Source organism: Pleurodeles waltl, chromosome 4_1 (assembly GCF_031143425.1).
Source record: "Pleurodeles waltl isolate 20211129_DDA chromosome 4_1, aPleWal1.hap1.20221129, whole genome shotgun sequence".
In the NCBI taxonomy this organism is placed as follows: domain Eukaryota; kingdom Metazoa; phylum Chordata; class Amphibia; order Caudata; family Salamandridae; genus Pleurodeles; species Pleurodeles waltl.
This window is the reverse complement of record NC_090442.1, coordinates 758789715-758861803: the sequence shown is the minus strand read 5'-3', so window position 1 is coordinate 758861803 and position 72089 is coordinate 758789715.

Sequence of the window (72089 nt, the reverse complement as noted above, 5' to 3'; positions counted from 1 at the left end):
AGAATTACCGCGGCGGTCTTTTGATCGCGCAGCGGTATTCTGCCGGCGAGACTTTGGCGGGCGGCCTCCGCTGCCCGCCAAAGTCAGAATGACCCCCTAAGTGAGCTATAAACGTTTTATAACACACATCCTCCCAAAGCATCAAACTTTACCCCACCAAAATAAATGTTTGCAGAAACAAAAATTTGAAATACAAAAAAAATAACAATTTTAATTCAATCCAATGCCATCCCTGGTCAAAATGATGTTTAAAATAGCAGATACCACAGAAACAGTTGTTTCATGTACCTAGTTGTTTCATGTACCTATGACTAGTACTGGCTGGATGCTCTCTACCTAACAAACAACACCCTTATACAAACATTGTTCCACTTATTTGTGATATCACAAAAACAAAGACCTTAAAATCCAATGGTATCTATGCAGCAAGATTTGCAGACAGAGAGAGAAATCCTTCCACCTTGAAATCCAAGTGAAAAGTGACCAGGAGATGGGCCAAGCACCAGGAGAAGCCTGCTGGACAGCGAAAGGAAGATAGAGTCTCTGAGGCATTTCCTTCCTATTGAAAAAAAGTAAAATAAAAAAAAGGATTTTCACCCCAAAAAATAAGCTGAACAGTTCATTGGAGTAGAATATTCACTCAAAAACACCTTTTGAGAAGATTTAGATGCTTCTCCAGTAGAAAATCTGTTTCGAGAAGCAGCCTTGGTCGCTCGTTCTTGCCAGCGTCACGAAAATGGCCCCGAAAGCTCATGAGTCACACAGCAAATCTCCCGCATATGTCAGCGCATGCTACAACAACTGTCATGCACACAAATGGAAAAAAATTCCACTGCAGGCAAGATGGCGGAATTTAACTGGAACTCTGCATTACACACGTAGTGCAGAGTTCCTGAATTCAACAAACTCTTCCTGCAGAGCAGAATTTTTCACCCCTTGGAGCAGACTTTTTCACCCACCCGTAATCCTCATCTGTCCTCTGAAATGAAAGTGTGTTCTTTGACAGCTAGCTCTTGATGTACCAGGGGTTTCGCCACAGGGATGTGCTCTGCTGATTTACTAACAAAAGCAACGTCATTTGCAATTAGAGCAGCTGAGGCAGAACTTGCACATAAATGACAAATATATAATATAATACTTAAGATATAATGGCAATCACTGCTTGCAAAAAAAGCGCGAGAATGAGAAAACATGAAAGAAATAAGCAGAATAAAAGCAAAGAAACAAGAGAATAAATGTTGATTGAAAAAGAGACCACAACAGAAAGGGTGTCGGAGGAAGAAGGCAGACAGAATGATGTGGTCCTTGTAGAATGTGTGTGTCATTAGGTTAGAATGTTGATCCAGGAGGCAGAGTGGGTGAGGATCGACTGAGGGGAGTGCCTGCTGATGTTGTGCTGATGCCCTCTGCTGTGCTAATTGTTCATGTTGGTGGCATCTCATTAATGTTGACTATGAACTACAAAGAGAATCTCTTACTACTGACTTAAACTTAACCCAGCAAAGTAACAAGAAAGACAAACAAGGAAATTAAAAGAAAAATGAGAGCAAGAACTGAGCCCAAATAAAAAAACACGTATTAAGAGCGGCAGAAGTAATGCAGAGAAGGAATCAATCAGTAAACTGACAATACCTTGGCAGCGTGACATCTTATCACTGCACAAACAGAGAGAATGTGTGCCCACACGGAGTCGAATTACACGAGTCATTTCAAAAACGACTTCTCAATAAAGCCAAATTGGTCTCTTTCTGTTAAGACTGCCTGGGTTTGGGCCCAGTTTTTAGCTGAATCTCTGCAGAAAAAGCTTCCTATACCCAGTGCTTTAAATGGGCCGGTACTGTCCGGTACTGAGTACCGGCACTTTTTTATTTTGAGAGGGGGAGTACCGGCACATCTCAAGAAAACCGTAATACTTTTAATTGGAGAGTACCGGCACTCCTCAGAAACATGCAGGTACTCTGGCACAGAGTACCTGCGCTTTATTTTTTTCCATTTCAAGCACTGCATACCAAACCTGAAAGACATTATTCAGAGAGAGTTCTAGAACTGTCCCATTGACCACCGCTTCTTTCACGGGCTCACGGGCTTGGCAAAGCTCCTCTCAAGTTTGAGGGAGAGCGGCTGGCGAAGCTCTTTCTCTACCCTTGGTGTGGTCAACCAGAAATTTTGGGGCTCCAGAACACTCCAATATAGTGCACAAAATCCAGACGAACTTGCTATATGTCTATTTCTAAGTCAATATGACTTGGGTCACCCTTGGGGGAATGGGTCCATTTTTCGCAACGCTTTCAAGTGTTGAGGTTTGGAGTGCAATTCAAAAGTCCGGCCATTCGCTTTTATAACACATATAATTGTTTTGTGGATGGCTATGTTTGTTTCTGCCATTAACTGACTTTTATTTTCTGTTTGTGTTCAAGAATACATTCACTGTTTATTACATATCAGTCCGTTTGTGTAACAGATCGATGTCTGTCATTTTCTCAGCATTCTATTTGAGTGAATAAAGTGAACCAAACAGATCCTGCCTATAAAGTACTGGCAAATATTTATCTTGTAAGAGCATTGCGTAAATAACCTGCAGTTAGGTGAATGACCTCAACAAAAATTCTTGATGAATTTCCTAAACCAATGTAGTTTAAATAATTACAGAGGAGAGATTATTTCTCTGAAAGATGGGAACATCTGAGGGAAACACAACACAAAAGGGAGAAATGTATAAAAATAAGCAGTTTCCTGGATTTTTCATCAATGGTGTAGCTCATAACAACCGGGAAAAGAAAGAAGTCCTTGAACTGACCTACAACTATGGCCCATTAGCTTCCTCGAGCTAGTTCCAACACTCACCCTTCCTCGACAAAGGCAATCAATGTTGTGTGGCTCTTGAAATCTCACTGTGACCCTCCACCAGGTGAAGTGCAATTGAGAGTCCTACACTCGAAATTCAAAACAACCAAGCACTTAACATCATTATACATCTTGATACTTTATGGAGTAAACATGTTTACATGCAAGGCACAGGCTTTCTTAACCCCTTCGGTGCGTTGGATGGCTGCGAACCTTCTGACGACACAGTGTTCATGTGTGTGCGACAGCTCCTGGCTGACCTGGCTGCCACTTACAGGGGAAGTCCTAGCGCTCCCCCTACCAGGGATGGCAGTGAAAGGGTTTACTCTGCCACCTCAGACCACTCCCACAGCATCTGGTGACATCAGCTGGGGACCCACTGGAAGCCATTCGCTTCCAGTACATTAGAGGAAAAAGGTACGTTTCTCCTCCGGGGGAGTTCTGAGAACAAAGAGGCATCAGGGGAATGGAAAGGGTTTTCCTTTCCTCTGATGTCTCTTTTGAGCATTCCTGCTGCACGATTGCACATGGGGCCACAAATGTGCAGCAGAAATACCCACTAGACACTAGGGATTTTGTTTTATGTCTTTTTTAGTGTGTTTTGGTATAATTGGGGAGCAGCTCCTTGAGGAAGGACGTAGTTTGGCAATTTGGGGCCGATTGACCTCCAAGGGGGGCAGAAACCATTAGACACCAGGGATTTCTACATGAGCATGATTTTTGTGTTTGGGACGCTTCCCCTTGGGCAAGGGTCGCTCCTCTTCTGGGGAGAATATTTTGGCCATTTCGGCCCCTTGTGGGGGCAGATTGGACATTAAGATTTAGGCCTATGTGCCCCCAAGTGGGGGCAGAAGCCCACTAGACACCAGAAATTTCATTATGCTGTTGATGTTTGTGTTTGGGGAGCGCCCCCCTGGGAAAGCATCACTCCCCTTTTGTGGGAGAATAGTTTGGCTGTTTCTACCCCCTTTAGGACAGATTGGCTGTTTTCTTAGGCCCATCTGCCTCCATGGGGACAGAAACCACTAGGTTACAATGTGTTCAGATTTTGGCCAAGATTAAGCAAGGGTCTCTCCCCTTTAAGGGGAAATTATTTTGGCTGTTTCTGCCCACCTTGGGGGCTGATAGGCCAATTTGTAGGCCCATCTGCTCCCACAGAGGGCAGAAAACCAGTAGACACCAGGGAAGGTTTCTGAATGTTTGGTGGCGGGGTGTGTGTGGACTGGTGCGTAATTTGCATTTGTGATCATAATGTTTTTTTCTCCTTTTTATTCTAGTGCAAAGCTTTTGATTCTTTTGCTGTGACTTTGCTTGCAGTTCCAGCTCTGGTAGATCTGCAGCTCGTGTAGTTGTATGTGTTTGTCAATAAAAACGTTTTTGTACAGTTTATTCCAAATGAGTATTTGGATGTGTGCACGATGTTTATTGTTTTGACTTATGTGTAATTTTATTTTGTTTTTCATTTTTAGTGGGATATCGTTGATGCTTGATATGTCTGTGCAGAGTAGGTGAAGGTGAGTCTAGCTGTCTATGGCAAGTGGGTGGTGTCATTTTTGAGTATATAGGTCTTTGTGATACAGACACACTTTTTTATTACTTATTTTACACAGTGTTGGTTGTTGTTGGCTTATTTCTCAAGTAACGTTTATTAGTAAGGATTATGGCTAGCCACAGGACTACCTCTCAGCAGGTTGTTGGTATGCTTTTTTAATCTTCCTCTCACCATGATCATGAGACTGCCGCTGCATCTGAGGCAGAGCATGAACTGTAAGATTCTGGCAGTGAATTGTCTATCTGAAAGGAATCATCTGATGAGGAAGCCACTCTCAGTGCAAAGGAAGTGCCTTTTTAAGAGGATGACACTGATGTGCCAATAGTGCAGCAAGAGGCATCTGGATTGCAGCCTGGGGCTGAAACGCTTCCCATTGGAAGAGCTGAATTCTGGGTTGCCTCAAACATGGTGCCTGCCTTTACTGGTGTTGCAGGGTGTAGAGTGAATACTGAAAACTCTTTGCTTATACATTTCTTTTGATAGTTTATGAACTATATACTTTTGGGTGAGATTGTTGAACAGACTCATTTGTATGCTGAACAGTAGTTAAGGGAAAACAGTGCCAGTCTTAAGCCACGCTCTAGAGCTCCCCAGTGGACTCCCACAAATCTGGATGAGTTGAAGAAGTTCTTGGGTTTAACTTTTTTGATGGGCTTGATAAGGAAGCGGTTATTGTCTTCATATTGGTCTACCAGTCCCTTGATGGCAACATCCATATTTCTTGCAGTCATGAGATGTGATCAGTATTTGCTTCTGCTTCCAATGCTGCATTTTGTTGATAATACTTCAGCATTGCTGCACGATCACCCTGATTGTGACTGTCTTTTTAAGATTTGGCCTGAGCTTGACGATTTTGTAGAACGATTTTCAGAGATCTATGTTTCAGGAAAAGAAACAACTGTGGGTGAGTCTTTGGTTCTGCTCAAGGGCCATTTGGTGTTTAGGCAGTACATTCCTAGTGAGAGGGCATTTTATGGAATTAAGATGTAATGCTGTCTGAGAGTAGTACACGCTATGTCTATAATTTCCAGGTGTACACTGGTAAGGATTCCACTGTTGACCCCCCTGGTTGTCCGCCCACTTTTGGAATTAGTGAGAACATCATGTTCCGAACCTTGGTAGAGGACATTTTAACAAAGGTCACCATTTCTACATGGATAACTTCTACAGTGGTGTGCAATTGTTCAGGAAATTGTTCAAAGTGGATAATGTTGCTTATGGCACAGTACGCTTTAACCATAAAGGTTATCCAAAGGACCTTGTTTGTAAAAAAACTTGAGAGGGGACAGTGCCTTGTCTTGCGTAGTGATGATCTGCTAGCTGAGACATTTGCAGACAGGAGGGGTATCTACATGCTGACTACCATCCATGATGAAAATACTTCACCTGTGACTGTTTGGGGTCATGTTGGTGAAGTGAGCAAACCTCTGTAAATTTTAGTCTGCAATAAGCACATGGGTGGTGTTGCTAGAGTAGATCATAAGTTGGAACCTTACACTGCTGTTCATAAGGCTTATATTTGGTATAAAAAGTTGGCTTCACATGCAGTCCATTTACCAATCTTTAATCCTTGTGTTGTGTTCAAGGATTGTTCTCCAAAGTCAAAGATGTCATTTGTTCAGTTTCAGGAGTCTGTGATAGGCAGCCTTATTGTAGTGGAATAGGCAAGTGTTCCTAGAGTTGAAGTGACGGAGGATATGGCTAGATTGAAAGATCGCCACTTTGCTAATTACATTCCTCCCATACCCAAAACAAAATCCCTGTAAGAGATGTAGAGTCTGTATGTGAAGAGGCATGCTGAAGGAGAGTTGTATGCACAGCCATGGGTGTCCTTCTAAACCTGGGCTATGTGTCTCCACATGTTTTAGATTGTACCACATGCAAAAGAGTTTCCAGGAACAACCGTGACGTAAAAATATACTGCTTGGTCTGTATTGTTTTATATTTTTGTTCACTTTCAAGGTTGGCATTAGTGTGGGGTATTTAGTTAGAGCTGTTGTGTTTGTAGTTTTGAGTTTGCTCCAAAGATTAATTGTGTTTTCTTTTTTGTCAAAGAAATATGATGGCGGTGTGCGTGAACTGGTGCTTGGCTGGCTGTATGCGTGGACTGGTGCTTGGCTGGCAGTGTGTGTCGACTGGCACCTGGCTGGCTGGAGGTGTGCGTGGACTGGCGATAGGCTGGCAGTGTGGGTGGACTGGTGCTAGGCTGGTGGTGAGCATTGACTTGTGCTTGACTGGTGGTGTGTGTGGACTGGTGTTTGGCTGGTTTTGTGTGTGAGCTGGCATTTGGCTGGCGGTGTGTGTGAGCTGGCATTTGGCTGACACTGTGTGAGTAGTGACTTGCTGCTGGTCACTACATACACTGCTAGCCAAACACCAGTTCTCACACTCCATCAGCCGGTGTGACTGATGTGTCAGGCATGTGGGCCTATGAAATTGATGGGCCTTTGAGTGGCGTTGTCTATTGATATGAGTGTTGTAATGTGCTGGGCTTGTGGCTGTCAGTGTGAATGGTCTTTTTTGTGTCACATATAAAAGGTGTATGAATGGACTGTAAAGATGTTGGTGCCTTGATGTGGCTTTACAGCTCATGATCTGTGAGTCATTGGTTCAGTCTTTTAAACTTTCAATTATTTTCAGTGTATTTCATTTTTGTGAAATCTTTTCTTAATAAAATAATATATTGAACTATCACTCTCCCTCATGCTAAGTCCAACCAATATTGTGTGTACTTGATTTATAAGTGGTTGTGCGGTAATAATTGTCTTCTCTGTCTTTCTCTGCCAGGGTGTAGAGTGTCTTTACATTGTTTCTTGTTGTGAATGTTGTTATGTTCTGGGTGCACGGCGAGCAGTATGAATGGTCTTGTGTGCGTCACGTATGAAAGGAGTGTGAATGGCTTGTAAAGCAGTTGGTGCATTGTCGCTGCTTTACAGTTCATGAGCTGTGAGTCATTGGTTAAAAATTTTGACTTACCAATTAGTAACAGTGCATTTCATTTTTTTTTTTTAATCTCTTGTTAATAAAATGTTATATATTGAACTTGGTGCCAAATCTAACCAGTATTTGTGTGTACCAATAAAGAGAATGAGGAGGCAGAGCTTGCTCATCTTCCTAAATCACTATCAACAACCACAAGAATCAAGCACAATACAAAGGGGGTCATTCTGACCCTGGCGGTCGGTGATAAAGCGGCGGCCAACCTGCCAACAGGCTGGCGGTCCAAAAAATGGAATTCTGACCCTGGTGGGAACCGCCAACAGAGCCCGCCACTTTAACACTCCGACCTCCACGGCGGGACACACAAACAGCGCGGCGGTCACCGCCAACAGGCAGGCGGCAGACAATGTACCGCCCACCCTATCACAACTCAACAACCCGCCACCTTTTCCGGGGCGGGAGCCCCGCCGATAAAAACTCGGCGGAAACAGACTACGAACGGGAAAACGCTCACCTCTATGCACTCCATGAGGACGGAGGACAGCATGCAGCCCGAATTGAACATCCTACCTGCTCTCGTCTACCTGCTCATCTACCACGAGTACGAACTCCGGCGCAGACGACAACGGTGAGTACCGCACCTACGACACAGGAGAGGGGGGGAGGAGGAAGGGTTACGGGCACACACATACGCATTACACCCACCACCCAACTATCTACACACCAATGCAGAGCACCAAGTCAAAGTGACCCCACCCAAACCCCCCGGAATAACGAAAAGATATGATTAAAGTGAGAAACAACATTTATGTAAAAAATAGGTTCATTGAAGTCATGGTAAAATAGGAAAATGAAACAAAAAAATCCAAGTGTAAACATTGCGTAACCGATAAATAAGGCAAAAAGTCCCGCACAGTCACTGAAATTGCAAATGTCCGTGGGCCAAAGTGTATCAACACATGGGCAAAGCCCACACAGGAGACCTGAGTCCGTTGGAGAGAACACTGCAGGGGCATCAGATGATAAAACTACAGGCACCTCAGGGGGAAGGGAAGGGGCGGCACCACAGCCACATGAGTCCACGACGCCAGATCCAAGAAGGGGCCACCATGCCCACTGTTCAATCCTGGGGAGTGCAAAGCCACAGTCTCTCAAGTCTCTACAGTGGGTGGCTTGCCCACTGTGATATCCTGGGGAGTGCAAAGCCACAGTCTCTCAAGTCTCACAAGTGGGTGGCTTGCCCACTGTCATATCCTGGGGAGTGCAAAGCCACAGTCTCTCAAGTCTCACAAGTGGGTGGCTTGCCCACTGTCATATCCTGGGGAGTGCAAAGCCACAGTCCATCAAGTGGATAACAGTCTCCACAGGCAATGGAGGAGGCAGGGTGGCCCGAGTGCAGCGTGAACATTAGCACAACACAGAACCGGCACTGTCATTGGGCCAGCGGTGCCTGAGACGGCAGGGCCCAGCGGAGCGGTGCTTGAGACGGCGGGGCCCAGCGGAGCGGTGCTTGAGACGGCGGGGCCCAGCGGAGCGGTGCTTGACAGGAAGGGCCCAGCGGAGCGGGGCTTGAGACGGCGGGGCCCAGCGGAGCGGTGCTTGAGACGGCGGGGCCCAGCGGAGCGGTGCTTGAGACGGTGGGGCCCAGCGGAGCGGTGCTTGACAGGAAGGGCCCAGCGGAGCGGTGCTTGAGATGAAGGGCCCAGCGGAGCGGTGCTTGAGATGAAGGGCCCAGCGGAGCGGTGCTTGAGACGGCGGGGCCCAGTGGAGCGGTGCTTGACAGGAAGGGCCCAGCGGAGCGGTGCTTGACAGGAAGGGCCCAGCGGAGCGGTGCTTGAGACGGCGGGGCCCAGCAGAGCGGTGCTTGAGACGGCGGGGCCCAGCGGAGCGGTGCTTGAGACGGCGGGGCCCAGCGGAGCTTGACAGGAAGGGCCCAGCGGAGCGGGGCTTGAGGCGGCGGGGCCCAGCGGAGCGGTGCTTGACAGGAAGGGCCCAGCGGAGCGGTGCTTGAGACGGCGGGGCCCAGCGGAGCGGTGCTTGAGACGGCGGGGCCCAGCGGAGCGGTGCTTGAGATGAAGGGCCCAGCGGAGCGGGGCTTGAGACGGCGGGGCCCAGCGGAGCGGTGCTTGAGATGAAGGGCCCGTGTTCAGCGGTGCTCCTCCCGGCGGTGCCCTGTTCAGCGGTGCCTTTCTGCACGGCGGGGCCCTGTTCAGCGGTGCCTTTCTGGACGGCGGGGCCCTGTTCAGCGGTGCCTTTCTGGACGGCGGGGCCCTGTTCAGCGGTGCTTGTTCTGTAAGTCAAGGGAGTCAGACCTGGCCACGACTCCCTGCTCAGTCGCCCTCGGACCGTGCAGTTGCTGGACCCTTCGGTGACGGTGTGCTGGGCCCTTGGGTGTCCTCCCTCACACCCGGGATGGGGCTTGTGGGGCCCTCCTGGTCCGCTCTCCTGCTGGCTGACTTCTCTGCCCTGCTGCCCTTGCCCTCCTTCGATCTGGCTCTCTGGCCCTTGCCTCCCCTGGATGTTGTGGCAGGAGAAGTGGCAGAACTTTGGTCCTTGGGGGCAGCCGTGTCAGTCGTCCCGCGGCGTCCCCTTACTTTACGGGTCCTCTTTCCAGGGGGGGGGGGCTGGCTGTCCCCTTGCTGCTGACCGATGTATCACTGCTGGCAAAGGGGGGACTCCAGAAGCCATGCACTACGGTGACCCTTGAAGCCGGACTGGTGGTGGCTGAGGCGCTCCTGGGACTCTTAGCAGATGGAGGGGGGGGGGTCAGGGGAGGGAAAGAGGTCAAGAGTGGAGAGGTAAACTTTTTTAGGACCAGGGTAAAGGGTAGGTGTAGTGGTTATGGGAGTGGAGGAAGAGGAGGTGGTTGTAGGAGAGTCAGGTGTGCTGTCCTTGGGTGAAGGTGCATGGGCTGGAGGCTGTCGTGAGGTGCTTGGCTGTTGGGTGGGTGGCTGCCTGCGTTTGTGTGTCTTGGAAGAGGGGGTGACAGACACAGTGGGAGAGGACACAGGGGACGTGTAAATGGCAGTGGGGGTGGTGACTGCACGTGTGCGGACTGTACTGGAGGGTGTGCTGGTGATGGAAGTACTGGCTGTTGGTGGTGTGCATGCAGGTGTGAGTAGAGATGTCACAGGGAGGGAGGAGGGAGACGAGGAGGTGGGGGACACAGAGGTGGTAGTGGCTGTTGGCATCTCTGCATCTGGGTGTTGCTTGGGTGAATGTTTGTGTGATCTGTGGTGCTTATGTCTGGATGAGCTGCCCTTGGGTGCTGAGGTGTGTGCAGGCTGGTCTGATGGTGTGGGTGGGATAGGCAGAGGAACAGGAGACAGAGACAGGCTGGAGGCAGTTAGAAGAGGGAGGCTGGAAACAGGGACAATGGCTGCCGTCAGTGGTGAGGCCAGAGCATTGAACGATCGTTGATGGGCAGCCTGACCCGAATGAATGCCCTCCAGGTATGCATTGCTACGATGCACCTCCCTCTCTACCCCCTGGATGGCATTCAAAAGGGTAGACTGCCCAACAATGATGGTCTGTAGGAGGTCAATGACCTCCTCACTGAGGGCAGCAGGGGTAACAGGGGCAGGGCCTGAGGTGCCTGGGGCGAAGGAGACGCCCGCCTTCTTGGGCGAGCAGGCAGGGAGCGAAGGCGGAGGGGCTGCTGGGAGGGCGGAGCTGGTGCGCTGGGTGGCGGCTGTACCTGTAGAGGCGGGGGGCACGGATGTTGCCGCCACCGCTAGGGAGCTCCCATCCGAGGACGTGTCGGTGTCGCTGGTGTCACCACGGCTCCCCGTTGTGAAGCTCCCCTCGCCCTCCGTATCACTGGTGGCCTCGGTGTCTGTGCCATGGCCCACCGGGGCCTGGTGAGTTGCAGCTCCCTCGTGCTCCGGTGCCAATTCTCCTCCGCCTGATGATGCTAATGCACACATGCACAAGAAGATAAAGAAAAAGGGTGGGGGGAGACATAAAAACAGGTTGAGTGCATGCATTGTCAACACCGTTGGCGGAGAGGACAGACACAGGAGCCTCATGCACTAAGCCGCACAATCGGGGTACACTACTCAGTACTTATGACTAGGCCAACAGGTCTAGGGACAACAAACGCGCACATGGGTGATGCAGGACCATGGATAGCTGTACTTGTCACCCTACAGAGGTGGGGGGCGGGGGCACAGGGACATGGCTAGAGCAGAGGACTACACTACAGAAAGCGCCCTGGCCTAATGTCACCCACAGCCCTCTTCCCCCACCCAGGCACCTCCACTGCGCGTAAAGATAGCTGAATGTGCTGGTACTCACCCCCTTGTGTCTGCTGTGATGTCCTCACGCGCCCATCCAAATCGGGGTAGGCCACCGCCAGGATCTGGAACATCAGGGGGGTCAGGGTACGACTGGCACCCCTCCTAGGTTGGGAGGCCATCCCCAGCAGTGACTCGGCGGTCTTCCTGGTCCCGCGGCGGATGTCCTCCCACCTCTTGCGGCAGTGGGTGCCCCGTCTGTTGTGGACCCCCAGGGCCCGGACTTCCTTGGCGATGGCACGCCAAATGTCGACTTTCTGATGGGCGCTGACCTATTTGACATGTACAGGGTGGAAATTGAAATATCATCAATTTTCCGCATGATAGATGCGATTGGCCCCCCCTCCCCAACCTTGCCATGTGGCACATGCTCTCATCTGTCGTGCCTTGCACTCGTCATTGTCTCCCCACCCCACCATCTTACATCCACCATACACAATCCAGGCATAGCCCAATCAACGTGCACACAGTGTACTTACCTGTTGGTCTGGAGGACCGTAGAGTCGCGCATACTGGGGCAGGACCCCATCCACAAGTTTCTCCAACTCTTCTGTAGTGAAGGCAGGGGCCCTTTCCCCAGTCGCAGCAGCCATTGTATCTCCCAGACCGAGGTCACAGCAGCACTTGCAGTATAGGTCCTCTCCTGTGGATGATCAGGTCTCGAGTGATTAACCAGATAGAAAATGGCGGTCACGGCCGCCGCGGCGCATACCGCCGCGGTGCGTTCCGCGACCGCCGGCGCAGCTAGTCATTGGCTCGTGAAACCCATAGGGTTCGATGTTAACCAATGCGGCTTTGCGCCGCGGTCTTCGATCGCCTACCGGCACGGTGTGTCACGCCAGCGCATTGACCTCACATCCCACTGTCACACTTCTCAGGTCAGGCAGCCGCCATTACAAGGGCCCACAGGGCTTAATTACTACTGCGTCACACAGGCCTAGGCCTTGCATTGCCACTCATACAAGCCATTCAATGCATTGAGAATCGTGCACTGTGCAAGCTGTAGTTACGTACCTGTGGGTTGCTTGACTCTGTGCTCCATGTTGTCCTTCCTAGGCACCGTCCGCTGGGACTTGCGAGGAGAAGGATGAATCCTCCCGTGTACCGACCGCTGGTGGACCTGTCGACAATGGAGGAACGTCATATAATACTTCTCTACCGACTTGACCGAGCCACTATACATGAACTGTGTGCCCAGCTGGAGCCAGCACTGATGTCCCCCATCCGCCAACGCACAGGAATTCCCCCTCTGGTGCAGGTTCTGTCAGTCCTCCATTTTTTGGCAAGTGGGTCTTTTCAGACAACAGTGGCCATGTCATCAGGGATGTCTCAGCCTATGTTTTCTAAGATTTTGTCCAGAGTGTTGTCTGCCCTGACGAAATACATGCAGAGCTACATTATTTTCCCTGAGGAGGGTGATTTGGCCACTGTGAAGGCTGACTTCTATGCCCTCGGACATATCCCCAACATCATTGGTGCCATTGATGGGACCCATGTGGCCTTAGTACCCCCAAAAGACGATGAGCAGGTGTACAGAAACAGGAAAAGTTACCATTCGATGAATGTCCAGGTGGTCTGTTTGGCTGACCAGTACATCTCCCATGTAAATGCCAAGTTCCCTGGGTCAGTGCATGACGCGTATGTTATGCGAAATAGCAGCATCCCTTATGTTATGGAACAGCTACAGAGACACCGTGTGTGGCTAATAGGTGACTCTGGTTACCCCAACCTGCCTTGGCTACTGACCCCAGTGAGGAATCCCCGGACCAGGGCAGAGGAACGGCACAATGAGGCCCATGGGCGATATAGGAGGATCATAGAAAGGACCTTCGGCCTCCTGAAGGCCAGGTTTAGGTGCCTGCATATGACAGGGGGATCCCTAATGTACTCACCCAGGAAGGTGTGCCAGATCATCGTGGCCTGCTGTATGCTTCACAATCTTGCATTGCGACGCCAGGTGCCTTTTCTGCAGGAGGATGGTCCAGATGGTGGTGTTGTAGCAGCTGTGGAGCCTGTGGAGAGTGAAGAGGAGGAAGACGAAGAGGACGACACAGACAACAGGGACAGAGTGATACTGCAGTATTTTCAGTAGCACCCAGGTAAGAATCCCCCACGCCTTTTTACATTGACTTCTGGCCTCCTGCATCTCTACTTTCTGTGTTTCCCCCCAGTTCCTTTCAACTGAATTGTGACTTTCCCTTGGCTTTTCAGAGCTGTCTGACCCACTGCGTGACTTCTGGTTTGTTCGGCCATGGAGTAAAGCACATTGACATTGGTATGTTGTCATCACAATGTAACTGAACAATTTTGAACCGTTATGTGTAATACATTTGTTAAGAATACAAGCAGACTCCTGAGTGTTTTAAGTGCAATTAGTGATTTATTTAAAGTGCTACACATAGGTCCATGATAGTAAAACGGTGATGGGTGGGGGTGGAGTGATGTCCATGGCAGAGTCCAGTTTTCGGTCGCACAGGTGCATTGTCCATATGCCTGTGGAAGGATGGAGCAGGGGCAGTTCAAGGTTGGACAGGGTGACGATGTGGGACAGTGGAATGACATCCGGGGGGATCTTAGGCTGGCGGGGGTCTTGGCATCCTACTCTGTCTTCCTTTGTGATCTCAGGCTCCTCTTGCAGGGTGGTTGATCTTCAGCAGGAGGTGGGGTTCTGGTGGCCCGTCGTTGTGTGGGGGCATCCTGTCCACTAGCGCCGGCGGAGGTGGTAGGCTGTTCCTGGTCCGGGCTGGTGACAGGGGCCCTTTGGGGTGCCACATGGTCCCGCAATGTGGTGACTATTAGGTTCAGGGCCTGGACGATGTTCCTGAGCTCCTCTCTGTACCCCATGTACTGTTCCTCCTGCTGTGCCTGGATCTCCTGGAACCTGGCCAGTACCGTCGCCATCGTCTCCTGGGAACGGTGGTATGCTCCCATGATGGTGGTGAGGGCCTCTTGGAGAGTCGGTTCCCTGGGCCTGTCCTCCCCCCCCTGTCGCACTGCAGCCCTCCCAGTTGCCCTGTTTCCCCGGGCCTCTGTCCCCTGGACGGTGTGCCCACTACCACTGCCCCCAGGTCCCTGTTGTTGTTGGGGTGTTGGGTCAGCCTGGGTGCCCTGTAGTGGCGGACACACCGCTGATTGACCTGTCCTGGAGACAGAGGCATGGGCCCGCTGGGTGGGAGCTGTGCTGATATTCCCAGAGGGGGTTAGGTCTGCTGTGGCCTGTGTCTGTGTGTGGGGAACCGACTGTCCAGAGGTCCCCGATGGTCCGGGCTGGTCATCAGGTAACAGGTCGACAGGCCTGTTCTGGGGGTGGGATGGACATATCTGGACCCTCCTGGCCGGTGTGTTGGCGTTCGGGCCCTGCAGGGGTGAAAGAGTATGGTTATTCCTTCTGTGTGTTCCATGGTGTGCGATTTGTGGGTGCCCTTGTCCCCCAGTGCTGGCATTCCCTTGTGGCAGGAGTTGTGAGAGTGGTTTGTGGGGGGGATGGGTATGTGCAGTGGTCATGCATAGGTGATGGGTGTCCATGGTTTGTGTTGGCATTCAGGGTTTGGTTTTGGGTTGGGTGGGTTGTGCTGGTGAGACATTGGCAGGGAGGATGTGTGCTGGGGGGTTGGGGGTGAGGGTGGGGGTGTGGGTTGGCATGCTGGTGGTTGGCGGGGGGTTGGAGTAGTTGAGACTAGACTTACCAGAGTCCATTCCTCCTCCTACTCCAGCGAGGCCCGCAGGATGCAGGATGTTAAGGACCTCTTGCTCCCATGCTGTGAATTCGGGAGGGGTGGGTGGTGGTCTGCCGCCAGTCCTCTGCACAGCGATGTTGTGTCTGGAGACCATCGACCGTACCTTCCCCCGTAGGTTGTTCCAGCGCTTTCTGATGTCTTCCCGGTTTCTGGGATGCTGTCCCACAGCGTTGACCCTGTCGACGATCCTCTGCCATAGCTCCGCCTTCCTGGCTATTGTGGTGTGTTGCACCTGTGTGCCGAAGAGCTGAGGCTCTACCCTTATGATTTCCTCCACCATGACCCGGAGTTCTTGGTCCGAAAACCTGGGGTGTCTTTGGGGTGCCATGGGGTGGTGTGGATGAGGTGTGGGGTGGTGTTTGTGGTGATGTGAGTGGTGGTGTGTGGTGATGTGTGCGTAGATGTGGTGTGGTTGATGATGTTGGGTTCCTGTGTGTGTTGGGGTTTTCGATTGCTGTGCTCGATCTCTCTCTCTCTATCGCCTTCTCTCCGATTTCCAAATAGTGGGGGTTTGTGGGTGATGTGGGTGTGTGTTTTATAGTTGCTTGGATGTGTGGGGGTGGTGTTTGTATGTGTATCAGGTGTGTGTATTTCAAATTGTCCAATGTGGCTGTGTTTTGGAGCTGGGTGTGTATTTTGACCGCGGCGGTGTGTACCGCTAATGGAATACCGCGGTTGAATGACCGCCGCGTGGATTCGTGGGTCGTAATGGCATGGGCGTGTTTGTGTTGGCGTGGCGGTGGAGGTTTGGTCATCTCCAGTTTATCGCTGCCCGCTGATGAGGCGGCCTTCCGTGGATGTCGGGTTTTTGGCGGCTTGGCAGTTGTGGGTCAGAATGACCGTGGCGGGTTACCGCGGCCGTGGCGGTAGAATGGCGGTCTTCTGACCGGCGGTAAGAGCCTTTTACCGCCGAGGTCAGAATGACCCCCAAAGTCTCTTACTTCTGTGATGTCCCAAACACTCAAATCATGAAAATCACTGTTTTTAACCTTTTCCAAGGTCAGCACAATTAAAAACATGCCATATTGGTTGGTAACGACAAGACAATTTAATTGCACTTCTTCTCTCAGTTTTTAATTCAACTCATAAAAAAAACCCTCTCCACTGTAATCAGGCGTCAAAACACATCCTTGATATGGTAGGTGTCATGGCTACAACCCCAATGATGAAGCATGCAGCCAACTAGGTTGGTGTGTGAGAGGTCTTTTAAAATAACTCAAGGGGCTTTTTTATTACAATTTGAATGTTTGGAACATCATAGGAGTAAGAGTCTTGGTAGTGTGCTCGCTTCTTTTCTAGGGAAAATTTACCAACTCTAGATATGTTCAAAACCTAGACACCCAGTGGAATACAGGGTGGCGTGCCTTTTGTGGATCCCAACACTTTTTCTTACCCAAATGACTTGCAAACCTCAAAATGTGACTAAAATCACACATTTCCCTTGCATTTCTGTGCCATATTGTTCCAGAAACAGAAAGAAAGCACACATTTGCTGCCACCCAGCGTTCCCCTCGGTCTCCCGATAAAAATGAAACCTCACTTGTTTGGGATGCCCGAAGCAGAGTCAGCCTAAAAACATATTTAAAAAACTGCCCTTATGAACCAGATTTGTTTAATCTCAAAGTCTACATGTTTTTTTGCCCTTCCCTCTCACAGACACTTGGCCCAACCACACAAGTGAGGTATCATGTTTATTGGGAGACCGAGGGGAAGGCTGAGTGGTAGGACATTTGTAGCTCCCCTCAGATTTCAGAACTTTCCACCACAGAAATATCAGGAAAATGTGTTTTTTAGACACATTTTGAGGTATGCAAGGGATGCTGGGTGATTGACCCTGTTGAGAGCCACACAAATCACCGCATCCTGGATTCCCCTCGATGTCTAGTTTTTAAAACTGTACAGGTTTGCTAGCTTTCCCTAAGTGCCAGCTGAGCTAGGGCCCAAAATCCACAGATAGGCACATTGCAAAAAAGGGTCAGTTTTCAATGAAAAAATGTGGTGTGTGAACATTGTATTTTGGACAATTTTCCTGTCATGAACACTAGGTTTACCCACACAAGTGAGGAACCATATTTATCAGGAGACCTGAGGGAACACAGAATAGTAGGACAAGTGTTACTATCAATTGTCTTTCTCTGCATTTGTGCCTTCCAAATGTAAGCCTGTGTGTAAGAAAGAAGTTATTTTGAGAAGTGCCCTCTAATTCACATGCTAGTAGGTGTACCAACAAATTCAGATGTGTGCAAATAACCACTGCTTCTAAAGTCCATATCTTGTGCCCATTTTGGAAATACACAAGTTTCCTTCATATCTATTTTTCACCAAATGAATTGCTTTATACCCAGTACACAATGAAAAACATTACAAAGTGCAGCTCGGTTATTAGCGCTGGGTACCTCAGGTTCTTGTTGAACCTACAAGCCCTATATTTCCCCGCAACCAGAACGGTCCAGCAGATGGAATGGTTTATTGCTTTCCAAAGTCTACAATTTTTTTAAAAAAGTTACACTTTCAACTCAATTTTTGTAATTTTTATTTCAACTGTTACTTTCGAAGAAAAACTTTGAAGGATCTACACAAGTGACCCCTTGTTAAATTCAGCATTTTGTATACTTTTCAGAAATGTATAGCATTGTGGGATCCACCATTATTTCCATACAGATTTTTACCACTAACTGGAAAGAGGTTGAAAGCCCCAAAAATTGGAAAAATGGGCTATGTCCCAGTAAAATGAGAAACCTGTGTTGAAAAATGTGGTTTTCCGATTCAGGTCTACCTGTTCCTCAAAGCTGGGAAGATGGTGATTTTAGCACATAAATCCTTTATTAGTGCAATTTTCAGGGAAAAAACAGACACTTTTTTCTGCACCACTTTTTTTCCTATTTTTCCCCAAAATCCCTAAATTTAGCTCCATTTTGACTAATTTCTTGGTCCCCTTCAGAAAAATCCCCAACCCCTGGGTATCTTTAGAATTCTCCAGATGTTGGAAAAAAGGATGCAAATTTGGCTTGGATACCTTATGTTGACAAAAAGTTATGGAGCCAAAAGCTTGATCTACCCCAAATAGGCAAAAAGTGCTTAGCACGGGGTGGGAGGAGGCCTAGCAGCAAAGGGGTTAATAATCATAACTGCAATATTTATTTATGGAGTTGATGTGTTCACAATTAGATGCCTCCACAAAAGCAGAACATTGACTACTGAAATTTAAATTAAGGGGAACTGTTCTCACTCTAAATCATATAAGACAGAAAACAAGAAAACAAAACAAACTCCTTCATCAGGTTTGATGAGTTTCAAAACGTAAAGACAATGACTAAGATGCTCTTTAAATTTGAAGTCAGAATGTTGTAAAAGAAAACACCTGGGTACATGTGATCCTCATTGACTATTCAGTTGATCTGTGTCAACTTCAATGAAGAAAGGGATCAAGTCAGTGGAGGTGTAGCTGTCTCAGAGCACGTGTTGTGTGGGACCTCCATTTGTGGTCCCTCAGGTCTAGGGCAAACATATGTGGTTACTCAGAGTGGAACCTACAATAGGCACTGGTTGAGCATTTGGAGTTGAGTCCCCTAGATAACTCAGCCTTGTTGGTTGAGGATTCCTTGGTAAGATGAGGAGTAGCTGCTGCTAACCGAGAGAACATGCAGATTTATAGGCATTTTACACTTGAGCAGGAAATGGGTGCTATGGGCTTACCACAACATAGTTTAGTACAGCCATGTGTTTGCAAGGCACTTGAATTAGCCGACTTTATAGGAACCCTGGACTGACGACTTACCTCTGTGGGTGATGATATATTCCCTATTTATCTTAGATCCTTCAGCCAAAGCATTAAGACTGCACTCCTTCTGCCATCAGCAGATATAGAATTGCCACAATAATGTCATTCTGTATTCTGTATTTGCAATGGAACCGTGGATTAGAATCCTAGCTGTGTGCTAATTTTCCACACATGAAGCACACTTATGGAATTGCTTGTTCAATGTGCAGAGAAGTGCTCAAATGTAATCATGCTGGTTTGTAGTACTGTGTTTTAAAGTGGAGGACTAGAATATAAAGTGTTGTGAGCATGGGTATGTGAAATCTGCATAATTTGCTTTTGTGAGATTGCCAAAACAGCAATCAAAACTATGTAAAATGCAAAACCGGCATTTAATGCTATATTTTACCATGAAATGTGTCCTCACAGCTATTTTGGATGCAGTTTACACAAAATAAAAATTGTACAAAAAAAAAAAAAACAAGTGCCACAAACAACAGCTGCTCGAGTGCTGGTTGTTTGCATTGATCACATGCCCCTGCAATAAAAGTAGGAGTGGCTGATAAATTCCGCTCCGCCAGGAATTACTCTTGTAACATGGAGATCCAGCCACATTTCGGCAACCAGCACGTGGCTGAGTTTTTTCCCTACCCAGCGTGCTAACAGTAATCTCTAGTGAGATTTCTGGGCATTAAAAGGCCATCTGGTGAGATTTTCTCACCACGACTGGTTGTAGATGGTTGTGACTGTTCTCGGTGAGAAAGCTGTAGCTCGAATAGAAAATCTACTTGACCAGCATCAAAATCAACTCAAGCAGCAGCACCCTCGGTTGCACCATGTGGTGCTGCGTAAGCTTTTCAGCTAAACATCACTGCAAGCAGTGCAACGTGCTGATTTCCACCCATGAACTCGATGCAATCTTGCAGAGTTTTCATTTAACTCTGTATATTGCCCCAGAGTGAAATTACATGAGTTAAGCCCACCCCTAAACAAAAGTAGCATTTTTCAGGGATTTCTTATTATGAGCATAACACGAAATTCCAGAAATTATGCAAGATCACTCTGGTGTAATAGAAATTTCACCCTGGCCTCATTGTGGGAATAGAGTAGCATGATTTTTAAATGTGTACATTAATGAATGATTATTGTGTGTATGTTCATGTGACTCGTTCATATTGAGTCCTTCAGAGGAGCGTTATTTGCATCTTGAGTCTTTCAAGATCAAATTGGAAACACCTGTGTTTTTTTACACAGTCATAATTGGTGAATTTCAGTGTTTTTTTAAATTTCTATTTGGAAACCATACTTTAATTTTACCTGTTGTTTATTCACTTAATTCCTGAATACTTGTTTAAAAAAATGTAAGCCAAGTTAATGTATACGGGTTCTAATCACAACTTCATTTTAACTGTGTTTTTAAATAATTTTTTGAAGTTTTTTTCTGTGTCGGTTCTAAGCCATAATTTCACATTAACTTTATTTTTTCAGTGAATATACATTACATTGAAAATACATTTTTGTGTTGTAAATTTTTATTGAAGAAATGTAAATGTACTTAAATACAGTAAACATTGTACCATAATTCAGTATGTCAATGATATTTTAAGTTCATCCCCTGGGTTGAAGGAAAGTGGGGGAGATTAAGAGAGGAGATGAGAAAGAATAGAAAGAAAAAAAGGTAGGGAGTATATAGACAGAAGGAGGGGGCATTAAGGCATCTGAGAAGGACAGAAAGACACGCGGTAAATACAACTATGTATTGTGTCTAAATGATAATAATGCCGACCCAAGGTCCAGCATACCAAAGTTCCAGAGACCGCCACCCCTTCATGTCAGCCATGAAGCACATCCAGGACCCGGTAATCTAGGGGTACCCTGAGCAGGTCATATATCTTGCCAGACCATGGGAGCCATTGGGGGAGGGGCTGGAGGAGGGCTTATGATAGCTAAGCCATGGCTGGGAGGCGGGAGATCGTGTTAAAGGGCAGTTAGCAGTGTCACTGAGCCGTCCGTTCCGATGCGCACATAGGTCTCCGAGGTCTAGGAGAAGGGGGATGCGGGTAAAGCCAGAAAAGGGCTGGAGGCATGCATAGGGTATCTACTGGGCTGACATAAAAGACAGTGACAAGTAGTTGTGTATAACAGTAGAAGGTGGAGTGGATGGGTGCAGTATGCAGCAGATTCGAGGAGTATTGAGTAAGATGTAACCTAGGGGAGTACAATATTTAGATGTAGGAAGGAGTGAGGTAGAGTAGTGTATCTTAGGAGTGGTTGAAGTAGATTGTAGTGAGATGGTAGGAGAAGTAGCAGGCCATAGAGATGGAGATGCTGAGGCAGAAAGGGAAGGCCAAGAGAGAAAAGGAGGGGAGGAAGAATAAAGAATGAAGAGTATAGAATAAAGAATTAAGAAAATGGGCTGGGGTGGTAGGGGAGAAGAAATAAGGGAGAGGATCTGGGGAGAGCTGAGGGAACCCAGCACCCGGCATCCAACGCAATCTAGGGAGACGGGTGGATGGGAGGGGTGAGGTGGATGGAGGTGGGTATCCGGGTCAAGGGGAGGGGGGAAGAGAGTGGAGGGTAAGGGATGGTGAGCGGGTTTTTTGTATAAGTGATAGTGGTAAGCGTGGGGGTGGACAGGTAGTGAACTGTCTATGAGTCATCGGCGAGAAAGGGTGCCCATGTCTGTCTAAACAGGGCGACTTGATCTTGCATATTATATATGGTACGTTCATAGGCTGCAATCCGGACCACTACCACCATCCATTTCTCCGGGCAGGGGAGGCAGGAGATCACCAGTGACAGAGACACAAATCTTGGCCGTCGCTAGGGCAATGTGTAGCAGTCAGAGTTTTTGGCAGGACAAGTCACGGAGGCGCTCCATGTCATGGAGAAGTATGAGAGAAGAGGAGAGCGGTGTCCGCAGTGTCATAGAGGTTTCAAGGGAAGAACCCACCGCGTCCCAGAGGGGTCGGATTAAAGGACAGTCACAGAGGCTATGGATCAAATCACACCGGGTCTCCAGGCATCGGCAGCATTCTGCATGTGGGAGAAGAGCCACCCTGTGCAGTTTCACAGGGGTCCAGTACCAATCATGGATTATTCAAAAAAGGCAGAACTTCATTCCGGCTTCCTGGGTACCCCTATCCAGGGCCATCATTTTCTCTGTCCAGTTCTCTACATTGAATTCCATTTGGAGGAGTGCCTGCCGTTTAGAGCGCAGTGCTTTGAGGAGGGGCTGTGAATAAATATGTTGTATAATAATATAATATATGCCTGCCATCACGCCCTTAAAGTGACCCCAAGACTTAAGATAGGATACAATAGGGGAGACATGAAGGCTCCAGGGAGAAGCCCCCATACCACATTGGAGACAATGCTTAAGTTGTAGATACCACCACTCTTGGCGGGATGGAGGCAGTATTCTTTGGTTAGGTGCTCAAATGGTTTAAGTGCACCATTCTCAATGATCTGGTCCAGAATTTCAATGCCAAATGCTCTTCAGTGTGTCCAGTGGAGGGTATCTCCTCCAACCCATAGGCCTTCATTTCCCCAGAAGGGGGCCGGAGGATGTAAAAGGGGATGTATGCCCAAGAAGCAATGTGCCTCAATATCAGGTTGACGGGGTGTGAGTGGGAGTGTGGGGTACAGGTATTATACAGACTGCTAAGTCCACCCCGGTGTGAGAGTATCAATCATTCCGTTGTGACCCATTCAGTGGGTCTTGTGTCCTGGGGAGCATATATACGTTAACTGGGATATGTGGAGAGTGAGTGCATTGTGTTCTACTGACAGAAGCCCCATGCCACTGCAGGAGCGATGTACCATGAGTTTCGCCAATGATAGATGGGGTTGGAGGTACCCCACACAAAGACCCTGATTGTGGCATCTATTGGTCTCAGAGTTGATAGTGGCACTTGAAAGGAAAGCATGCCTAACAAATAAGTACAGATGGTCACAGCAATGTGACCATCTGTATCGCCTGTACCCTGCCCCACATGGAGAGTCCCAGGTGGGACCATTTCTCAAAGTTCATCTTCATGCAGACAATGAGTGGGTCCAGGTTATCTGCCACCATATGCTCCAATCCTCAGTTGATGAGGATCCCTAGATACGTCCATCGAAATGGAAAGCTGTGTATCGCTGTCCTTGTGGTGATGAGCGAGCGAGGTAGAGATTCACATTTGTCCCAGTTCACTGATACCCAGATAACCTTGTGAAGCCATCAATGATCTCCATTAAGACCAGAAGGGAACTGTCCAGGTCTGACAGGATAAGCAGGATGTCATCTGCATATAAATAGAGTTTGGAAATCCCACCCTGAGAGGTATTCCATTAAGTAGTGGGGAATGGCGGATGGTGGCCGCTAATGGTTCCATGGCCAGTAGGAATAGGAGTGGCGAGAGAGGGCAGCCTTGACTCGTCCCTCTTCATATTGGGGAAGGGTCTGGTAAAAAGCCTCCACAATTGACCTGTACCGTGCGGCAATCATACATTAGGAGTACTTTAGCAATTAATTGATCGCCCAGACGAAATTTGTGCAGAGTTGCAAACAGGTAACCCCACTCAATGGAGTTAAGTGGTTTTTCAGCACCTAGGGGTAAGGCTAAAGCTTCCTCTGGCATGTTTCTAGCTTCCCACAGGGCATGCAAGAGAGTGTGAGGTGGTTTCTGGAGGTGCGTCCCGGGACAAACCCTACCTGTGTATGATGTGTTAAGGACGGGAGGACTTTGCATAGTGGGGCCCCTAAGACGCTGGCTAGGATTTTGATATCTCCATTTAAAAGAGAGATGGGGTGATAGTTGCTGCAGTGGAGGGGGTCTTGTCCGGGTTTAGGTATAACCGCGATCACTGCCTGATTCAAGATTGCGCCCAGCGAGCCTCAGTGGCAGGTCTCCCGGAAGGCCGCGTGCAGGGAGATGACCGCCTCCTCATTGGCCCATTTATAAAATTCTACAAGTAAACCATCCAGGCCCGGTGATTTCTGATATGGGAGGTTACTAATGGCCAGTGCTATTTCGATCTTACTGATCTCACTGTCCAGCATGGCTTGGCCCTTGACTGAGAGGTTGGGGAGAAGGGTTTTTTCCAAGAAGGCTCCCACCTTAGCGGGGCTAGCAACCTCTTCTGGGGTATACAGACTTTGATAAAAGGCCACAAACTAATTGATAATAACCTATGGTCAGGTAAGGAGCTCCACTTTGGAAGACGTAATAGCAGGAATGGCCAGAGCCGCTAGGAGCCGACCAGCCTTTTCTCCCTGTTTGTAGTGTCGTCCTTGCAGACGTTGTAGTGCATATTCATCCTGGGATGTGTAGAGTGCATTTAGGGCCATGTGGGCTTGTTATAGATGTTGACGGGTTGTTATAGAGGGTTGTGCTGTCTACTGTTGGGTGAGGTGTGTAATGCTGCACTCTAGTTCTGTCTGGTGCACTAACCGTTGCTTATTGGCCTGTGCAGCAATCTGCGTCATTTGCCCACGAAGGGTCACCTTTGCCGCTGCCCTCAGGACCCTTTGGGAGGAGACTGTACCTCTATTGTCCTGCATGTAGTTGGAGACATGGGCTCTTAGTTATGTTTTGCCCTAGGGAGTGCAGTAACGATGCATGGCGAAGCGCCAGGGTTTGCAGCCTGTGGAGAAAAGTCCTGTATTCACTGATAATAGGATCAGGGAGTGGTCTGAGAGACTACACTCCAATATACGAGAGTTCCGAACCTGGGCCACTGTGTTATGTGTCACAAGAAAGTAGTCCAAGTGGGACTGAGTTCCATGTGCAGATGACAAAAATGTATATTTCCTATTTGACGGGTGCATTAGCCTCCAGTGGTCCACTAGTCCATGGTCTGAGGACACGTCAGTGAGAATAGTTCTGTCTTGGTTGTTGCACATGTCTAGAGGTCTGGTCCTGTCTAGCACTGCATCTCGGGCCATGTTCTTATCACCCCTCACCCGATAATGTAGCTCGTGGCCCCAATCTTGGTTAGAAGTCTGTTGATATGGAGGAAGAACAAGTGCTTGGGGCCTGTGGGGGCATATATTGAGCCGACACATAGCGATGAATCCCCTATTTTTAGTTTTTCCCCTCTGGGTCAGACCACATTTTTGTCAGTGTAACGGATAGCATCTTACGGATCAGAATGGCCATTCCACATTTCCTTGGTGTCCCACTTCCCTGCGGCCATGGCGTAGAACAACATCTAAATATCACCTTCTCCACCTAGTCCCAGTGCAACTTCCTGGATTCCATCTCATGAAGATGTGTTTCCTGGAGGAAAGCCACATCTGTTCTTTTTGACTGTAGATAGGAGGGTACCTTCTTTTGTTTCACATAGCAAGTTAAGCCATTAACATTCCAGAATAGGATCTGGAGTGGGCGGGCTGGAGGTGGGGCCCGGCTATTCATGACATGAACGAATGTGTGTGGGGTGGGATGGTATGAGTGTCAGATGGGGTGGTGGGGGAGGGTGTGCAGCGGTAGGGGAAGAGATACAGGGGGAGAGGCAATATGTCTAGCGTCCAGATCTAGAGGACGATATCACACTCGGGTCCTGGGTGGTCGGAGAGGTAGGATAGAGTAGAGGGGATGAAAAGTGAGAGGAAATAAGGACGGAGGATAGGAAAAGAGAGAGGGGGCTAGACAGGGAAGAAGAAAAGAAGGAGAGAGGGAAGATGAATGAGGGAAGGGGGAGGTGAAGTAGGCGACCGGGGAAGGTTCCGGGGCTACCTACTTTGGGCAGGAGCATGGTCCTGTGTGTTCTGTGGTCTGCGGGTCCAATGAAGAAAGAAAGAAAGAAAGAAAGAAAGAAAGAAAGAAAGAAAGAAAAAGAGGGAGAGAAGTAGGGAGGACAAAGAGAGCTGCAACCAGAGGAGAGGAGCTGCATAATGGACATCTGTGTTCAAGTCAAGTCAAAACAACGCAATACAACTAAATGCGGCCCGCTAGTGTGCCACATCCATAATCTGAGTACATCATTACTCTGCCATATCACACAATAGTATGCTGCATGATACTCATCTGCACGTCGCCACCGGGTCGTAGTCCTCACCATTCTATATTGCCTCTTTGGTCAGTGATTTCCTTTGTGACTATTGTGTTTTCTAGTGGTGACATGTAGAGGTTTCAAAGGGAAGCGAGACTTGTCCCTTTCTGATGTCTGGGAATGGTGCGCCAGTGCCTGCTGCACATGGTCTCTATCTCTGTGGGTTCTCACTGGCCTCCCCAAGTCCCTGCCCCTAGGATGAGGGTCATTGTCATTGCGGTTTCGTCCTTCCAATGTAGTGAATAAGGGCGACACTCCCTGCAAGTCAGTGGTCTGTTCCAGTTGTTGGTTCAACGGGGTCGTGCCATTACCTGGGCCGATAGTTCGTCTAGGAAATTACATAGGTCCTCCGGTTCATACAAATCTTGTGACTTTCCATCTTTAGTGATCCACATCCGCGCTGGGTCGAACAAACCATATTTTGCCTCCAGTTGGTGAAGATGGGGTCGGAGTGACAAGAATGCCTTGCGATGGTCATTGGTCTCCTTCGAGAAGTCTGCGGTAATTTGGATCTCGTAACCCTCGGTCCTGAATGGGCCATGAGAACTGGATGGACCTGTCCATGTCACAGGAGATAGGCAATGATTGAGCAGGGTCGGGATGCACCATCCGGCATCTTTGGACCTAGATAGTATGCTCTCTGGAATTTCAAACGGGGTGTGAAGGTTAAGCCTGTGAGTGTGGGAAGGGTATTTCATAAAAAGGCTTGAATGTCTGCCCCTTCCGTTTGTTCCAGAATTCCCAAAAAATTGACATTGCGGCTTCTGTCCTCGAGGTCAATCAGTTTACTGCGTAGGCATAGGATTTCATGGTCTCGGTCGGCACTGTATTTCCTCTACAGCCGTGACGCGCTGTTCCAGCCCCAAATCTCAAGTTTCGAAACCTTCTATGTCTACTCGTATGGATTTCGTTCCTGCCGTTAGTGAAGATATATTGGAGTCCATCCCTTCCAGTCTGCGACCTACAGCCGTAATTTCTTCGAATATACCCTTCATAGTGGTGTCTTGCATTGGACTATCGGTGGTACTGGGTAAGTCCGCCGGCCGTGTTCCCTTGGTAGTGGCCATTGAGCTGTAGGGCATAAGAGACGAGAAGTTGTCTCACTAGTTTACCAGAGGGTTTACTAGCAGATTTGCCCTTGGCCATCTCTAGGCCAGGTTCCCGATGTATAGGCCATGTGTCTAAGGCCTGGGGGAAATGCTCCTGGGTTATGTTCAGTTTAGCAGAAGGGAAAGGAATGGAGGAGAGATTCGTTCCCCAAGCCTCGCAGTTGTAGGGTCCTTCCCAATGTGTTCCCTGATGGAGTTCTCAATCCAGGAGTGTACCATGCGGCGCTTCTGCCCAGATGGAGGCCAAGATCTAAAATGTTGGTGGGGAGGGGAATGGTCTAACTGCTACTTGACCTGTGGGGCCGCCATGGTCACCTCCCTCTTAGCTTTGAGTTTTCAGGATTGCTGGGAAGGGGAAGGATAACACTGCCGGTCTAGGGTCTCTGGTCTTCGGATCCAGTAGAGTCCCCTCCTATGTGCTCTGTCGCTTCAGGCGCTGTCTCTTTCCAACAGGATGTCCCTTTGCCCACTAGCAGCACCATGTACAATGCTGTCTAGGTTGATAGATGTGAGAGCAGGGTGGCCCAGACACTCCTCTATTGGGGGAGATGGCAGTTTCTCCTCAGGTCTGCTTTCTGGTCAGGATCCGCTTTAGGCTATCGGGTAGCGTTGGACCCCTAGAGGGGCTGGCAGAAGGAGGGTGCGGAGGGGTGCCTGCGCAATGACAAAAGGTGGGAGCAATCTAGTCACCTCCTCATTGCAGGGTTGCTAATACAACCTATAGCTCTCCCTGGGGGTTAGCACTCCCGCCTGTCATGTTCTTCAGTGCTGTACCGGAGAAAGAGAGGCGTCCAAGCAAGAATTTAAAAATACATTTTTGGATGGTTAACTTTGTTGCCATTTAACTAATCTACTGGAAGAGTTGCAAAACACTGGCAAAATAGGCTAAGGTTTGATGTGCCAAATATCATGCAGATCTATTTACAGGAAAGAAAATTAAACAGGGATAAAAAATACATTTTGATTTTAGCTAATAATTGAATAGGAACACACCACTCTATGGATAGCTCCACGGAAAGACATGCTACAATTATCAAAAATGCCAATCCTGAATTATTTCTTCTATTCCAGAGCATGTTTTTTCTTTTTTAATTTTATTCTTTATAAGAGGATATAAATAAAACCTTACACTAGTCATGAGGGGAAAACATAAAAATGTGTATTTACTATCTCAAACAATATAATTTATTCCAAACAGTTAGTTCATAATACAGTGTGCAAAAGAGTCAATTCAATTCTATCTAATTACAACTACTTTTGGTAAAAACTATGCAAATCTAACCACCGTGTTCTTTAAACATAGTGTTCTTTCCATACACACACAAACACCATCCAAACAAAATTATCCCCAGTAACTGTTCATCTACATGTCATAGAGCCAAATGTCCTCTATCTATGAGGTGATCTCAAGAAACATAGATAAAGCATATTGATGTAAATTAATACATTTGCAGCCACCGACTTCAAGACATTCAGTTTTGAAAAATAGCAACTTTAGGAAGGATCTATACTAGGACATTTCAGCTTGTTGATTCGTTACATTGGAATTTTCATTCTACATATTGAAATATACAACTTTTGAATTGCCACATTTTGTACCATCATTCTGCCATCATTCATTCATGAGCCTATGCAAGGTGCAACCATCAATGTAATTAATTGACATCATACGCTCTGTACCTATGCTCTCAACTGGATGAGGCATAGAGAGTTTCCTGCTCAATCTGGTGTCCCAACTCACTTTTTGTCTAATTATTATTTTGAAAGTCTTATGTCACTGTTATGTTATGTTATGTTATAACTACTCCTGCAACCCATCTGGAATCTGACAGAACAATGGGGTGTATGTTTGTACACTAAATATTACACTCTCTATTTTTTGGACCTACAATTTCTGCTTAGCCAAAATTAAGTAAGAATAAAAAAATGTGTCATTATTTTACTTAATTAGAATCATTATAATGGGGCGTGGTTTGGCGCCAATGCTGTGAGGTGGCGATTTTGAAGCTCTGTTGACCCGGGCCCCATCCTGTGACATCCTGAGCCCTCAGTTCAGCCCAGGGGTCCATCTTTTGGGTTAGAGGTGGCACTATATGGCCGGCACCCCCTATTGAGCCCAGGGGGAGCCTTATAACTTGTGAAGTCAGTTACCTCAGAAGATGAAGCTGGAGCCAGACAGGCAGCCTAAAATGGCGGCGCCCTGAGCAAAACCTCATTTGCAGGCGACATGGCCTGAACAACAGTGGCCTGCAGCAAAAAGACATGTTCTGCTCCTGCATCTGACGGCAGAGCTAATGCAGCAGTCCCCATATTGAAAAGGGGGCTGCCGGTGGTGCCTGTGGGCATGTTTATGCATATTGCACCCAGAGCTGCGGAGCTGGAGTGATACGGGTTCTGGCACCATTGACAGCAGGATGAAGCGGCAGCATGCCTGTGAAGAACTCCGGCTGAGAACCTACTGAAGTGTGAGTGCCAGTTGGACCCAGACAGCCACAAAACATTGATTCATTGGAGGTGAACAGGGGAATTGCAGCTACGGGCAATAGGAGCAGTGCCTGGGGGTGAGTCCTGGCCTCCTAAGATACCACCAATCCTCCGCAAGTGTAACACCTGAGCGTGCCGTGAACCTGGAGACCAAGACACCTCTGACGGCACTGAGACTGCAGGGTGGGGCCTTAGAATGCGAGAGGAAGTCATTGCAGCCTGCTCCCTTCTTGGACATAATTCATTACCCCCTACCCATCAATGAGGTCCCAGATAGGCTCTTGCTTACAGCACTCCTGCAATACACGAACAGAGAGCTTTTCACCCGGGAAGGTCTAGGCATGCCAGAGTGCTACTCAAAAATACCGGCAGTGCTATGGCCCCAGTAGTTACGGTGATGTTTCGGGGGCTTCTGATGAGGCCTGCTGGTGACCTCCTGCTGAAAACATACCCAAGTGCCCCAGGGAACCCAACTCTGGCGATGGAAAGGGTCTGGGGCAGGTAATCCATAGCCCGGCGTGAAGACGGTGACCAAAGCTGGTAAATATGAGGATTTGAACCACTACTGGTGCTCGCCTGGCTCTTTAGAAGTGTTTCAGCCCTCTATTGACCAGTCCTCATCCTTTACAATCACGAGGGGGGAAAGTTAGGAGTGCAGCTTTTCCTCCACCCTCTTTCTTGACAGAGGAGCTACCCATAGGCCAAGGAACTGGGACTAAAGTGACCTCATATCCTGGCATTCACGCTTACAATGGGGAAAATAGCAAAAAAAGAGACACCATACTGCCCAATAAGAGAATCCTGAGCCCTGAAATGGGACAACCCCAACCCCCAGGTCGCAATGCTCCAAGACATCCTGCAGGCAATAACATCCTATAGGAAAGCTCTGGATACAAAAATTGACACCCTCAGGACAGACTTGAGCCTACTAAGAGATAATCACCGACAGCTCATGGGGAGGGTCACTGCCACAGAAAGGGAACCTGCTGGGGTACCTCCTGCTGTCTCTGAGATGACAGACCACCTGACCACAATGAAGGCCAAAATCCATGCTTTAGAACTTTGGGCTGGAGATGCTGAAAACAGGTTGTGCCGCAAAAATGTCAGAGAAGTGGTAATACCGTAACGGACGGAAGGAGACAACATGATAGATTATCTCAAGACCTTCATTTGAACAGAACTGCCTTAGGAGGGTATGTCACCATTCTTCACCCTGGAAAGGGATCACTGAGAGCCACCAGCCCCGGGGGAGCAACCACAGCCGGTTGTGGCGAAACTCAAGGACTGGGAATATATTCTGGCAAAGGCCCGCCACGAGGGTGACCTAATGGTGGACAGCAAAGTCAACATTTTCCTGGACTTCTCGCGGGAGGTCCAGAAGCGTTGCTCCACCTTTTTTAAGCCAAAAAACTACTCCACCAGATAGGTATACACTATGGAATGATATTTCCAGTCTTACTCAGAGTGGCGACCCCTGATGGAGCCCGGTTCAATTCAATCCCCAGAAAAGATCTGGGACTGGATTGACCACCATCCACAGCCAAGCCCTCGTAATGCAGCTAAGGGTCGGTGTCCTTGTGAACCTCAGGGGAGGAAAAGAAGCAGCCCACATAACCCGGTGATGCCAAAGGGAGGAGAGATCCAACGGGAACGAAGACGGGCAATGGAGGCGACGGCCTGGCTCAATGGCTCTGGTCCTGGCTCGCTGATACAAGCATCTGAGGAAGCTGCTAAGGATTCAGTGTCTGACAGTGCATCTAGCATCTCAAACAATTCCAGTGATATGATGCCACACGTCACACCGGGAACAGTGGATGACATTATTTAATACTCTGATCTTTTTGGCACTCGGTTGGGAACTAGCCTGATTTCCAGATAACTCTGATTATGCCCTGAAGGAGGTCGAGCTTTGACATACACTTTTGCCTCCTGGGGTTACAATATCCCACATGACTGAAGATACTGGATGGGGTTCCGAAGGCGGGAGCACACAATTGAGTCCCACCCCTCCTTACTAATGCATGTTTTATGGAAATGCCTGCAAATTCTGTTTGTAATGATTCTTGTTTGGATGGGGGCTTTGCCCGACTTGTCCTGGGGGGGAGTTGGTTGAGAGTTTGCAATTTGTTATGTTGTGGATTTACGAGTTGCAGTGTCCTGTGTATAATCTATCTAAGCTTCCAAGACCTCCAGAAAGGTGCTGGGGAGGGGAGGGCTGTGAGAAGCCATGCCTGAAGACTAATTACACCTAATGACTGCTGCAACGGTTTACAAGATCCTCTCCTGGAATATTAGGGGCATGCATACAATGTCTAACAGGTATAAGGTACTATCCTTTGTACAGAGAAGAGGCATACATATAGCATTCCTACAAGAGACTCATCTCACCACCAAGGATGGGTTGGTGCTCCAGCGTAGATGGCGTGCCAGGCTTGTTATACTAACTATTCAGCCTTCACAAGGGGCATCCTAATATGGATAAGAGTGGAGTCCCATTTCAACATATTAGTCATCTAGTTGACCCTGAAGGTCGATATGTAGTGATGAGAGAAGGTCCAAGGGAAGAGACATGAAATTGATTAATGTATATGCACCCAAATTTGACCAGGACCCTTTTTCTATCACAATTATTTGGGCCCCTATTCAGTACCTTACGCCCACCACACTGATGTGTAGAGACTTTAACTGCATAGCTGACCCGGCAGGAAGCAGATCACACACCCCACTACCAGCTTCTCAGACGTGCAGAGTAGACTGGGCCTTCTCAGAATGGCACCAAGATTGGGGATTAGTGATCACGTGGAGGCTAACCCATCCGCCTGCTCAGGATTATTCCTTTTTTTCTAGCCTACATGACTCGCACATGTGCCTTGACACATTCTTATGCTCCCTTAACGTACACAATATGTTCTCCATTACAGAATATCTGGCTTGCACAATATCTGATCACAATCCTGTCCTTCTCCAATTAGGCTGGTCATGCCCCAGGGCCTTAATACCCATATGGTGACTAAAACTAGAAGCACTTGAGAATCAGGGATTCAAGGAGGAAATTAGACTTAAGATAGAGCAGTACTATGCAGATAACGATGGGACAGCTTCTTCCCCCTAATTGGAATGGGATGCCTTTAAGTAGTACTGAGAGGTCAGTGCATGGCTGCATTGGTGAATATAAGGGGAACACTGTTAAGAGAGGTACTGAAGGCAGAAGATGAACTCTGCCAAATTGAACTGCAAAAGCCGGGAAACCAGACCTGCCAGAAAACCCTCTTTCATAAAAAAGAAGAGGTGGCAGTCAAAGTTGGGAGACTGCGATGCACATGGAGAGGGACCATGCTGGTACGTCGTTGGCCTGGTTGGCTAACCAAGTGAAATGGGGCTCGCCTATCCTGGAAATAGAATTGGAGGGGGGAGTACAGTCAAAAAGGGATTAATGACTACTTTCTCCACTGCTATTCGCAGCTGTATGAGAGCATGGTTTGCCATAATGCAGAGACAGTAAGAGCTTATCTAGATCCCCTGGCCCTCCCTCATCTTTCCGCAGAAGAGGCAGAAGCTCTTGAAGGGGATAACACACAACAGAAGATAAAGGTGGCCATCAACGCCCTGGCTCGGGAAAAAACCCCGGGAACCGATGAGTTCCCTGTAGAACTTCACTTACTCACACCTACTGGCTTCCAAATTGAAAGGCTATATAATGAAGCCAGATCGTAGGGCCACCTGCCTGTTTCCACTTGTGAGGCGGTGATTATCCCCTTTCTGAAATCGGGGAAACCTACCAGTGACACCAAGGCATACCAACCACTCTCAATCTTAATGAGAACATAAATTTCTTAGTAAGATACTAGCGACCCGACTTCTCCCATACATTACAAAACTTATCCACCCTGACCAGGCTGGCTTCTTTCCTGGTCAGAACACAGCCCTCAATATTAGACGCCTTTTATCAATTCTAGAACATAGGCGTCTCGATCAAGAAAGTGCATTTTGAGGACTTTAAGGCAGAATTTGATCTACCACACTGACACTTCCTCCTACACAGGGCGCTCATTGCAGCGATCTGGAAATAATGGCAAACCGGGGCTGCTGAACCTCAGGCCCATGGAAGTTGCCGCTACATAGCCCTTTTCTCTGGCACTATTAAGGTTGTCTCCTACTTATACCGAGCCACTGGGGAAGACCTCAGTTGTTGAGGAGCAGTTGAGCAGGGGCCTAAGAAGACAGATATCGGAGGCAGCCTGGGCCTCCATTTTGGACAGGACCCCCTAGTGTCTTGAAATGCCCGTTTTAAATTGATTTATTTCTATATTTTGCAGAGGGCATATTTGACCCTAGACTGCATCCAGCGCTACTTTCAGGTACTAGATGCGGCATGCTCCAGATGTGGTGAGGTGGGGGCGGGCCTACTCCAAATGCTGTGGTCCTGCCCCCACTTGAGCCCCTAATGGGAGGAGATTACAGAGATATTGGGGACTGTTTTAAGCAAAGAAGTCCCATGTACACCATGGCCCTGCCTCCTGAACTGGTTTCCACGCACCCCAAAAACTAAAGCCACTAGCAGATTTCTAGGATCTCCTAGAAAAAAGGGAAAATACGATAAAGTGTAAATCCTCTGGGGAACCTGTACACTGAAATAGCATAAAGAATTGGAGAAGTGGGTGACATGTTAAGGCAGGGTAGTACTATAAGGGTGGCTAGAAGAGGTATAGGCACCATGGCGGTGGACCAGGCATTGGAGGTCCTAGTGGCTGAACTCCAGGCCTTCAACTTGGGCGGGGAAGAAGACACATAGGATTAGGAAAAGGTCTGACCCTCTTTCATTGCCAAGGGCCATACTACTGGATACCCCAACTCTCCTAAGTGAGACTCAGCAACTTTGATATCAGGCATCATTAATGTAGAGCTGGTATAGAAGCAACTATCGAGGGGATGGCAAAGGAATTGTTCTTGTTCATGTTTTTTGTTAAGAGCTGTTATATCAGACTGAAATTGTTGATTGCAGCAGACTGGTTTCCATGCTATATACTGCGAGATGCCTGAGATATACGGGAATGCCATGAGTATACATCTAAAAGAAACCGTTTGAAATTGACAAAAGGGGTATAAGTGAAAGGAAATTAATTTCCTATCAGATTCGGATAATTTTTAAGTAGTAAAATATGGTGAAATGCATTTTTTTTATTTTTTTATTAATACACATACTCAAAAAGACAACAAAATACGCTTTAAAAGTAGTTATAGCAAAACTTTCGGTACGATGCCTAATAGCCATAAATGCAAGTAGTCATGATTATTGATAACAGTCGTGCAAATTATAACCAGTTAGTTTTGAAAAGATGTCATTAAGTATTATTAGGACCCAACTCTTTTTATCGGGTAATATATACAGTTGTTTTTTTTAATACATTACCGAGATTGTATTCATAATTTCATCATTTTTCTACTGAGCAGTATGGCCCTTTTTAGGAAAACTATAAACATTATCAAAACGATAAAATGATAATCTCGGCCAAATATATTATTCGACATAGTTTGATGCAATGAGAAAAATCGTTATAGTATTTATCTAGTCTTGCTTCACTTCTTGTGTCCACACTATTTCTTATTTAAATGTGTCCTATCCTCAGTTTTTCTAATGACAAAGTATTGCTCTCCCGTTCTTGTTCTCTTTTATAAGAGCCGATTTCTGCGAACACAGTATCTCATGGACCAAAAATATGCCATGTTTTCATTCTTGAAGTAGAAACAGGCTGTTAACATGGGTGCCAAATTGGAATGAATGAATTTGGATTATCCCTGATTTTATTTATTTTAAGGATTATCGACTTCTATTTAATAAGTTTCCACGCTCCTTTATTTAAGTTTTTCCGAAATGGGACTGACTCCATTTTCTACTTTCCAGCTGGTGAAAAACCGCTGCTCTCTGGATGTTCCCTTTCATAAGAGTTGATTTCTTTCAGCTGCATGCCCATCCTATCATGGATCGAAAGTGTTTCATGTTCTTACTCTGAATAGAGATGAAGTGTAAGTGTGTGTGCCTTACTCAAATAGAGAATTTACATTTTATTAATTTACTTTTTTTTCTTTTTTCTGCTAAGAACTATCTATCCCCATTTAAAAAGTTGCAATGCTTAATTACTTTAATTGTATCTTAAACACGACATTTTCTAGTGCTTTCTTTATTTTAACTTTAGGGAAAATATTTTGACCTCAAAGACTTTAGGGTAAAAGCTTCATATTTCCCCTTAGTCTTAGCCCAAACTATTCTTGGAGAGCAATTCAGTATTTATAATAATTATTGTGACACCATTCATATTGCATAATTATTCTTATGCCATGCTTTTATGCTAATATTGTATATCGGTTGGTGCTTATTGCATTTTTATATAAACCAAAATCTTCATTTCAAAAGTAATCTCACAAAACAAACAGGTATTGTTGGACAGCAATGTTTATCCATCCGCAAAGTGAGAAATGACATGCTGATTCTTACAATTAATTCTTTCTGTACATTCAAAAAATCAAATACTAAAATCGACATTTGCTGACTTTCCAGATGTCTCACATGCCTGAATATTTCCGATACCAAATGTCCAAATACTGGGAGAAGTCCATGTTTTTTGCCTTTTTATTCGGGGCTCTGCGCGGAGGACGATCTGCTATCTGAGGTTCCTAATTCTCTTTATGGCAAAGAGAGGTTTCTCTGGTGGTATCTCAGTATTTATGTTAAAAATATTCCAATTCCTATTAATCAAAGTTTTAGTTTAATCATCCAGCATGCATAAGTAGGTACGCAGACTATTTTTTTACTCTTACGTTTCAGCCTTTTTCTTTCAAACAAATGAACATCACTGTTGTAATAGCAGGTTCTTTTGAATTAGTTTTTCTGGGTATCAATGAGCCTCTAATTTCCTTCTTATTTTCTCAGCTTGTTTTAAGCAATCATCAACATTGATACAGTATCGTTTAAGGTGTAAAAACTGATCAGAGGGCGGGTTTTCTTTTTGACGTCCAATGTGATAGCTATCAAAATGCAAAACCGCATTTCGATTTCTCAGTTTTGTGAAATCTCTACTTTTAAGTGTCGTTGAATTCTATGTCTATGTAAGGAACCTCTTGTTCACTAACATGTGAACCAAAAAATCTAATTGGATCCCCCAAATTGAATCACACCAGAAAGCCTTCCAGTGTCTCCTTTAGTCCATTCCAAATGAACAAAAAAATGTCATCAATATAACAGGACCACTCAGGGAAGTTCTTAAAATAAGGAAGATGCGTGATTTTCAATATGTTTCTGTTCAAATGCTGCTGTATATATATATATATATATATTTGATTTGCAGGGGGCGCAAGTGGCCATCATGCTGGCACCTTTCATCTGGATGCATAACTGATTTTTAAAGATAAATATAATATCCATGGAGGCCCACTGTAATTCTTCGATACTGAATTGCAAATTTACTTGTTCCAGAAGCCCTTTCCTGTAAGAAATGTGTCCACTTCTTCTGTGGCTACTATTTGTGCAATATTTGTATAGAAGGCATTGAGGTCTAGGCTGACCAGGAACATCCTAACCCCTCTGAACCTGAGGCCCTTTATCTTTTAGCAGGCTTAAATGTATGCTAGTATGTCACGTTTTGTCCAAGGGGACTGAACTAATGAGAGCAAAAACATCTTCATGTGGTTATAACTTTGACGCAGTTTAATGAGTTTGCACAACATTTAGCCAGCTATTATAAAAGTAAATCCAGTGTGGAAATCTCGGGTTTAATGCATACCTCATTAAAAGAGGGCAAAGTTTAGTCGGAAGTTAAAAAATAATTGAGTACTACCAAGACTGGTACCTTTTTGTTGATTTGTATGAAACATAACAGATACTCAGCAAGTTTAGCTTACTCTTGATGTTTTGAGTTTCATGCAAATCTGTCCAGTGGGGCACAGTTGACTGGGGGGTCAAAAAGTGCTCCTTTACTGATAGCTTTGGCTATATTTAATGCATGGGTAGGTAATTCCACGGGTTGGTAGCAAGTTATGCCTAGTGCAAGGATCTTAGGTTTCAACAAGATCCCACAAAGGGGCCAAAGTTGAAGGAGTCAGACAATAATTATCAGTGCACAGCGGAGCTTCACCACAGGGCCTAAACTTCAGCCAGGCCTCGCTCTCTACCTACCACAGGTGCCCGAGAAAAAGTTGGCCCCTTTTATTTTTTATTATACTTTGTATTTTGTTGCTTTATGTATTATTTATGTATTATTATTTTGGATTTAATGTTTCATTTTTTTCATGGAAGTGATTTCTTCTCAGTCTTTTGCTGAACCCCTCAGATTTTGTGCACTTTCCAGATTCTGTCCAAGTATTATTTGTATATATTCTACATCTATTGTGTATATTCTATCCGGCCTTAACTCACTTTATTCTTAAGCCAAACAGGTACCTTTTCTTAGAGCAGTTCATTGATCTCTTGATATGTGATTATCTATTTAATCATTACAGCCATTGTGCCCAGGATGAAGCCCATTACCTTTTTCTCTTTATTGTTTCTCTTTATTTCTACCTCACCATTAAGGTAGCCCTTCTTTGTCAATTCACTCTTGGAAGGTATCTACTGTGATTTTACGATCATTAATTTACGCAGCTGTCAGTTTGTATCATGTCAATGAGCAGTTTACCCAGTCTTAGTTTTATTTGTAGCTTCTCCCATATATTATGCAGGACTTCTTTCCCTAAAATGCTTGCAGGGCCTGCACGCCCTCAATTACCTAAAACAGCAGTTCATAACCTTCTGATGTCTGTGGACCCCCACAGAATCATTACAGGAATCCAGAGACATCCACTGAGTCATTACTGGAAGCCGGGGACCCCCAGCCTTAGCACTTTCCATGATTTGAACCTCAAAAAAATACAAAAAAATGCAAAGCCAAGTATACCACATACAAATGTTCAAATATTGAAATATATTGTTTAATCCACATTCAAATATAGAAAACGTTTACACATTTTCAATTGTGCTTATTTGTTGTATATACGTTATTATTTTAAATGTTTTAGTTGTGATATTACTTAATTTTGTAAACACTCACAGACCCCCTGAGTAGGCTTTCTGGTCCCCCATGGGTCCTGATCTATTGGTCTAAAAGACATGAGCTGTGATTTATGCCAAAATTGTGCTGCGCCAAAAATAGCAGTGCTGCGCTGTACCACTTTTGAAATGCAGGGATGCACTGTATTTACAGGAATTCAGCGCACCCCTGCGTTTCCCCCTGCTCTGAATTAGGCTGTCTACGCTAATGCTGGCATCCTTGCACCAAGGCAGATTGGGGGTAGATTGTTTATGTGCAGGAAGGTGTTCCTTCCTGCACATAAACAATCTATAATGACAATTTGGCACTTGTATGTGTGCTGCAGGATGCAGCACACATAGAAGTACCAAAGCGTCATTTTGGAGTGATTGTTCATGTGCAGGAAGGTGTTTCTTCCTGCACATGAACAATCATCCATGGCATTTTGCTTCTTTTATGTGTGCTGCAGAATGCAGCACACGTAGAAAAACAAAACAACGAGGAGGAAAAAAAGCATTCCTCCTCGTTTTGCCGTGCTAACGCTACCCCTGGTGTGGCATTAGTTTTTGGCGCTGCCACAGATTTACGATTTCTTGTAAATCTGGGGTAGAACCAAAAGCAATGGGTGTTGCGGTGGAACGCCCACTTCAAAACCCATTGCACACCACTCTGATGCAGAAAACTGTGCCGGGGAAGCCCATATTTACAAGGAGGCATAACGCCACTAAAAGTGGCGCTACACCTCCTTGTAAATATGGAGCAGTGGTTAGCGCCACTGGAGCGTCACAAAAAGTGACACTCGGGTGGGGCTAGGGGCACCTAAATCTGCCCCATATGGTGTTGATGATGACATTAAATTACCAGATAACTGAATGTCATCTGGGATACCATATTGCATACTATGTTTTGTGTTATCAAAGAAACTGAATTCCAGGGTGTGGATGCAAATAGGTTGCCACCTGGCTTTTATTTTAATACTCTGGCTTGTATTTCTATCTCCATGCGAGTAAAAAGGATTGGGGATGGCAGCAAGCTCCAGTATTCTTCCCTTTTGATATATAAAAGCCTTAAACACCATATACATGAAGAACTCAGTTAAAAACTTTAGAACAGTCTAAATACACAATTATTTCTAAATAGGCGCTAAAGCAAACACATAGGTAATGGCCATTTTACAAAAGAATACTGAGACTTCCACACCATTTCTATTTCGCCTACCAGCTCTTGACCATTCCGGGATAATAGCATGTAAACAAAAGAAACCCAGTGGAAGAAAGCAGTGCTGGAAAGACAACATTAATGTGCACAGGAGAGAAAAAGGAAACTAGGTAATGAGGAGGGACAGAGAGATTGCGTGAACAGCCAGGGGCTGACCAACGAAAACAAGCATTTACAATGCAACGGGTCTCGCGTTTGCCCATGTTAGAGCTGATTGCGTTGTAAACTCCTAACCTGACTTTTCACCTATCGGGCAAAAGTGCATTTATGTACACAACCCGAAAAAGTGAAATTAACTATGTAAAGCGCTCGACTTCTGCCAAGCGAGATCACGCTCGTAAATTAGAGAAAAAGAAGTCCACGAGACCGATGGAAAACAGCGAGCCTCGCATGTTTTCTGTACTTGGTCGCTGCGCTCGAGGAGGGCTAGCCACCGGAAAAGGCATGACGTATTCTTGCCTTCGACTAATGAATGCAAGCAGATTTTATTAGGCAAGCCCACGAACCAATAAAAAACACTGACGTGAAGTTGATAGGGCTCCGAGCCCTTTTCTAAATCCAAAAGCGTCTCGCTGCGATACGCATGCTAGCGCTTCCCCCGAGGGCCGCCCCCCAACACCCCCAGGCCAGGGCTGAAAGGGGAATCCTTTCCCTCGATGTCTCTTTGAGCATTCCTGCTGCCCGATCGCGATGCGATCGGGCAGCAGGAATGCCCACTAGACACCAGGGATTTCTCTTTTGAATGCATACTAGTGTAGGGGAGCGACCCCTTGGGCAAGGGTCGCTCCCCTTTGGGGGCACATGTATTTTATGTCGTTTCTGCCCCCCCTGGGGGCAGATTGGCCCTATTTGTAGGCCGATCTGCCCCCAAGGGGGGCAGAAAGCCACTAGACACCAGGGATTTTATTGTTGATTTGTATTTTTTGTGTTGGGTGGCGGCCCCTTGGGCAAGGGTCACCCCCAGGGGCCCTCATGTATTTTTGGGCAGTTCTGCCCCCCTTGGGGGCAGAGGGGCCTATTTTTTTTAGGCCTTTCTGCCCCCAAGGGGGGCAGAATCCCAATAGCGCCAGAAAGATATGTTTGTATGTGTGCTTTGTGTTGGGGGGTGGCCCCTTGGGCAAGGGTCGCTCCCCCCGGGGGCGCAATGTATTTATCGTCATTTCTGCCCCCCTTGGGGGCAGATTGGCCCTATTTTTACGCCGATCTGCCCCCAAGGGGGGCAGAAAGCCACTAGACACCAGGGATTTTATTGTTGGTTTTTATTTTTTGTGTTGGGGGGCGGCCCCTTGGGCAAGGGTCGCCCCCAGGGGCCCACATGTATTTTTTGGCAGTTCTGCCCCCCTTGGGGGCAGATATGCCTATTTTTAGGCCTTTCTGTCCCCAAGGGGGGCAGAATCCTCATTGCGCCAGGGATACTATATGTGTGTGTGTGTGCTTTGTGTGGGGGTGTGGCCCCTTGGGCAAGGGTCGCCCCCCCCCAAAGGTTGCAATGTAATCTGGGTGATTTCTGCCCCCTCCCCTTGGGGGTAGATTGGCCTATTTTTTTTTAGGCCCATCTTCCCCCAAGCAGAGAAGACTAGACACAAGGGAAAATGAAAAAATGGTTAGTGGCGGAGTGTTTGTCAACTGGCGAAGTATTTGCTTTTATGATAATAACAGTTTTTCTCCTTTTTGTTCTAGTTCAAAGCTTTTGCTGACTTTGCTGTGGCTTGTTGCAGTTTTGGCAGTAGTTGTCCTGCGGTTTGCGTAGTTGCATGTTTTAGGTAAGTAAATAAATTTACTCCAAGTGAGTATTGTTGCAATGCATGAATGACATGTTTGTAGGTGGTGTACTGAATGCAGGATTGTGTGTGAAATTGTCCTTAGAGTTATGCACAATGATTATTGTGTTGTCTTATGTCTAATTTGCTTTTTTTTCCTCTTTTTAGTGGGATATCGTTGGTGATTGCTGTGGCTGTGCAGAGTAGTTGCTGGTGAGTCAAGCTTTTTCAGGCAAGTGAGCAGTATAGTTTTTGAGTTTATAATTCTTAGTGATAAACCTATACTTTGTTACTTATCTTACACAGTGCTGGTTGTTGGTGGTGTATTTGTCCAGTTAATTTTTGTAGGAAGGATCATGGCCAGCCTTAGGATGACCGCTCAGCAGGTTGTTAGTGTGCTTTTTGAGTCATCTTCTGACCATGAATATGAGACTGACTCTGCATCTGAGGCAGAGGAGGAAGTGCAGGATTCTGGAAGTGAATTTTCTGTCAGAGATGAATCATCTGATGATGAAGCCACTCTCAGTGCTGATGAAGGGCCTGTTTTAGAGGAGGACAGTGATGTGCCAATGGTGCAGGAGCCAGCGGCTGAAAGGCTTCCCATTGGAAGACCTGACGCATGGGTTGCACCAAACATGGAGCAGCCACAGTTGCCTGCGTTTACTGGTTTTCCAGGGTGTCGAGTTAATACGGAAAACTTTTTGCCCGTCAACTTTTTTGAGTTGTTTATGGACGATATATTTTTGGAAGAGATTGTTGAGCAGACTAATTTGTATGCAGAGCAGTTTTTGAGGGACAACGCTGCCAGACTTAGGCCACACTCTAGAGCTAGCCGGTGGATTCCCACAAATCTGGAAGAGTTGAAAAAGTTCTTGGGTTTAACTTTTTTGATGGGGCTGATAAGGAAGCCGTCGCTGTCTTCATATTGGTCTACTAGTCCCTTGATGGCAACTGCTATATTTCCTGCCATCATGAGTCGTAACCGGTATGAGCTTCTTCTTCGGATGTTGCATTTTGTAGATAATGCTTTAGTCTTGCCACGAGATCATCCTGATTCTGACCATCTTTTTAAGATTAGACCTGTCCTTGATCATTTGGTAGATCGGTTTTCAGAGATCTATGTTCCAGGGAAAGAAATATCTGTAGATGAGTCTTTGGTCCTGTTCAAGGGTCGTTTGGTTTTTAGGCAGTACATTCCTAGCAAGAGGGCACGGTATGGAATTAAATTGTATATGCTGTCAGAAAGTAGTACAGGATATGTTTATAATTTCCGAGTCTACACTGGTAGGGATTCCAATATTGACCCCCCTGGTTGTCCTCCCACTTTTGGAGTTAGTGAGAAAATTGTGTGGGAACTTGGTAGACGACTGTTTAACAAAGGTCACCATTTATATATAGATAACTTCTACACTGGAGTTCGGTTGTTCAAGGAGTTGTTCAGAGTGGACACTGTTGCTTGTGGCACAATCCGCTCTAATCGGAAAGGCTATCCAAAAGAGCTTGTCTGTAAAAAACTTGAGAAGGGACAGTGCAGTGCCTTGCGGAATGATGAGCTGCTAGCTCTGAAATTTGTAGACAAGAGGGATGTATACATGCTAAGCACCATCCATGATGAGAGTACTTCACCTGTGGCTGTTTGGGGTCAGGTTGCTGAAGTGCGCAAACCTGTGTGCATCTTAGACTATAATAAGCACATGGGTGGTGTTGATAGAGTAGATCAGAGGTTAGAACCTTACACTGCTGCTCGTAAGTCTTATGTGTGGTATAAGAAATTAGCGATTCACTTGTTCCACTTGGCAACTTTTAATGCTTTTGTTGTGTTTAAGGATAGTTCTCCAGAGTCAAGGATGACATTTGTGAAATTTCAGGAGTCTATCATAGCTAGCCTTGTTGTGCTGGAACAGGCAAGAGTTCCTAGAGAAGCAGTGGTGGAGGATGTGGCTAGATTGAAAGATCGTCACTTTACTGAGCACATTCCTCCCACGGCCAAAAAAAACTTTCCTGCTAAGAGATGTAGAGTCTGTGCTCGAAGAGGTATAAGGAAGGAGACTAGGATGTACTGCCCTGATTGTCCTTCAAAGCCTGGGCTGTGTGTGGGTGGCTGTTTCAGGAGCTACCACACACAGAAGAATTATTGGGAAATTCCGTGAGCGTAAACTGGTGTTTTATATTTTTATATGTTCGGTTTCACGGTTGGCATTAGTCATGTATTCAGTTAGAGCTTTTGTGTTTGTAGTTTTGTACTAATTTATGATTAGTGGTTTCTTTGTTGTTTAAAAACAAAAAAAAGGGGATGGCATGTGTAGAGTGGCGCTTGGCTGGCGGCGTGGGTGTGGTGGCGCTTGGCTGGCGGTGTGTGTGGGGTGGCGCTTGGCTGGCGGTGTGTGTGGGGTGGCGCTTGGCTGGCGGTGTGTGTGGGGTGGCGCTGGGCTGGCGGTGTGTGTGGGGTGGCGCTTGGCTGGTGGTGTGGGTGGGGTGACGCTTGGCTGGTGGTGTGGCGCTTGGCTGGCAGTGCCGGCCAAACGCCAGTCCACACACTCATCAGCTGGTGTGATTGCTGTATCAGGCATGTGGGCGTATGAAAGTGATGGGCCCTTGACTGGCGCTGTCTGTGGATGCGAGTCTTGTAATGTGCTGGGCCCGTGGCTGGCGGCGTGAATGGTCTAGTGCATGTCATGTATGAAAGGTGTGTGAATGGACTGTAAAGCGGTTGGTGCCTTGTCGTGGCTTTACAGCTCACGAGCTGTGAGTCATTGGTTCAGTTTTTTGGCCTTTCAGTTATTACCAGTGCATTTCACTTTTTTGAAATCTCTTGTTAATAAAATTTGATCTACTGAACCATCACTCACCCTCGTGCCAAATCCAACCAGTATGTGTGGTACAAATGACAAAACCTGCTCCGCTGTAATCAGGCGTCGCAGCACACTTGAGACATGCTAGGTGCCTCGGGTGGGACCCCGATGATGAAGCATGCCACCAACTTGGTTGGTGGGTGAGGGGTCTTCTTCACATAACCTAAGTGTGTTTCTTTTCACAATTTTAGTGTTTGGCACATCACGGACGTATGTGCACACATCAAAGTGATATATTCCAAAAATACCTGTGTTTGGGGGGGAGGGCCCACCTATGTTTTTGGTCCTGGGTGCGGCCGTCATGTAGGGAAACCTACAAAACCCAGAAACTTTTTAAAACTAGGCACCCCAAGGAGTCTAGGGAGGTGTGGCTTGTGTGGCTCCCCCAACATTTTCTTACCCAGACTCCTCTGTAAACCTCAAAATTTGCATAAAAAAGCATATTTTCCTGATTTTTCTTAGTAGGATCACTGCTCCAGCACAAAATTCCTACTCCCCAGTTTTCCCCTCAGTCTCCCAAGTAAAATGACACCTCACTTATGTGGGTCCCCAAAGCAGAGTCCGTCTAAAGATGTATAAAAGAATATGCCCTTATAAACTTGCTGTGCTATCCCTTCTATCCCTTCAGGTTTTGGGCCTTATTCTGTTGCAGGCACCTGGCCCACCCACACAAGTGAGGTATCATTTTTATCGGGAGACTTGGGGGAACGCTGGGTGGAAGGAAATTTGTGGCTCCTATCAGATTCCAGAACTTTCTGCCACAGAAATGTGAGGAACATGTGTTTTTTTAGCCAAATTTTGAGGTTTGCAAAGGATTCTGGGTAACAGAACCTGGTCCGAGCCCCGCAAGTCACCCCTCCTTGGATTCCCCTAGGTCTCTAGTTTTCAGAAATGCACAGGTTTGGTAGGTTTCCCTAGGCGCCGGGTGAGCTACAGGCCAAAATCCACAGGTAGGCACTGTTTTCTCCTAAAATTTTGGATGTGTCCACGTTGCGCTTTGGGGTGTTTCCTGTCGCAGGCGCTAGGCCTACCCACGCAAGTGAGGTATCATTTTTATCGGGAGACTTGGGGGAACGCTGGGTGGAAGGAAATTTGTAGCTCCTCTCAGATTCCAGAACTTTCTGCCACAGAAATGTGAGGAACATGTGTTTTTTTAGCCAAATTTTGAGGTTTGCAAAGGATTCTGGGTAACAGAACCTGGTCCGAGCCCCGCAAGTCACCCCTCCTTGGATTCCCCTAGGTCTCTAGTTTTCAGAAATACACAGGTTTGGTAGGTTTCCCTAGGTGCCGGCTGAGCTAGAGGCCAAAATCTACAGGTAGGCACTTCGCAAAAAACACCTCTGTTTTTTTCCAAAATTTAGGATGTGTCCACGTTGCGCTTTGGGGTGTTTCCTGTCGCCGGCGCTAGGCCTACCCACGCAAGTGAGGTATCATTTTTATCGGGAGACTTGGGGGAACGCTGGGTGGAAGGAAATTTGTAGGTCCTCTCAGATTCCAGAACTTTCTGCCACAGAAATGTGAGGAACATGTGTTTTTTTAGCGAAATTTTGAGGTTTGCAAAGGATTCTGGGTAACAGAACCTGGTCCGAGCCCCGCAAGTCACCCCTCCTTGGATTCCCCTAGGTCTCTAGTTTTCAGAAATGCACAGGTTTGGTAGGTTTCCCTAGGTGCCGGCTGAGCTAGAGGCCAAGACCTACAGGTAGGCACTTCGCAAAAAACACCTCTGTTTTTTTCCAAAATTTAGGATGTGTCCACGTTGCGCTTTGGGGTGTTTCCTGTCGCCGGCGCTAGGCCTACCCACGCAAGTGAGGTATCATTTTTATCGGGAGACTTGGGGGAACGCTGGGTGGAAGGAAATTTGTAGCTCCTCTCAGATTCCAGAACTTTCTGCCACAGAAATGTGAGGAACATGTGTTTTTTTAGCCAAATTTTGAGGTTTGCAAAGGATTCTGGGTAACAGAACCTGGTCCGAGCCCCGCAAGTCACCCCTCCTTGGATTCCCCTAGGTCTCTAGTTTTCAGAAATGCACAGGTTTGGTAGGTTTCCCTAGGTGCCGGCTGAGCTAGAGGCCAAAATCTACAGGTAGGCACTTCGCAAAAAACACCTCTGTTTTTTTCCAAAATTTAGGATGTGTCCACGTTGCGCTTTGGGGTGTTTCCTGTCGCCGGCGCAAGGCCTACCCACGCAAGTGAGGTATCATTTTTATCGGGAGACTTGGGGGAACGCTGGGTGGAAGGAAATTCGTAGCTCCTCTCAGATTCCAGAACTTTCTGCCACAGAAATGTGAGGAACATGTGTTTTTTTAGCCAAATTTTGAGGTTTGCAAAGGATTCTGGGTAACAGAACCTGGTCCGAGCCCCGCAAGTCACCCCTCCTTGGATTCCCCTAGGTCTCTAGTTTTCAGAAATGCACAGGTTTGGTAGGTTTCCCTAGGTGCCGGCTGAGCTAGAGGCCAAAATCTACAGGTATGCACTTCGCAAAAAACACCTCTATTTTTTTCCAAAATTTAGGATGTGTCCACATTGCGCTTTGGGGTGTTTCCTGTCGCCGGCGCTAGGCCTACCCACACAAGTGAGGTATCATTTTTATCGGTAGACTTGGGGGAACATAGATTAGCAAAACAAGTGCTATTGTCCCTTGTCTTTCTCTACATTTTTTCCTTCCAAATATAGGAGAGTGTGTAAAAAAGACATCTATTTGAGAAATTCCCTATAATTCACATGCTTGTATGGTCACCCCGGAATTCAGAGATGTGCAAATAACCACTGCTCCTCAGCACCTTATCTTGTGCCCTTTTTGGAAATGCAAAGGTTTTCTTGATAGCAATTTTTTACTCTTTATATTTCAGCAAATGAATTGCTGTATACCCGGTATAGAATGAAAACGCACTGCAGGGTGCAGCTCATTTATTGGCTCTGGGTTCCTCGGGTTCTTGATGAACCTACAAGCCCTATATATCCCCGCAACCAGAGGAGTCCACCAGACGTAACGGTATATTGCTTTCCATAATCTGACATTGCAGGGAAAAGTTACAGAGTAAAACGTAGAGAAAAATTGATGTTTTTTTCACCTCAATTTCAATATTTTTCTCTTTCAGCTGTTATTTTCTGTAGGAAACCCTTGTAGGATCTACACAAATGACCCCTTGCTGAATTCAGAATTTTCTCTACTTTTCAGAAATGGTTAGGTTTCTGGGATCCAGCATTGGTTTCATGCCCATTCCTGTCAGTGACTGGAAGGAGGCTGAAAGCTCAAAAAATTGCAAAAATGGGGTATGCCCCAGTAAAATGCCAAAATTGTGTTGAAAAATTGGGTTTTCTGATTCAAGTCTGCCTGTCCCTGAAAGCTAGGAAGCTGCTGAGTTTAGCACTACAAACCCTTTGTTGATGCCATTTTCAGGGGGAAATCCACAAGCCTTCTTCTGCAGCCACGTTTTCCATTTTCTTTTTAAAAAACGAAATTTTCACTGTATTTTGGCCAATTTCTTGGCCTCCTTCAAGGGAACCCACAAAGTCTGGGTACCTCTAGAATCCCTAGGATGTTGGAAAAAAAGGACGCAAATTTGGCTTGGTTAGCTTATGTGGACAAAAAGTTATGAGGGCCTAAGCGCGAACTGCCCCAAATAGGCAAAAAAAGGCCTGGCACATGAGGGGGAAAAGGCCTGGCAGCGAAGGGGTTAAAACAAAACTTCAAATGCTACCTTTACAAAACGTCAGACTGCATTTATCCTGGTGAACAAAACAACGCGTCTGTTTTTTTTTTTCAGGATGGTTTGGTGGAGTGATTGCTCATTATGTATGTTACATACATTGCTAATCACAGCGTCTAGCAATTCAGACATTTCATTAGGGGACTTGAAATATCCCCTCAGCCCACGTCTCTTTTCCCTTCCTCTAATTTTCAATGTTTTTTCGTATTGTCTGATATCATGAGTATCAAAAGGCTCCATATCATGTCGCATCATGATATAGCGGGAATCTTTTTTTAGTCCTGATTCTTTTTAATTGGATGAAAGTGCAGAAATACAGTGCTGGTAGAATGAAAAACTGGATCGCAATATGGTATTCCCTAGGATGTGCAGTCAGTGGACAACTGTATTGATGACCTTTGCTCGTTTTATTGTAAAACTGGGTACAGTGGGACTCTTCGCTCATAATATCCTTGGTGATGCGTCATTGCATCACCACACACTGTTACACTGTAAAAAGTGTCATTTTCCTATATGCTCCATTTGGTTCATAGCAACAATGGAGGCCCTAGAGTCACATAGCAAGATATAGCTGATAACGCTGTTACAGTTTAAGGGGCAGATTAGCTTTAGTCCCTTTCCCTTAAAAGTTAAACCGTTCCTATTGGAGTTTAAACTATTTCCTCCATGTTTTAATCCATTTACATGAGTTTAAACTATTGTTTGTGGGACTCGCCCATAATTTTCCGGCTTCAGTCTTATGTTTTGTCATGGTGCCCCTTTACAATCACTAGGGGAAAGTATTGGAGTGCATCTTATTGAATGGAATGCGCGGTAGGAAGTATCTTGATTTATCACATATCCGTCTGTACCCAAGGGAGTGCTTCTATTGCAATGCAGAGATCACTAAGCGTCTATTTGGTGGGGGGTTATACATTTATTCTCTTTATGCCGATGTATGCCTTGCCAATTTAAAACTGAGAGACACAGGTCTACTGTTTGCAGTGTGGTGGCAAGACGTAACCCTGCAAGGGACACCAGCAAGTTTGGCTGGAGCTTCTTATGGCTCTAATGCTTTAAACACATTTGTGCTTGTGTATTATTTACGCCCAGTTCCCTTTCAGGCTGATTCCTCTTCGGATACTTTTAATTCAAGCATCTGGTCCCATTCTCGGCAGTGATGGTGAGACCCTAAGAAGCAGGAGAACCAACTAATATAGGACAAGTGCCTGTAAGCAGGGCGACTTTTTCTTTTTTAGAAAACTTTTAATTGCTTTTAGTCTCAAACTCTTAAAACGCTTTCAATTATGTTATGTGGCGGCTCTGGGAAATTGATTTAATAATTGCCACTTGCACTTTTGTCCACATTTTATATAGTGTTGCAAACCCTACTATTGTTTTAAATCTGAGGGGCATATTTATACTCCGTCTGTGCCGATTGTGCATCAAAAACGTTGACGCACAATCAGCGCAAACGTTGCCCCGTATTTAAACTTTGACGCCCGAGCCCGCGGATGACAAAATTCCGCTGTGTGCGTCATTTTTTGGATGCGGCAACCAGCCTTGCGTTAATTATATGCAAGGTAGGCGTTCCCGTCCAAAAAATGGCTTAAACTGCCGTGCGTCGTATTTATGCTTTCGGGCAAAAATGATGCGCAGCCAGAAAATGACGCACAGCCCGATTTGCGTCAAAAATTAACGCCTGGGTCAGGGCAGGCGTTAAAATGGGGCAAACACACCTGTATTTAATCAGAACACACAGAACAAACAGCAGAGCAGCAGAGCACCAACAGGGAGCCATGGAGGTGATACTAATCCAGCGTGCACGCAGACGCAGAGCCCAGCAGCAACAACAGCAGCTACAACAACACCAGCAGGGACCCCAAAGGCAGCGCAGAAGGCCATTCAGCAGCTGCTGCGCAACATTGAACAGCAGTTGGCCCCCACTTTGGTGACACCCCGCACCATCCCAACAGAAACAAAGCTGCTTGCTGTACTTCACATGCTGGCAAGTGGCGCTTTCCAAACAACTGGTGCCCTGGTTGGCGGATTATGACAACCATCATTCTCTGCCTTTTTGCCCAAAGTACTGGATGCCATCATTCGACTGACACCCCGCCACATCTGCTTCCCTAACACACTGCAGAAGCAGCAGGAAACAAAACAGGGGTTCTACCTCATCAGTGGCTTCCCACACGTCCTTGGTGCAATCGACTGCACACATGTACGCCTTGTGCCACCTGCTGCAACTGAACACCTCTACCGCAACAGGAAGCACACACATTCCATCAACGTGCAGGCCATAGTCGATCACCAGGGATTGATCACCAACATCGTGGCTAAATATACTGGGAGTGTACATGACTCCTTCATCTTTCGTCACTGCACCATCACTGAACACTTCCAGGATAGACGGTATGGCAATGGTCTACTTGTTGGTAAGTACAAAAACCTACTTATATACACACTGCACAGCAACCCTCTAGGACACACAACACATACAACACAACAGCAACATGTCAACAGGAACACACTGAGGTCGTGACATCACTAGCCATGTTTCTTAAGTCACCATTGAACCTGTCACACATCGGAAATTACTGTACAGCCTAATGTTAAGACGTTAATGAGTGTGGTTGCCTAAATGTCACCTTGCAAATTGTAAGTGTCCCAATGACCTTTACATTAATACATTGAATACGTTTCAAGGTATGGGATGTCCAGGGTACTTTGATATGAACGTGTTAACAACACTTTCAATTTTAACTGTGCATGGAACTATCATCTCACCCCCAGTGAAGACACACGGACACCTGTATCACAAGTCACAATGCTAGGGAGGACACACTGTACTGCAAATCCCAAAACATACTGCTGACAAACGGTTAGCAGACAAACAGTCGTTCAGCCAAGGAAACAACACAATGCAGATGGTACAGCCTACAAGCATAGGATGCCACATTAGTACACAAAAGAGTCACAGACAACACAAAACAACTACTGCCATGAAAGGTCTTTTCAATAGTGCCAGCTACATCAACATGATCCCATTCATTTTCTCTTGCAGCTGATCAGGGGTATGGCATCCAGCCATGGATTATGACACCATTTGGCAACCCAAGTACTGCTGCAGAGCGTGCATACAACGACGCCCAGGGAGGACACGCAGCATTGTCGAGCGGACCTTCGGCATCCTCAAGTCAAGGTTCCGCTGCCTCGACATCACTGGTGATAGCCTCCTATATTCCCCTGAGATGGTCTGTAGGATCATCCTCACATGTGCAATATTGCACAACATTTGTATCAAAAGAAACATTCCCCACCTGGAACCAGAGCCACACATGCCTGAAGAGGAGGAAGAGGCGGATGCTGGCCTGCAACAGGAGGGGGAACTACAGAACACAGAACACGGCCGCTGGTATACGCAGGCGGCAACAGATTGTAAATAATTTCTTCTGAATATGATCACCTTCACCACTTTAGTTAACGAATTTAAATAAACACCTATTCTAATCACCATATCATGGCCTGGCTATTCCTTTTTGCACACCTTCATCTCTACTTATCAGAATAAGAGTGTTGCATTGCTGAGATACTGATTAGGACACGGAACATTCCAGAGCTAATGTGATGCCTAACACACAATGGTCACTTACACACACACGCTTAATGACATATATCTTGTACATATCTCCTTTGAAGGCCAATAGCAGAGGACCACAACTATTTCACACATACATGTTGAAAGCAAGGTCCAACGCACCATATGGCACACAACTATGACACCATCACTCAATAAGGGGAAAACAAGCCTCATACATGAGGCAGTCAATGTGCTTTGGCATCAGTAATAGGAATGCCTGACCAGACCCTTGACAGCAGTTAGTCCAACTGCATCCAATATTTGCAAGGACTATCTGTGACTAGAGTTCCATAGAAGCAGAACATAGACAGCACAAGTGCCACACATATGACATGCATTGCGCACATGACATTCCATGTACATGTCAGGCCATTTCCCGACTCATTACACACCCATGCATCTGGTCACAACCCACCTGTCGGAAGACGTCCCTGGAATACTAAGATGTGTACCCTGATAATACCTCCTCTACACACACAGACCAACATTAGCAAACCAGTGTGCTACACCCTTTCCTATGGTATGCCATTGTCATAGAACATCTGACTGCAAGGACGTCAGGTCAATTTATACACTGTCTTCTAGTTTCAAAGCACTGTTAGCACATGTAGATTGCTTCCCCTTGTGAAAATGTCTGTTGGCCCTTAGAATGCAAGTCTCACCTACAGGACTGGTGAGAAACAGATGCAGCCCACACCTATGATCACCTCCATGCACACAACACATTTCAAAAAGCACTGCCCCGGATGATGCCTGGAACAGCATAGGAGTTGCCATTATGTCAAATACACGTCAACCATTGATACTAATTAAACCGTGTAACACAGCCACTGGGTTCATTTGTCACCTTCAAAAACACAGGACGTACACAGTTTGACATGTCAACTGTCTACTTTGTCCTCAAAACAGTCTCAGTCAGACCACTGATTACGTAACTTGTCAAGTAACTGGATCCTGAATCACCTTGCATTCTGTCAGCCTGACTGGCAACTGTCTGTGCGTCACACTAAAGTATCCCTGTGTCTACATATGTACCATACTTGCGTTAGCAAACCTGCCATTCATCAGGGGGCATTGGGCATGGGCTTCTTCCATGCATACCCAAATACATTGTATAGCATCATCTGCCTTTTAACTGTACCATTTGAGTTACATCCTCTTGGAAAAGCAAAATTCATGGCCCATCCCTTGTTTGGGTTGCATTTATGCATGAATGACAAAGTGTGACATTGTCCCAGGGCCGTAGGCAGGGATTGGGTACGGGGCTTTCAGCACAACCAGCAACCTCTGATAATGTCCATGAATAATACACAAATGTCAGGACCATGACAGTTCACACACAGCATCACAGTGTGCACAACATAGTGATGGGCCATGTGTGGTGAATAGCTGCGAGAATAATCAGCACAGAGGCTATGATGTTCCCAGATGCAGTGGGAAGTGCAGAGGCCAACCTGTGTACAAATGTTGTAATGACACCTGCCGGAACATGACACCTGAGACATTATCTCACTCAGCACACCAAGGTTGCCCTGTTGACTGTCTCATTACACGTCTTTAGTGACAGGGTGGGACCATCCACATGTTGGCTCACATGTCCACATCTACTTTACTCACATTGCTCAACCAAGGATACTCAGTAGTTACAGGAATAGCTGCCACTGGCTCATGATGAGTTCTGGACCGAACTGTGACAAATTACACCCCAAACAATCTACAGGATCATCATTGGACCACACACATGAACAAGACACCTATGTGCAATTGATCACTGGAAATATGTGGACACGTGCTGTCTTGTATGCTGGTCCACCACAGCCACTTGATAGTTGGGGCTCACTTCTATGGCCTCAACTGTGGTGTCATCATACATGTGAGATTCACCCTTGTCTGTCTGCGCAATTAACATGGTGCCCAGTTCCTCAAGTCCCTAGCGGTGTGCGTGATTTTTTGTTTACCAAAACTGTATTTGCGTCATTTTTTTTGACGCACAGGAGTGAAATTTAACCTGCATCCAGATATTTGTACAGTCCATGTATCATTATGTGGATGCGGGTTAATATTCACGTCTGTGCGTCAAAAAAAATGACACAAATACAGTTTTGTTAAACGAAAAATGACGCATAACGCGAAAAAGGCAGGACTTTTCATACAGGAAGTGATGTAATAGGATATCCTGTTTACAGATCATGTACAGTGGGTGTACTTTCACTTTCACTTTGCAGTCTATGATCCTTCTAGACTGTGGCTGTGTAGAGAGTGTTGTCCAGAGATTTTGTGTTGTTTTTGTCCTGTGTGCTATCTGTAAAGTCCTTTCGTGAAATAAATATTGTTTGTGTTTACTGTAGTACTGTGTTTTGTCTATATTTGTCCATTTATCTTGTGTTTTTCTTGTTTGTGGGAGTCTGTTGTGGGTAGTGTTAGTTTGGGGATAGTTGGGCTCTTTTAGTGTTTAGGTTTACTTTTTTTCTGTCTTTGTACCCCTACATTCACCCTGTTCCCCTTTCTATTTCTTTTACCCCTATTCCTTATTGTCACTTATAAGTATGTCTGGTAGGCCACATCTTGGCAGGATGGGGGAAGAGGAGTTGGGGGGCTTCATCTGGTTGGTGACGCATTTCTTGCCGCTCATGATCCAGACAGGGGGCAGGGTCATACAGGGGTATCCGACAGAGGCTCGCAGAATCCGGTGGGGAAAGGTGCTGCATCATCTGCAGCGTGTGTATGCCAGTCAGAGGAGTGACCACCAGCTGAAGCACCGGTGGGCTGACCTCATCACCAGGGAGCAGGATCTCTTGGACCACCTGGGAATCATGATTGGTGGCACTGTTGGTGAGTACGACTTATGTTAATGTGCAATGTTAAATGCTCTGTAGTGACATCAGGGGATTAGTGCAATGTCTGCCAGCTAACTTGCTGACTGTGTGTAATGCTGGGGAAATATAAGGGGATCATTGATGCACGATGGCAAGGATCACAATTGCCAGCTGTCAGGTAGCACGTGCTCAGCAAAACTTACAGGTTACTTTTCCATGAAGGAAATTGGTGCGGCCTTTTTGTCAGAACAGCTAACAAAATAGGAGCCAATCATGTCTATATAGGGTACTATTGACAGAGAAGTACAGATGTACCAACATTTAGGCCAACTATGTTGATGCAATTGCTAGACTGACTTTAGAATCACTACATGATGCAGAAAATGAGTGCTGCCTTCACGTCAATTGATAATAGCAAAGTGGCTCAGACATATGTCTCATGTGAGTCTGGTGAGTGTGGAAGGAAAGCGTTCACAGAAGTACTATGAATGTGTGGGATTATTGTGTTCCTTGATCTTTTTGGATACATGTCAGTTCTTGATTTGAAAACATCGTGAAAAGGTGTAAGGTGCCCTCAGCTAACATCTTAAGATGTTTGTTGGAATTAGTTGAGCCACAATCCAAATATGGATGGCAGTCCAAGTGTATGCACATGGCTTCACATCTCCATGGTTGGTGCAAATCACCATAGCTGGGCCACATCAATTGACTATACTGCAACAACAGGATGGCTTACAAAAGTCCCTGCCCCTCCCTCTGCACATTGGGCCTATGTGCAATAAATGTGTCATGGCCACAAGGCATGTTTGACTGGTAATGCAGTCCTCAAGTAACCAGGCTTTGGATGTCTCTCTTGGATGCACATGATGAGACGATTACACTCCATATTTCTTAGTGCTCACCAATTATGGGGAATGTTTGCAACCACATGATAGTTAGGGCCAATATATGTGTGCAGATATGTGTGTAACTGTCACAGGAGACCCATGCTATGTACAAGTTGGCCGTGATGTATCAGATCCAGTACCATCATGTCTGAATGGCTGCCATTTCATTATTAAGCCTACACATTGTAAATGTTTATGAAATTGCACAGATTTTTAGCACATTTCTTCCTTCCATACCTTACTGGTGGACCGGCACCCTACACTGTGGGAGAGGTGGCGACATTTGAGGACCACGACCACTACAGTAAGTGTTGATATGTCTTTTATGTGTTGTGTTTGCTGGTTATGGACTCGTGTGAGTTGGACGCATAGCAAGGTGTGATGCGTTGGGCAAGCTTTTCACTTGTTCCATGAGTGGAAATGCAGTTCTCACATGTTTTGAGTTTGCCAATGCGCATCCAATGGTATCATGTAGGGATTGTAGGACATCCCTGTAGGCCCCACTGTGAGTACAGGGGATAGTCATGTGTATGACACTTGTATCACCAAGAGTCTCAATGGAAGTCAGCCCCAATTTAGTCAGCCTGTCAGACCCACATTCTCTAAGATTGGTAGAGCTAATAGCTTTCCAATAGACATCTGCTTCCCTATTTACCTACGTAAGTTTGAAACAGTAGGTAGAACCTCCTAGCAGCATGTACTTCCACATGTAGTGCATCAAGTCTGTGGAACCTGAGTGCAATGGCCTAGGTGTGCATGCAATTCATGATCATGGGTGTTCTAGAAACTCTGTGTCTGATGTAAGTCAGGCCTCACTGGAAGTATATGTTGTGTACCAAGTTCTGCATTTCCTGACATGTCTGACCCTATGAGTGCTCTAGGTTTTGCTGACTCCTAATTGTAGATAGACCTTACCTGTGGTGTGTCTGTAGAGACAAACATGTGTGGAGTTTCCTATACACTCCTCGGTGTACATGTTGTTGGCAAATTATAGTTGTGTATCCACCGCCCCCCCTCAAACACGGCCATGGTTTTGTGAATGGGGTACCTAGTATTGATGCTACCAGTATGTTACACATACATGTGAATAAGTGACGATTTTGTTGCATACTAGTATACACACTCAGGTTTGGCACTTGGTACTATACTGGCAAGTCCAGTTACAACTTGCAGACCATGTGGCTTTAGTTTTGCTTTCCGTACACTGACATTTGTAGCCCAGCTCTTGGCGGAGGATATGCAGCATGATTCTTAGATGATAACTGTCAGAACTCAGATTGCAAGTCAAAGCCAGTTATTACCCATCTTGTAGGTTATGGATGTGCTTTGTGTGATGTGACCTTTGTAGTCTGGCCTGCCAAATACTTCCTCAGGGACATTCAATGCTCTGTATTGTGATATGAGCTGTTACAAGTACAGTAGATGTAATGTCTGATTAACTTGCTGTGCCGTTTCACACAATGCAGTTACTAATGTAGCATATCTGCATTTGTCTTCACAGCTGCTAATATGACTCCAGACCAGGTCCGTGAATTTCAGCGTCAGGCCATGCGATACCAGCACATCCTGCTGGTGGAGTCGGGGTTCCGGAGGATGGCCTGGCGATATTGCCATGAACGGGCCTCCGGGGCATGGCGAGCCTTCCCACAGGGTGGGCCTACTTTGCCCACCACAGCCACCACCAGCACAACCACCAATCAGAGCCAGGTGGCCCCACCCACAGCTGCCACTGTTGGTCCAACATCTGCTGGACTTCCTGGCCCCAGCATTGCCACCGGTGCAGGACAGCCCACACAGACCTCCTCCACCGGTTGGTTACCCCTTAATAGTATGTGTTGAATGGTACTTGATCGTGGGTTTGGATTCAGTGTACATCAATTTGGTACTATAACATCTGTGTCCTATGCTGCAAACAAATCCCAACTGAGCTGTACGATTGGCAGCTAGCCCAGAGCTACCTTGCAAAGTGTCGACCCTTTGTTGCAACCACCAATCACAGTTAATATGGATCCCAATGTGTTTCTGTTGATAAGTGTGTTTTCAAAGTCACTAACAGTGCTTCCAGACTTGTTATTGGGGAAACAGTTTTAGGTCTGACTGCAGTGTGATGATCATGCACACCCTTATAAGATGAGTTCTCATTGGCAATATTGTATTCTTGTCTTCATGACCCTCATACATCATTTGTGACACAGTTCGGCATGATTACCTATTTGTATGTTAACTCAGACACCTTCATTTATGCAGTTTTTTTAGTGTTTACTTAGATTAGTGTGGCATGTTTATTGTGTTATTTTTGCATGTTGACAACATTTTGCTAACACTATTTGATGACTTAGTTATCCCCTGAGGAAGCATTCTTCTGTCCAACACAGCATGATGGTGTATGGTTTCTCACTTCATGAGATTTGTCCCTCAGGATGGGCAGACCATGATGCAATCATGGGCACTGTGCAGATTTCTTTGACTACATATTATCAGGACAGTTGTATTGACAAGCTACGTAGTTTGACAGTAGGCACATTTCAGTTATCTACTGCACAGTTGATATGTCACATTACCCAGAAACAGATTTGTTGTGTAAGTGCTATTTATTAAAAAGTGCTTTAGTGCTATCTGTACGTTGTCCATGATTGTGAGTCCATTATAGTGACATCTTACATTGTGATCCAACACAAGGGTTTACCAAAATGCTTTTGACATGCTGGGGTTGCTGTTTCAGACAGTGCAGAGGGACAGACTTAGCCAATGAGTAGGAGAGAGACAATCACTGGGCTGGGTTGCAAGATATACAGTGGTTTGCAGAACAGTGCTTGAGTACAGTTGTTTCAAGACTGGCAAGTTACAAACCGCAGGGCCTTGGTAATAGTTGGCCATGTGGCAGGGACTAGTGCTTCCTGGTCATTTTCCTTGTGAATGTGATCTGTTCCATGTCTTCTTCTTCTGATATGTGTGTTGCCTGCTTTGTCCTTGTTGTTGTTGGTTGTGAAGGGGCAACACACACCTCAGTGTTAGAAGACGTGGAGTCAGACATCCCGGTCGCTGCTACCTGTGAAGGTCTTAAGGGCAGTACTGCAGCAACGAGGATCTGCTGGTTCTTGAGAATAGCAGCCACATCACGATTGTAGGCAGCCAGGTCGGCTCTGAGGGATTCAGTGTTGCATTCGTGCACGCGTTGACAGGATTGCTGTTGTAGGTGTTGGGTCAACTGTATTACAGCTGTGCTGATTTCCTTCTGGGTTTTCTGCAGTTCCTGCAAGATAGATGTTAGGGCTTGCATAGCTGCTGCCTGATCTGCAGATGACATCATGCACGAACGCATCCCCTCAAGGCTGGCTGACATATTTTGCATCCCCACCCGCACCTCCTTGGCCAGATCCCGCTGTACTCCAACTACAGTTCTCTCAAAGCTGGTGCCAGTGTCGTCTGAGTCCTCAGCTGTATTGGAGCTGGCAGGTCTTACAATTGGGGTGGTGGGTGGTTCCTCTGCGATGGCTGCTTGTTCTGTGCTCCTCCTTGTGACAGAAGGTGGGGTCTGGAGGATTTCAAGGACCTTTTGGATGGTCTCCTGGGGAATGTTTATCGGCTCGTCATCCATTTCATCAGGGAAATCTGGGACAGGCATATTGGCAGGAGATCCATCTTCCTCTGCAATGAAACAGGGTACAATTAGTGTGTCTGTGTTGTGACAATTTTGATGTGACGTGCCTGCCTTTTGATGAATTCACTTTGTGATCTTGTTTTGTGTTAATTTCTCCAGTCCTTCAGATGGGCATTCTTCCAGGCCTATGGCCCACCTGTGTGTCACATGTATGTTATTGAGTTATCAGACTTGTCAGCCTCATCGCCTCTAGGTGTTGATTTATGCCAAATAGAAAATTGCCACCTTTTTTTCCTACTCAACCCTCCGTGTACATCCATTCTCATGGTGAGACCTTTCACTGGCTGTGGGTGTACTGATTGCCCTGGCATCACACTTAACAATCTGGACCTGCCCCAATCTCTTATCTTTCACATCCACTTAAATGTCATTGACATGTTGCATATCCTATGCATGGCAATGTTATGATCCAATATGGATGTTGACATTGTGAATGTGTCCTGCTGATGTTGGGGAATGTATGTTATATTGGATTGCCCTGATAGTCGTATCAGTGTCCTATTTCCTCCTCTGACTGTGCAGGTGTATTTCAGTGACCAGTTACATGTGTCCCCTCCTCCATGCTGTTGTCTGAGCAGTATGACATTTGGGATGTTGCCTTGTTACCCAGGCACAGGAAGGACCCTGACATATGCAGCATGGGTGTGTCCTTAGTGCTGTGTAGCTCCTATTGTTGTTTACATTGGCTGATGTTTGCGACAACTATGGGCATTGACATTTGAGAGTACTGGGGCCTTTGTCTTGTTACTGGGGATTGTTGCAGTTGTCATCCTCACCCCCTAATTTAGGTGTGTATGATACATGGGGAGGTTACTGCCATTGGCTACTTGAGCTGCACACAGAGCAGAGGTGGTAGTGGCAACTGTTAACGCAGTTACATTGCAGTTGTCGGTGTGGCTAGAGGATTGCTAATAGGGCCCTAGTTAATGTATGGGGTATGTTGGCTGACGTGTGCCAGGATGTCAGTTTGATGTAGTGGCCTTCCCTCCTGTCGTGGCTTTCCCTTTGCTCCATCGTTGGCATGACGGCATGCCCCCATATGACTGTTGTTGGTGTTGTCTAATGGTGTGCCTCAGGTCTTCTCAGAACGGGCCATGCCCCCCTGCCGTGCCCCTTTACCCATGCCACTCCATATATTAGATGACTTCCAAGCATTTAGTGGTCGGTATCCCCCCGATTGTAGATGACATTATTGCATTTTAATTCCCCATGCGACTTACCCTGCATGTGCGTTGTCTCATGGTAGTCTGCGCTGTCCTGTCCTTGAATCCCTGTGGCGATCTCCTCAGGGATGACGGCTGCGACCATCTCCTCCATGTGGTCCAGGGCCTCCTGGTGTGCTGGACTCCCACCTCCAGTCTGCAGTGCTGCCTTCCTGTTCCTGGCCATCTTTTCCTTGGTTCTGCACTTGCAGTCATGCCAGCGTTTCTTGCACTCGATGACTGTTCTGCATACTTCAGCCACACTGTTAATCTTGTCGACAATTTGTTGCCATATGGCCTCTCTCCTACTGATTGGCAACTTTGATGTGAAAAACAGTTGGTGCTGGTGTTCCGTCACCTCTTTAACCAGAATTTTCTGCTCCTCTGCACTAAAGCGACACTTTCTTTTCTTCTTAAAAGTGTCCTGGTTCTTGTGTGGGTCCTCCTGGTTAGTTCCTGGTCTGCTGTCATCTTCCTGGGGTCTGTAGTGGCATCTGGGATCCATTTTGGCTCTCCTCTGGTGAAATGGCTGTGTTCGCTGGTTTTTTTGACGCTATTGCGTCAAAAAAAACGGCGCATATCCGGTTTGCGGTGTCGTAAATCGACCCACAGTCATTTCTGCTGCGTTAACGTCGTTTTCCTTTACGACTTGACGCCGCAGTGACTCCCACCTGTTGTTTGCGCCGTCGTGCGTCAAAGTATAAATATGACGCCCGCACGGCGCACCAAAATGGCGTTAGCCGGCGGCAATATTTTTTACGCAAAACTGCACCGGCGCAGTTTTGCATCAAAAAGTATAAATATGGGCCTGACTGTTTCAGGCTAATGATGGCTGGCTTCCACCATTTTCAAAGCTTCCAACTCCACCACCCGATCTTGTTGTTGAGCCTAGGTGGGGCGTTTTTCTTCCTGAGACCTCAGTTTCCTGCATTTCCCTATTTAAGCAGGATGTCAGCGCGGACACTCAGCAGACTTGTGAAGCGAGGCACCCCTGGCGTGCAAAAGGCAAGCCTGTCTGTGCTCGTCCACATCCAAACCACGGCAAGCCCCAGCCATACTGACCTTTTTCCCCAGAATTAACGTGAAGACTGGTATACAGTAAATAGTCTCTTCTTAACCTTCAATCACCCAAATGTAATTATCAGCTGGTTTGCAATAATAAAATCAATAGCCATTTTGTTTGCCTAAGCTGTGACTTATAACTGTACAAAAAATGTCTCCAGCAGCAAACATTTGAATTGCACCCATGAGAACCACAAAAGACCAATACAAATAGCGAATACAGAGTCTCACCAACTAGGAGATTACAGCTCAATACAAGACAATTATCCAACTCAGAGATTAGAATTACAAACTGATGGGGCTATAGAAGCGTGCTTAATTAATGTAAAATCACTCCCCAAACACAAAATTGAGCTTTGAAATATTTTACACAATAGCATCTGGGAACTCATCTTCCTAACTGAAACATGGCTGAATAAAAGCTTCGGTCCGGACCTCGAATCAGCAATTCCAAAGGATACTCGAATTCTTACAGAAACGGAATTGGAGCAATAGAAGGGGGAGTTGCCATCATTTACCATTCCAATTTCTTTTACTGTAGTCAGCAGGTTGACTTACAGAATTATGCTGAGGCTCTTGTGTTTAACTTGAAGATCTCAGATAATTTCTCCCTCTCTGAAATTCGTGTGTCCGGCCCCCTAAAGCAGACACAGTTTGGCGAGATTTTAGCCAATATAATTAAACCACTAGTTTTACAATTCTCTAATTTTACGTTTCTTGGTGATTGGAAAATACATTTCGATAACCCTTCATGTAAAATTGCAGAACAGCTGATTGAGGCAATGTCCGATCTTAAATTAGTCCAAAAGGTCGCTGGCCCAACTCATTCGAGTGGTCTGGTCGCACACTAGGGGCCTTATTTATACTTTTTGGTGCAAAAGTGCACTAACACAGTTTTGTACCAAAAACTTTTGCACCGGCTTGCACCATTTTTTAGCACCAGCTGGGCACCATATTTATGGAATGGTGCAAGCCGGTGCAAAGGGTAGGCTAGTGTAAACAAAAAAAAGGACGTTAGGCAGGTTAGAGTAAAAATAAATGACTCTAACCAGATTTGCATCATTTTTTGACGCTAAGGGGCATATTTATACTCTGTTTGCATTGAATTAGCATCACTTTTTTAAAACTCTAATTCGGTGCAAACAGAATATAAATATCCCCCTAGATATCATGTTCTCCAACTTGTCTTCACTTGTTGTTGAAGAAACATCACCCTTAGCTTGGTCTGATCTTTATCTTATCCCTTTTCATTTTAAACTTCCTGTCCTACAAGCTATCAAAACAAATGAAGCACGGCAGTATTAGCCCTGGCATACTGTTTCAGAAACAGTTTTAAATGTAACGTGTGACATAAACACGGCCAATTGTATCGAAATCACATTTCGATAAAATTGCCCCTCTAAAAACAATAATAGAAAGAGAGGTTAGTTCTCTGCTCCATGGTCCTCTGCAGAATTAAAGGAGGAAAAACTTAAGTGCACAAAACTTGAGAAGAAGTGGCAAAACAACTTTTCTGATACGCATAAACACCTCTATGAACATGTATTAAAACAGCTTAGGAGAAACATCAGAAAAACCAAATCCAACATGCTTACCAAACAAATTGAGGAAGCAGAGAATATTCTGAAGGCCATATTTAAAAGTGTAGATTCCTTCCTTAATTCAAAATCAGGTAAACAATCTATGCTTACTTCTCAACAATTTGTTGATAGTTTGTTCTGTTTTTTCATGATAAAGTGCTCAAGATTTATTCTCGATTTTAAAAAAGTCAGAATATTAACATATCTAGGCCCCTACCAAAATCTCAGAATATCCAACCACAGCTAACTACCTTTGATAAAATATCATTGGAGGTCTCAGAAAGGATTAGTTTACAGTGCAGATCTGGTTCCCCACTAGATGTCTGTCATCTACACATAAGCAAGCACTGAATGTTCATAATCCCCACATCAATAGCCTATTTAATCGTACATTAGAAACAGGAATTGTTCCCACAAAAAGGAAAAAACAATGGTGCTTCCTCTGTTGAAAAAGGCAAACCTGGATACAATAAACCCAAGCAACTATAGGCCCGTCTCCTAACTTTCAGCAGTGGAGAAAATGTTAGAAACCTGGGTTAACGGACAGATCACCAAGGTCATAATCGAGGATAACTGTTTACACCCTTCTCAGTCCGGCTTTCAAGCCGGTTTTAGCACAGAACTAGCACCTCTTAAAGTAACAAACTTCATTAAAACTCAGCTCGGTCTGGGCAAAAAATCAATATTTATCTTACTCAACCTATCGACCACATTTGCTACAGTCTGGAAGAAAGTGGCCTAACAGGCACTGTCTGGAATTGGTTGAAGTCATTTCTCACGGGCAGACAGCAAGTGGTATGTACTCTGTTATGCTTCAGAATTTTAAAAAGTAGAATGTGGAGTACCTTAGGGGTAAGCCCCCAGCCCCACATTATTCAACATCTATATGGCCCCCTGCAATGGTGGCACAAGCCTGGGCTTTAACGTTATGTCATATACAGATGACACCCAATTGATGCTTGCCTTTAATGACCTAGACAACGCTGTTAAAGCTAACTTTCAAGGCTGCCTTTTGGCAGTAGCAGAATAGATGTTTAAGAACTGCCTCTGCCTAAACACAGATAAGTCTGAGATCTTTTTTGTTTTGTCTCTTTCTCTCCTCTGGATACAAAAAAGAATTTGGCCTTCTGAGCTAGGCGTTCTCCCAGCCCCTACTCATGTGGCCAAATCCCTGGGGTCACAATTGACTCCTCATTGTCCTTTAAACTGCAAGGTAAAGCCATGATTGGAACATGTTTTGCTTTATTGAAATCTCTCAAGAAAATTTTAAAATGACTACCAGCAAACACTTGTAAAGTCGTTACTCACGCCCTAATAACATCTAGGCTGGATTACACAACTGTCCTTCTACCTAGGGCCCATCAAATGCTTGTAGACAGACTACAGTGGGTCCAGAATGCTGTGACTCACCTGGTCCTGAATATCCTAAAATACAATTCAGTTCAGAAAGGACTGGAAACGCTCTACTGGCGTCATATCAGCCAAAAATCAAATTTAAAACACTTTTATTCACCTTTAGATCTGCATATTTGACACGTCCGAGCTACATTCAGAACAAGGCGAAAAGATATCAGCTCTACAAAAATTAATAGTCTGCCCACTAAAATCGTTTAGTCCTCCCAAGAAGACACAAATCCTGTGCCGGAAGCAGGGCTTTTTCCTATCTGGCACCTACATTGTGGAATTCGCTTCCTGATTATCTTAGGAGTACATCGACAGGGATCATGTTTGTTTAACGCCCAGCTAAAATCCCACCTTTTTAAAGAATTGTGAACGGCTCCTCCTGTCTCCCTCTTCAACAGCATAATTAGTATTTTTGTTTCCTTACATCCGACGACCCGTCTGGAGCAGCTGTTCTCACTTTTTTAAGTTGTCATTCATTAGTTCAAGGTAACATTAGCACAACTGTCTCACTGATGCTTTGATGGGTGTTTGAAATGCAATGTAACTGTAAAACATTGCGATACCCACTTATTTGTACAAGATATCAAATGTTGAGTTTTGCTTTAATCATCCTGCTACAGCACATCCCTTGACAAAAGAGAAAGTAGCTCAGTGGCACACATCGTGTTTTCTGTGCTTTGTAGATGATACCTGGATTTCTATTCTTTTTTGCCATTTGCTTTTTTTTCTTAAATGCACTTTAGATTTCTTGGCATTTATCTGAGAGCAGAAATGTCAGACAAATTGGAAGTGAAACGTGATTTGGTTCCTGGCAAAGAATGTTAGAGTGAACATATGCGGTGGGGGAGGGAACACTGTTCTAGAGATGTTAAATCCACTTTGATCACGTTTCGTTGCTTTTTCAACTCTTCGTTTACAGGCAGAGCTTTCGTTTTGGCCAAACGTGAGTTGATGTGGGCTCCTGGTTCGACTTTAGATTTTGTTCTCGCTGTCCTGCCTCTTTACCTGTGCACCTGATGCCTTTATGTACCTTTCCTTACTCGTGCGTTTAATCTTCACTTTTTTCAACGTGCCAGTATGCACATCAGCAATAACCGTTTTCCCTGTAGATTTGCCTGAAAATCATGAAACTTAAGGAGAGCTGTACGCTGGCAAAATGCGAAGATCGCCAAGTTAAACAAACATTTGCAATGCAATGGGTCTCACATTTGCTCGAGTTTGAGCTATTAGCGTTGTAAATTCCTAACTGGATTTTTCTCCCCACATAAATTGGAAATGAAAAGAAAAACAGTTGACGTAAGCAGGCCGATTCAAAGTGCCATGGTCACCATGATCACGAGCGCGCAGGAGAGACACAAAAAAAAAGAAGTTTGCTCACAGTCAAACATATCGGCAATCTTACAAATATCCATTTAACGTGTGCCGTCTGCAAGGCGGTAACTAAACCGCCCCAAGGAGGGATACATGAAAAGCATTTTGCAATGATAACAAAGGATTTTTGAAAGGCAAGCCCATGAACGAGTGAAAGTGATGGGTGTGCAGTGGGCGTAGTGAAAAGCCCACAATAGTTACAATAGGTGAAAGCGCTTGAGTGCTCAACCTGAAAAAAGGCAGCTTCAGCAACCCTTCTCATTGGAAGGAAACAGTCCAGCTTCCTCAGTGGGGTGCAGATAGTAATGAATGATCCGACTTGGCAGCTGTCCCCTCCCCTGCCCTCTTCTCTGATCCCTCTTCCCCACAAAGCCAAGACCCACACCATCCATCACTCAAGGCATGTCCAGATGGCAAACTGAGCCCCACTCCACTATACACCAACTCCCCATAAAACTTCCCAAACTGACGTTCCGAACCCTCCCATCTCCAATATGGTCCCCTGAATCCAAGTGTGACATCTCTTACCATGTGACTGCTGGAATGGGTTTAAGCTTTCTGCATCTGCAGCTCCATGACGTCCTGATGATTCAACCTCTGACAGCAGAAATTCACCATATGACCCTTCGCCAGAGGTTTAGTCGTATCTTCCACGAATCAGGCAAGGTTGGCATAATGCTGCACCAGCGCAGTTTAGGCATTTTGCCTAACTAGGAAGACGGTTTCATTACTGCAAAATAACACTTATTTATAGGCGCAGCCAGCATTGGCTGCTTTCGGATCACAGGCTGTTAGAGTATTTATGCTAACATGCTCCATGGTATTAAGGGCAACATCACACAGTGCTTTAACTTCCCCGCGCAGCTGCGTATATGAAATCGAGGTCATAACACGTGCGGGTATTTTGCTAATGGAATATTTATACCATGTTTCTCTAGTGAATAGCTTCTCCATCATTGATTGTATTCTTTATTTTTTGTAGGTAGAAATTGACTGTTTAAACAAACGCAGCGGCAGGTTTCATAATGCAAAGAAAAATACAATTCGATGAGGGTCTATGTCCTGACATGACAAGGTGGAGGTGGAGATTGTGGTATCAGGTAGAAAGGAAAACCAAATGGTATTTCTAGGACTAGCTGTGAGGCAACATTAGCATTCGGAAATACAAAAATCAGAAATAAAAAGTAACTACATAAAAATAGAGGCGCTTTGCATCAGCCCTCTTCATCCACAGCTCTGTTCACTTGTTTAACCGCATGGCACAGTGGGCAGCTCACTTCAGCCATTGGTTCTCATGCACTGTGTGCGACAGTAATTGCAACTCTTCTGCACTGTGTGCATTAAAACTGTAAACGATTCGTATGATCAACAATATCAAATTAGTAGCGGTGGCAACGTAAGTAACGACACTCCCTACGTCAGTGATGTGTCTCCAAAAGATCTGTCTGCAGCAGACACTACTGCCATACATTGCAGAAAAACGATCAATCAGAGGCAAAAACAGCACACCAATCTACACTCCATCATCCAGTTTAGAATCTTCTTTTTTCTTCATTATTAGTAAAGTCCGACAATGCATTCTGTTCCTACATGAACTGGAACATCTTCAGAACTGTAGGTTAATGGAAATATGCAACATTTTACATCGATGAATTTGATAGAGGTGATTCCTATCCATCACATTACACAACAAACTAGTTATCAATGCTGATAATTGGGTTCCATTCCCTTAGGGGTGTGCAAAGTTTGAGTAATTTGCTTTTGCTTAATTACCTTTAATTTGTCTCCAAAACAATTAATATCGGATAAGGGGAGCCAGAGATATATATTTTTTAAGAATTAATGTTTTTTTGTGCATATAAACTAAATGCGCCACTTGGGATATCTGGTTGCACCTCGACCAGAGCAAAGTCAAAGTTTGAGGCTGACCACGATGGAGCCCTGCTCGGCTACAGCAAGAGGGAGGCCTCGGTCAAAAGTTTACCTTTGGGCTTAGTCTTTCTCTAGAAGATTTTTCTCACCTGGGCGAAGCCATCAATCTGATCAGAAGTCCCTGGAGCCGCCCTCGGATACGTGTCGCAAGAGTCCTCGGTGAAGAATTCTACCTTCGGAGTTAGACGATTTTTCAGGACAGATAGCCTTGTCCGGGTTAAAGTTGAAATTGGATTCGACGTCCATGGAGCCCTCCTCAGATACACAAAAATTCCTTAACACACTCCTTTCCTGCCCTCTCCTAATCAAGGGGGCATTTGGTTATCTGGGTTCGCAGGAAATGGGGGCGATCCTGAGTTGCTCCAAATGTCCTTCCCTCCTTTGAAGACCAGTTTGGCTGTTCTCCCCTCACCCTGTTTCACCATCTGCTGAGGCAGATCTCCTCCGAGGCACTTTCTTTGTCTTCAGCTTAGGCCACTTCACACCTCATCAAGGCAGCCTGGTCAGGCTGCCAGAGGCTAGCTAATCAGAGAAAAGCACTACAGAGCTTAAGGTGGCAAGTTTCAGGTAGAGTTCTAAAACTCTTTGCCTGAGCTAGTTATATTAAATTCAACAATGGCAAGTTGTTGGATTTATTATAACAATCAGTTTGATACCAAACATGAAATATCTAGCTCCTTTTTGGACTTTATTATTTAAAATGCAATATCCCCATTTTAGCCTGTGGAGCCTCTTCACTACCATGAGGGGAAACAATTTGGCTATTTTCCCTCATCAGGGCTTATAAACCATCTTTTATAAGGTCCCTGCTTTTAGTTCCACTGCACCCAACCCTGTGGGCACCTGGGGCACACCTTAGAGTGACATATTTAAAAATAAGGTAGTTTAAGGCTTTGAAAGTACTTTTAATTCTAAAGTCGAATTTGAAGGTAACTATAATCTACAAGCAACTAGCAAGGCAGGCATGTCTTTAAAATTACACTGGGCACCTCAGCAATGCACCTATGGGTGTGCTACCTATACTAGGGTCTGTAAACATACTTGCCCCACCATATACTAGGGGCTCATAGGTAGGTTAATACTGCCAATTATAATCAGCCTAATTTGCATATCCACTTTACACGGAGCACTGGCCCTGGGACTGGTTAGCAATAACCTGGGCACAGCCAAGAGTCAGAAACCACCAGTACCTTTCCTAAAAGTTTGGGGGTGACCAGGGCAAATAGGAGGACTTTCCTACACTGGCCACCCACCAGATGAAAGGTTATGGGTACTAACCTACAACCTGGTAGTCCTCATCAGCTAAGTGGAAACATCTGGAAAGTCAATCTGTGGTGGTGTGGGAAGGTCTATGTTCCACTCTGAAGTCCATTCCCTGTAGGGAAATAGACCACCTTAACAGGTTTGGATTCTCCCCCCTCATTTGCATGAGCCATCTGAGAAGTCTGGGGTCACTTTGAACATGGAAGTGAGTGTCAAACAGGTATGGCCTCAACGTCTTTAGGGACCAGACCACAGCAATGCCTCCCTCTCAATGGCACTTAGCCATGCATGAACGCAGGCCCAGCACATAATCAAGCACATTCTGCTTAGACTCTTTGAGAGGCTTCTCCAAGACTCTCTTACCAAACACAATGGGCCTCTTATAGGGTGCCTAAATGGTAGCTCAAAGGGGCTGAATCCAACTCCCTTTTGTGGCACATACCTGTATGCAAATAGCAGGCATGGGAGGAGAGCATCCCATCTCTTCCTGCATTTGTCAGACAAACCCATTAGCATGCCCATCCAGGTCTTGTTAAATCTTTCCACCAGATCATTGGTCTGATGATGATATGGGGTGGTGAACCTATAGGTAACACCACACTCATCCCATATTGCATTCAGATAGTCTGACATAAAGTTTGTGCCCCTATCTAAGACCACCTCCTTTGTGACTGCTACTCTGGTGAACACACCAAGCAGGACCCTAGCCACTGTGGGAGGAGTGACCATCCTGAGGGGTATTGCCTCTGGATACCTGATGGCATGGTCCACTGCCACCAAAATGTATCTGTTACCTGAGGCCGTTGGTGGGTCTAGGGGACCAACAATGTCAATTCCCATCCTCTCAAAGAGAGTCCTAATCACTGGTAGTGGTATCAAGGGAGCCTTTGGCTTGCACCCTGTCTTGCCACTGGTCTGACAGGTGAGACAGGAGCTGCAAACCTCCTTGACTTTTCCTGACATATGGGGCCAGTAAAAATGATTGACTAGCCTGTTCCAGGTCTTGGTCTGCCCCAAATGCCCTGCTAAGGGGATATCATGGCTTAGAGTTAGGAGGAACTCTCTATACTTCAGGGGACCACCACTCTCCAGGTTGCCCCTGGCTTGGAGTTCCTGGCCTCAATATAGAGGACTCCATCCTCCCAATAAACCTTGTGGGATCCACTGACATCCCCTTGTTCTTGCCTGGAGGCAGTCTGACTCAGGACCTCATTAGTGGGACACTCTCTTCATCCCTGGTATAATTCTTATCTGGTGGGCCCAGCCACCCTTGCAACTCTGCCAAATCAGGCAGAGCTTACAGGAGAGGAGCCCTTCCCTCAGAGATCAGGTGCTCTCCCTCAGGACTGGATTCCTCCTGAACCTCTGTACTTGGTGGGGCTAGCAAGCTAGACCCAGTGCCCTTTCTCTTCTTCTTGGAGGCTTGGCCCATTGTTCCAGGGTCCAAGTGTCCATCACTTCCCTCTTCTGCTGCCTGTAACCTGGTCACAGTACACTCCCATTCAGAGAGGTCCAGCATCAGTGCATGGACCCTTCTTTCTACCTCTGATCACTCAGATGCTTCGAGATCATTTCCCAGTAGACACTCTACTGGGAGGGCAGGAGCTACAACTACCTTTTTAGAGCCAGTCACACCTCCCCATTCTAAGCTCACCATTGCCTTGGGATGGAGCTTGGTTCTGCTGTCTGCATATGTCACCTAGTGGAATACATCAGCCAAGACCTGCTCTAGAGAAACCTGTGACCATAGTCACACTGGCACCTGTATCTCTCAGATCCTCTACCTCAGTCCCATTTACTTTAGGCCTCTGCCTATATCTCTCGATGCTGGAAGGTTAAGTGGCTATGGCTCTAATGTCCACCCCACCCACAGACACTAAGGTGACCTCTGTGTACCCTCATCCCACGCCCTTAGCCAACTTCCACCCCCACACCTACACAGGCAATCCCATGGGATTGCCCACAAGTGGGAGGCCTCTTGGAGCAGACAGCATCCCCTCTTTTGTGTCCAGGCTGGTGACACTCAAAACACTTGCCCGCCTTAGCAAGTTCCTGAAACTTTCCTGCCTGAACAGAATCATAATGCTTCCCCTCGTACCTCCTCCCCTTAGAAGTGGCATGGCTCAGGGCTCCCCCACCCTGAGAAGGTTTTGGGGACTCTTGTGAGGACACCTTGGACTTTTTATCATCTTTCTCTTGGTTCTTCCCCTGAGAGAACCTTGTCCTCCTTTTTCTCATCACCCCCAGGGGTTTCTGGTTAACTCTCCCAGGACTGGGTAACTGTCTTCTGTGAGTCCCTGAACTTGAGTCAGTACTGCTCTGGGGTCAGACCAAAATTCTTGGTTAAACACCTCTTCATACTGGGATAGGAATCTGTTTCCTCCCCACTTAGGGTCCGGAGCCTATCCCTCCCAGATATTGGGACCAACTCCCATAGGAGTGAATCCCAATATTGGGGCTTAACCCTTCTCATCTGGAGAGGCCTTTCAGAGGCCCCCAGCCATTTGCCTACGTCATCCTCCTCTACATAAGCAGGAACAACCAAGTTGGGCAGTCTGGGACAAAGCCCCCAACCCATGGACATCTTAACTTCTCTGTCACTGCCACCATCTCTTTTCTTTTCCCTTGCCCCCTTTTTTCTCAAGGGCCAGCTCCTTTGCCTCCAAAGCTATGAATGCCAGCTGGACTTCTAGCTCTCTCTCTGAGGGACAGGTTCTCTCCTTCTGAAGTGCCCCCCCCCCAACTAGCTTTGGGTATGGCCCTGGTGACTATGTGCAATGAGGACCGGTCTTCCTCCTCCTCACTATGGTTCAGATGCCCTCCCTCTCCTGTGGTTGGAGGTGGCATCTAACTCTACTTCTTCCTCCACTGGAGCTTCCTCTTTGCTTACCTTTTGTTCATCAGCCCAGGCTGTTAGGGATTTGATCAGAAC